This window comes from Lottia gigantea (genome assembly GCF_000327385.1).
Source record: "Lottia gigantea unplaced genomic scaffold LOTGIsca_25, whole genome shotgun sequence".
In the NCBI taxonomy this organism is placed as follows: Eukaryota; Metazoa; Mollusca; class Gastropoda; family Lottiidae; genus Lottia; species Lottia gigantea.
This window is the reverse complement of record NW_008708752.1, coordinates 2,060,496-2,132,584: the sequence shown is the minus strand read 5'-3', so window position 1 is coordinate 2,132,584 and position 72,089 is coordinate 2,060,496. Positions and strand designations below refer to the sequence as shown.

Here is a 72,089-nt window from a genome sequence, read left to right as displayed (position 1 = left end):
TACAACCTGGTTATAAGATATATTATCTGAAAAAGTTTAGAAAGTTAGTTTGAGACAATGGTATCTCAGACAAGCACATGTACTTTCAAAAGCTACAAAGTAAGCCTGAAAGACAAACTCAAAGCATTTCCTAAGGGAATGCTGATGTAAAACAAAGCTCCCCACCCCATCCTCACTCACAATACCATCTACCAAGATTTCAGTCAGTCGGCATACATCCATCATGAAGTTGATCTGATATTTCACGCTATCTTTGGAATAATACGAATTGGTTATCATAAGCCTACCTATTTTGCACAACTGCTTTAATTTGGATGTATTCATGATAAAAGGACTAAATTTTGCAGCAAACATTTTATTTTTTATTTTTCTATTTCACTGAGTGGTTATTTCTATCTTTAAATTGGAGAGCACACGATAAGGGAAGCAACAGGTGTCTTTTTCTCGGACAACAAATACATTATTGTTTTAAGGATTATAGATTCTCGCTTTGTTGCGTAAAAAACAATATTATAGCCCTGTAAAGATTTCCACCTGCCGATGGATCTTGATCATGTACAGTCTGTAAAATGCGAGACCGGTTTGAAAAATACTATCCGTTTGGGCTTAAACCTCAATAACCCGGATAAGTGAGCTTTTAAGAATCTTTTTAATAGTGGTCTGATATTTAAAAATGCATTTTTTAAATTATAGTTGCCTCCCATCTTCCAGAAATATTGGCGATGCAATCGATCAAGGAGACAGGGTATGGTGTAAGTCCATTTTAGGAGAATAACATTTAGTTATAATTTTGTCGAAAGTAGTGTGATTATTTGCACCCATAGCTTTATTTTTTAAAATCTTTCGGCTCATTGGTTATGATCATAGCACCTGCAAAAGAACAAGATTGGACTTCTACATCGGTTTATTCATTTTTCATCCATTGAAAACAAGCTTAAAGGGAATTTAGTACACTTCAAAGTCATAGAAGATTTTCTATCGAACTTCATAAACATTGAATACACTGCTTTATATACTAATGACAATTTCAGGTTTTTAGATTTTTGCTCGTTGATACATTATTTGCACTCTTAGACAATGATATGAATAAGATAAAATGCTTACCATATAAGGCATCACACGTAAAAGAAATATGAATTTATGTTATTCAAAAAATGCTAATGATATCAACTAAGGCGATGACGTAATAATGCTGCCATAAATTTTGATTAAGTCAAGTCTCAAGTGGAGAAGGAGACAATGTGGGAAATTAACGACATATTTGTCGCGGGAACCTCCTCATTTCAAGAGTTCTGGTGTCACAGAGTCTGGGTTACCTGCCCTTTGATTACTTGCCAATAAAGATCTATAAGAAAATGGTTGATTTTAGGTGTCGACACGAGGGTTATATATATTAATCTTGCCGATAAATTTATAACGGTGTGGACCAAATTAAAGTGTTTATCTCATTTCATTTTTTTGTCAATTTCTATGACAACCAACAAACACCTGGACCTAGAATATAGATTGTTATCATGGATCCATTGATCGATTGGCTCCGATCTAATTAAAATTAGATTAGAATTTTGTTCTTTTTTTTTCTGATATTTTCGTCTTCATCGTAATCTGGCAAGTTTTCTGCTTTTTTTATAACCAAACAAAGCGTGGTATGGCCCGTTTCTTGATAACAATGTTGCGAATGCCGATAAGGTTGTTATGCCATATTATTTTATTTTGAGTTTCGCTATTCCACAAATCGTCATTGTTTTTTGACCTGTTTGTAAAATCAAATAGCCGCCACCGGATTATTCATAATTCTACCAACATCATAAAGATAATATTAGGCCACTTGAAAGCTCTCCAGTTTTGAAGTTGGGTTTAGTGTAATCACTCTCACTAATGTAAGGCTGTTTCACAAGTTTTGTTAGAAGTGGTAGATAAGGCAAATCATAAAGAAGCTCGTTAATTGACTCTGTCTCGTCTGTGACGCTAACAAAATAATCATAACCAAATCAATCATATTGGTCCCTTTGAATTGGTCAAATTTTCTTCATGTCATAATGAAAACCCTATACATGCCTTGGGTGTGAGCGTATAACTACTGTACTATATACGTAAGCGGAGGAGTCAATTTGTTTTATCTTCACAATAGTCAAGATATTACGAACTTTATTTTATACCTTAACTACAATAGGTACTATTCTTACAAAAGTTTGTAAATGCAGTAATTTAATTGGATTGTATGCTTGTATACAGTCAACCAGAGCCCTCGACAGAAAGTTTCTTAAAAACAACCATTACAGTCTTTCTGTCGAGGGCTCTGTTTGGCTGTGTACCCTGCATCCAATCAAATCGCCGAATTCCGTACAAGAGCAGTGGGTATTGTATTCAAGGTTAAAAACTAAGTTACAGTTGTGAATAAATTCTTTTAATAGGAGAGTAGAGTAGGATTGGGATATCCTTGCCTGAAACAAATTCTTTTGTCAAGGGATGCCGGAAACAGTGTTTTACCATTCGATGGCATTTGTGCACATGCCATCACAATTTTAACAAATTAAACAGAAACTGACTTTTTTATTCTTAGGTTAGGAAATCCGATTACCATTTAAAGTGCAAAAAATACACGAAAAGCTGAATATTTATGACCGTATTGGCGACACCTTTACGCTCATTTTTTGTCACCTTACAATATTAAAGTCTTTTTGGCCAAATTTATGAGCAGTGTATATTTTTTATCCAACTGATGAATAGATTTGACACCTTTTTAATCCCTTCCGCTACATTAAAATGATCTTTTTCGCTCTTTACGATTGTTTACGTTGATGGTTGTCACATGTCGATCTTTTCCACCTTATATAGCCTTTTTGTACTGTAATACCCCAGTTGGATTGAAATCTGGCTTGGGGTTTACCTACAAATCAAGCTTAGCAAACTAAATCATCTTCGCCTTATTTTTAAGGAAACCCGTTTTTTATGAGTATATTTAACTGTAGACGAACCGGTCGTTGGTATTTTCATTAAGAAGTGATACAGATAGTTGTATTGAAAGTAAGCTGGTAATGCAAATATTTATTCGTTACACCAATCGTTATGTAAGAGTAAGTGGTATACTTACAATCAGTATCCTTTTCACTATACCTTTCAACACGCCTCAACCTATTACGTTACCTAGCCTACCATGTTTTACTGTAGGCAAATGTATATATTATTACCGAGCAAAGCCATTTGCTTCATTCATTGATACAGCATAGGTGAAACTGTAAAACTGTCTATCAGTATAGGGAATCCCTCTCGTGGAAAAATGTCTTTTTTTTTATTTCTACCCATTTTAGTAATTTTTTTGACCACCCCTCTCCATCCGGGCACCGAAAGCAATTTCCCACATTGCACATTGCATGAGGTTGGGCGTTTTATTAACCAAATCAGGAGCAGGAAAGAAAGGATGTATGACCTCACTAAAAATTAAAACCATGTCATGGAAAAAAATACGGTTTCATATCATTTTGACAAATACAAATCCGACAATAAAAGCCATGGCGGTTTCTTCTGAACAAATCCTGTGCCAGGATTTTAGCTAGACGTCGTCAAGAGGTGGGACCTGATGTCTGAACCCCCTACTGTTATTTACTGATGATATCTTGTGTTAGAAATCTTTCTGATATAAACTGATCAGAGTGATAAAGCATGCTAAGAGTTAATGTGGTGGGTTAGTTCAAGTAGATTTATTTATATTATCGATGGGAAAGTGTTGGAATAATTTTTTTGTCATCTTCGGGTACCAGAAATATGCTAGAGTTGTGTTCTATAATCATTAGTGCCCGTAGTTACAGGAGGTGGCATCCGAAAAAAATGATTTGCCCCCTAAACATTCTGTCAACCGACCAATTCCATTACTACAACTAAACACCATACACCATTACTTCTCTGGATAAATTACTTGCTTCTCGGAACAATCAAATCTGGCTATACGGGACTGAGAACAACGGACGCCGAACAGAAAATCGGAATTGCACATAATATGGAAGTTTTAAGTGTTGTCCATACATACACGAGTTCACAAGTTATCCTCTGAACTCTTTAATTTCGTATTTATGCCGTTTTCATTTGCTCAATTCAGAGCAGAACGTAAACTCCATGTCATTACTTTTTCGAAAATCAATGTCGAATTAAGCCTTAAAGCCGAATAATTAATTACCTAATCGTAATCTGTACGTAAATGTTTAACGAAGATGACTCATTATACAGGTATCACATACTGCCTTAAGTATTATCATGACAGGCAATCTGCATGTGACACTAAACGTGGTTTTCCTCTTTTTAAAATGTGCGAGATGGCAACTACCTACTCTACCTTGTCACTCGTATGCAAACATTAACCCTCGCCAACTCGCCCTTAAGGTGTCCGATTTCGGTTTACCGAGCTGTTATTGTGCCTCGTGGCGACTTGAGACATTGATTTTTCATTAATAATATTCCAGGTTGTCAATTTCTGTGACGGATTGATCGTTATCATCTCTATATCTAACTTTCATCGTCCGCCATATTGTCGCGGCCATGTTTACCGAGAATTCACGAGGCGTAATATGATCACATTAAAACAGGTGCCCTGTCACTGGTTTATTTGCCAACTAATTAATTATCAGGAAATATTTGAGGCAAGACAAAGGTGAACAGGAAATAGTTGATTTGTTGCGTTGAATAAATCTTTTAATACCATAAAAGGCTTTGAAAACGTTAAAAGAGTTTACCTACTGATTCTCCGTGATTCAAATATAACCATAATGCAAAATTTTGAAATTGTTTTCAAAATTTAAGAAAAGACGCAATGAATATAAAATAATCGAAACAATGAAAGAATATACCTAGCTATACTCAAATCACATCAAATCAGCTTCAAGATAACTGAAAGCCAAAATGAAATTCAATCGGAATCCAAAATAGTAGATAAGTAGGCTACACTTTCGGACTATATTGTACACAATATCTCAAAGCATAATTCCTAAACATTTTTTACTGCTCATATACCAATGGATACCACCGAGTTTCAATGCAGCTCAAATTGCATTATTCCTTCGAAAATAAATCAAACTAGGAATTTCTTTCCTATTTCTATAGATGATTTTTCTACATAATATCTCAGTGTCCCAAGAAAAGACGACTCGTCTTTTTAACTTTCAAACGCGGATAATTCTGGACATGCATGGATTTCAAGGCTCAAATTTCAACGGTGAGCTGTGAACACTATTACTGATTAGTAAAACAAAACTCTTCCTTTAATTGGTACAATGCTCAAAGCAGCTTTGATACAGTATGTATACCCCTAGATGTGTGAAACAGCACAAGCAATATAATAAGGCCCAGATAGATCCCACAGTTTGTATGATGGACAAGGTGTTGTATAGAGTAAACAATAGATATAGTGTTATTAATAAAGGTGTCAGAGAATGATGTATATTATTGTATTTATGACATTATATTATGTTGTTTTCACCTCTAATCATCCGCCTGTAGGTTGTCTGGGATCAATACGCGTGTTTGCTTTGTTCTAGAATAATTTCTAATACCTTTGCGAAGCATCACCTGTCGCTTTCTTGTTCTAGTTACAGACCTACTGGTTTTGATCATCTTCATAATGTCAAACTATTAAGTCTTATACTTTGACTGTAATAGCCATCTTTCTTGTGTCTTGAGTTTGTAAACGTAGCAAGCGAATACAGTATTCCCCCATGTGTACAATCCATTCATTTCGGTGCATTCAGTGAAACTAGAAAAGTAGCTATTGCAGTCAAGGTTAAAGACAAAGTTTTGTTGGGCTAGTTAGAAGACAAATCTGACCCTACCCTGTTCCTCACAGTAAGGGAATTGCTTCAGATCAATACCTGGTCATGTCGTGATGGACTCAATAATGGTTTAGTTTTGTACAGATACCAATAGTAACCAAAATTGGCTTCTCTCAAGATAAAAACACAAGTAAAACTTGATCGAAATAAACTCCCATGTCTGGCCCAAAAAGTCAGAAACTAGGTTCGATGTAGGTGCTATGGTTAGAAGTGATATCTTTGAATTTCTTTGATATTGTTTGTGGTGTGTGGTTTAGTTGATCAGAGTTGACCAGCTTTAAAGATGATAGAATTATAAGAATGACCTACATCAAGACGTTTCATCGTCTAAAATCTTTGGTTATTAAAAAGCTATGAGATTCTATTTGTGCGAAATCAAATGATGCAGATAGGCAGGGCCAACATAGAAAATTTTTGACAGACTGGACAAGCTAATTATCTCTAGACCTTTTGAAAACGAGGATGATGATACTATACAGGCACTATTTTCACACTGAGTGCCGTTTTCAAATTTTCAGGAATTGAAAAGAGGGACTCAGTTCAAATCCAAATAAAATACTCTTCCTCGCCACTAAGAAGTTTATAATATCATAGCATATTGTGGTTAGAATCATGTATAAATCACAGTTACACCTGTTTGTATGCTAACATGTGGTGGTTAAGAAGTACATTGTCCATAATGTCCACTCATATTGACCATCATATATCAATATTTCCTACTTCTCACTTGTTATACGACCACTACTCAGTTCATACACCACAATATAAATATCAAGTTTTATTTGAGCTTCAAGTACTCTTACAGTTTTCATTGTCACGCTCGTCATGACAGTCGACAGATCGCCCTATCTTTCAAATCAGAGTCCGTTTGGCGTCTGGATATGTTTTCACTCCCATCTAATATAAGGCTTTCAAGACGTAACCCTAATCCAGCGAAACACTCGAGAATTCCATTTGCTAGAATCGCTTAAAGTGATTTGGAGTGGGCTAGAGTGAAAGATGTCACGCCCGACTCGACTCCTAATATTGACTTTCTGATGGATTCACTCGACTCTCAGGGAAAGTTTATATCGTTAAAGTATTTTATTGGCTTTTAAAACAAAGAGTGATTTTCAAACCGTGTGACAGATGGCACAGTACTACCAAGAATGATAATTTGAGGATAATCTTGTAGTTTTTAAGACTGCTTACTAATTTGAAGATTTGTCATGCTACTTGCAGTTCAAAATAAGAAATTTACCTACTTCACGTTCAGACTTCTGGGATATTTCATTATATTGCCAGTCCATTTTTAGCTATGTTCTTTTGAAGCAAAATTTTGTCAAATGGTAGATGCCTTGCCTGCGTAGGCAAACATATATCTGAATTTTCTTTTTTTTTTGTAACAACTTAATTTTTTTTTAATTTGATTTTAAGCATTTTCTTTACAGCAGTGCTGTTAATTTTAAAGTTGGTTGCCCATAATTAACGTTTTCTCAATCTACGTCCGTCATTAGTGCACATAATCAAAACTAAAACCTAACACCATAGTACCTGTACCTCAGCATGTTTTTGGTATATCCGAAACAACCACTTATTCCAATTTCGCTTAGAAATTGAGCCCCCTACCCCCCAACTCATATCGTCAACGAGGAGTTTATCCTCCAATACACATACGACAGCTGCTAAATTAACTCTCCAAATATAAGCCATATTTATTTTCCTCTTTGGTTATTTGGTCGTAAAATATGACTATTGTTATAACATATTGGCCCGATCTTTTACGTCGCCATTTTATAGCTAAATAATGACTGTACAAGTATCCCAACTTGTTAAAATCCTCGCCAACCCGGCTAGTTCTAGTCGCTCATAAATTCGTTGGGTTTTTCTCAGATCAAAAGCAAGTGTGGATTTTTATGGCAACCACAGCAAGATAAAGTATAGTCTCTGTATAACAGAATATAATTGACTCTTCTTCTTCACTGTTTCTTATTAAATGGATATAGTCGTCTAAATATTTTGGTAATATTGAGCTTAAAGTGTCACAATTCCCGATCTCTATCACTGATAGGAAGGAGATGTGACGTCCATTAGACCACAATTGAATACCAAACCGGTGGAATTGACGAGTATAACTGTCTGGACCATTCAGATATTGCCAGCATTATAAAAGCACTTTTGACCATTTTACTCCGTTTTACTACCATTCGACTACGATATCACCAAGAATTACCATGATCACAACGAGTTTGAATGAAAAAGACCGAGAAACTCATGCCAATTCATCCATGCAGAACCGAGTTTAACCACCATATCATTCGACTCGACCAGATCTTACGAAGTCTCTACTACCAAATCGACAGCACAGAATCATACAATTCAACCAGTCCAATTACTGACTACTACGACTACCTAATTTGTGATACCGCACCTGCTGGAAGCAAACGTTGACCTGTCATCTACAAACCAATCAACCTTTGTAAGACATCCATTACTATTGGTAATGTCTTTTACGCACAATATTTTACTTCCGGTTGTGCGGTTGGTCGATTTGTGATTTTATAAGAACCCTTATTCATGAGCGCCAAATTAAGATTTGTTGTTCCAGACTATCTATATTGGTGGTCTTCTAAAATAGTTTGTATACAAATTACCTAGCCTTATTAAATTGGAAAATTGTTTCTATTCATAATTTTATATAACTTTGTCACCTCTGTTTTGATATTGGGTATAATACAAAGGGGCTCAGGTAGAAAATTTCGACAGTTTTTTATTACCTTCTGGTTTAGTATAGATAGTATAACAATTTTTGGAAGTGATATAGGTTTGACTTCTTCCAATTGTAATGGTCAGTGAAAATGATGACTTTTTTACATTTCTAACCAGGATTTCGCAGGTTTAAAACAAAATATTTTATTTGGTTAGGTGCAAACAACTGAAATGAAGAATAAATCCATTGACCAATAATATATTGATTTTCATCAATATTGATCTTTACATTAATGTCAAAAATGACCTTCATTTTTATTTTTCGTTAATTTCCTAAAACACAGTCCGATTTTCATTTTTTCAAAATATACCAAGTAGTTCGGTTCATACTACCATTTGAAAGAAACATGCGATACGAAATGGCACAAATCACTTCATATAAAAATGAACATTAGAATTTTGCTCTGCTCTCGGAACAAGCCTGAAATTAGATTCAGTGAAAAAACTCCTATCAATATTAGGCATTGAAAATGATATTAATAATCCCATTCGTCCATTCATTTTCTCGAAACCTCCCATTGCACGGATGCCTAAAGAACAATAGAATGATATCAGGTAAAAATAATTACCCGTAATTGAAAGAAAAAAAGATGAAAGAGCAGCAAAGGTGGACGGAAAGACAGAACTAATGACTTGGTAGAAATGGCGTTAAATTGAAACAGAGCAGCGTGAAATGTATCAAATTAGCTTCAAACTACAGGGGAGATTTCTCTCTTTTCAAATATACAAAGAAACCAATGGAATTTTCTGTCACATTTGATCAGTAAGAAGCCAGGTAACCTACAGAGATGGTATTTTCTGATGGAGAAACCTATTTTCAATTTTAATGAATGACCAATCTTATTCTTTTAATGCCATGTAGATGATGGAGTTTCACAGCACCTAATTGGGCGAATTGAGACGACAGAGGTTGTCAAAGCAGTGGAAGTGATTCAAATGTTACTTGGTCCGCTCTCGATTTCAAACTGTTGGGTAACTTCGCCGTTGCCTACAAGAAAAAAGAAATAATAACTATGGTTCAAGGGGATCGTTTCTACCAGTTGATCCGTGGTAAATCCATTGACAGATCTCAAGTCCACTGGAATATGAATCACTAAATTACACACACCGACCAAGATAAGAAGCCAAGAAAACCATTTTTTCCACTAAGGTAAGACGTCATGTAATGATTCCAACGCTCTAACTGACTGTTCTACAAGCCTCTCCCTGTTGAAAATATAGACGAATTATCATAGCAACTCAAGAATTTGCTACACTGGACAATTTTGTCACCAGCTTGACACATCATGTCACACTGAATATTAAACACAGGTTCTCATACGAAAATTGATAATTGCTCAAACAACGGACATTCTTGCCTATGTTTATCAATGTTAAGTTCTCACATATTCCAAGTGGACATAAGGTGACCAATATGGCGGTATATTAGCCATAGTCAACTTCCTAAAGCCGTTAAATATATTTTCAATAGCATACATTTTGTTGACTTTAACACTGACCGTTCCAATATCAATAAGAGTTCGGGTTAATATTGCTAGATAGAATGTCCAGTGGTCAATATGAGGTGTCACTATTCATACTATAAGCGCTAATATTAAACACCGCAAATACTTTCATAATGTCCACTTTCTTATCGATTGTATGATGGTCAATGTTATAATGGTCATCTGTTATCAAACTTGTAGTTTATGGGGTTATTGTTGATCTTCTCTGACCGATGTGAGGTGGGAAAGGAGTAATTGCATCGAAATAGGAGATAAAATACTAAACACTATGGAAGGTTTTTTATTTAATATTCTCTATTGCTATATTTTAATTCTTAATTCTAAATTCTTATCTTACGACAACTGACAATGCATGGTTTGTAGACTGCAACGGAGATTAAATATTAAAACAGTATGGAAGGCGAAGTGGCTTTTTATCCAATGTTCTTCATTGATATTTTTTAATTCATAATTCTAAATTCTTATCTTCAAAATATCCTAGAATGGGTGGATGAGGGTGGGTGGGTGGGTGTTAGGGAGGGATGCATGGGTGCGGGTAGTTTTCGGGCAACTGACAAACTTTGGACATATGCGGAAGTGCAAGAGCGCATGTCTGGTACATGGAGGGTCTGACGATGTGTCCCTCTAGAAAGTGTCTGAAAAAATAAATTGATTGGTCCGTTCTGACACACATCTGGGTCAACAAATATAAAAAAAAACATATTTTGAAAGATCTCAGAAATTAAGTGGGGGTACATTTAGGGTTACATAAAACGCCCCCCCCCCCCCCCCCCCCTGCCACTGGTCAAAATTTATGTTGAATATAATTCTTTTAACGAATAAAGCTACAGATCATAAAATCTGTTGGTAAAGTATAAGTAGTTAATGAGCGGTTTACAATGTTTACTGTTAGAAGTAGCCTTTCAGTTGCCGAGTGGTATTCACATTTTGTATACATGTACCTAATATTCTCAAAAGAATCCACTCAAATACAAATATTATGACTTCCCGTCGTTTTCATTATCTTAGAGCATGTTCTTATTACAATTTACACTTTCATTAAGATCATAGACATACCATGGTTACCACAAAATGTCGAACTGTCGCCTTCTCTATTAAATTAGCAGTCTGGCCAATACGTTTGGTGAATGTTCAGACCTTTACGCTCGAGTATCGGCGCCTGTCTTTATCCCGGCTTCCCATTTACTTTTAAGTTCGTCATTCAACGTGGCGAGTTTATTAATTACCGCTAGGTTTTCAATGTCTTTTGACACTAAAATTTAAAGGCCCTTGTACACTTCATGCTTAAACCGAATCAATCGAAAAATTTGCTTCATGAAAAAGAAAAAAATGAAAATTGTAAAGAAGTTTTAGGAACTTTGTATGTGTATCGAGGCCATTAAGGGCGTTTTTTGCATCAATCCAATTTTTTATCAGGTGTATGAGTTTGTTGTAAGTATAGAAATCCGTAACAGTATATAAGACTCACTTTTGCATACGTTGTTAAAAGACAAAGCTGCCTTTGTGATAGCACCATCATGAAACGCTAAGTCCGGTGGCATTGCAACACCCACATACATCTGAATATTGGAATAGTGCAAATTGATGATATCGGTGTCTCCGGTACACATAAAAAATCAGACAACCTCTGAACAATAATTGTTTTAAACCTGCACACATAGAAACCAACTAACTTACTGTTTCAATGAACCTCTATCAACGACGCTGTATTGAGCATAATTCACCTAAAAAACTCTTCCACTGAATTTAAAGTTAGCTTTGAATTAACTTCGTAGCTATGAACCTTTAGTCTAATACTATATAGTACTCCTTTTCATAATCCAGACATACACGCGAGTCAATGTGGTTGAAACTTTAAAAGCAATTTACAATTCCACTTATCATTTTTGTAATAAGAGAGAGTGAACTAGGTTTAATGTCTTGCTCTTCACACACCATCGTTGTTAAGGAAAATGTTGGTAATGTATTTTGTAAAGGTTTATGAAAGGTATGTGTTATGGAATGCCCAATCAGCCTAATCTAATAATTTCAGTCATAAATCTATTCATGAGTGTGGCCAAAATTGTTTCTCTTAGAATCGTGTTATAGGAAATGGTTCACTATTTTCAGGGATCAATCAAAACAGGAATATTGTTCAGCTAAACTATTCAGTAATAAAATTCACGGCCTTCCGTCATAAGTTTAGCCATGTGTATACTCGATTTGTTTTAAAGGCCCCTATTGGATAATCAAAAATTATCCGAAAACCATATTAAACAGAACAGGTGTGCCATTTTGGGGGTTGATTTCAGCCTTGAATATATGTAAATAGTCTTAGTACTATAAATCAAACACAAATAATTCTGGACACATGTGGATTTGAAGGTTCAAATTCCGACGATGAGCTGTGAACAATCAACCTTCGAAAATGGTAAAACGTGGCCTTTAAGAAAGTTTTTGTTGGATGCTAATTTTTTAGATAATTTTAACATGAAAATATTCATTATAGCTCTGTAATATGGTGTTAAATTCATCAAAATCAAGGGAAATAACTCTTTATTTGTTTATACCAATTCAGAGAAATTATTATAAAAATGAGCATTGAAGGTCTTAAACCCTTACTGAACAAATCATTTGATTACTGTGTACAAAGTAACCCACAGAATATAAACGAGACAAAATACCTTTAGTTGAAACCTGTTTAGACTACGGAAATCCCATATACGCCCCCACAAAAAACACAAAGTGAAACGTTACACTCTGCCTACACATACATTAAATACGTCAAATTAGTTAAAGAGCTTAGTCACTGTTTTGACGTAAATCATAATTTGTTGCCACCTTTGCATTTACCCCTGCTTAGTTATCTGAATAGGCTACCTGAGAGTCCATGTTATATAAATATGACACGAGTCGTCAACCTACTCAAAGACCTGATAACTACTGGTGATAAAGACTGACATATGAAAAACATCTTTAAAAATTATGACAGGGACGATGAAGTCAAAATTCTTCCAATGAAAGAGAACGACAATTAACTATAAGTAGACGCCATTGTTGCGCCATTTTGAAAAAGCGTCATATATTCATAACTGACGTCAATATAGTGCAAAGTTTTTGTTTCGTTTCGTTTTGTGCTGGTGTCACCAAACGTAATTATGTACTTGTACGCAGCATTCATTTTCGTCTGTTTTTTATGAACCGTTGAATTGTTACTAAGATAACTACATCGTACCAAATAGCACCCCCATTTAGCTAACACTTAATAATGAAAAAAAAAATGACCTCTTTTGTGAGTCGTCAACCACAAGCAAAACAAAGTTTGACGGCCAACAAACACAAAAAGCAAGAAGTCAAATTTATGTTAAATAAAAAGAAACGACACGATCTTGTCAAGTATTTACGAGCCCTGCTGGTGGAGTGTTTGATAAGTGCCCCTGATTCATACCACTCTCGCTAGGGGGCGTCGACAGTCATAGAATAGAAATGCCACTATGCTTGTGAAGACATGCTGTTGTGTTGTGGTTATTCAATGAGCACCGAGCGGGACGTCGACTCTCAATAAAGTTATTAACTCCTCAACCAGACAGTAACTCACTTTTTTCAAGGAATAGTTGACTGAATGTTATCTCCGCCCAACCGTTTTATAAATAAACGACATAACAAGACTCCTCGAATGGAAGAGCACGAAACCGTGACCAAGTTAATCGTCAAGTGCTCCTCCATCAGATGTTGCTAATTTTCATCTTTTATTCGTCAGATAACATCTTTTTCTTCTTGTGAATAGCTTCATTTATCAGTCTTTGTGACAATATTATCGATTCAAATTGAAACTTTCTACTTTTTTTCTCATAGACAGTTTCCTTTTCTTTCTTACATCAGAAGTTTGAAAACAGAAATATGTCTCTTTTTATCACGAGTAAGCAATGATTACATTTGGAAAGGGTGGGAGGATTTTACGTCAAACTAATAGAACCAAGAAAAATAGTAATGTAAAGAACGAATCATATACTATTGCAAGAATGAAACTTATACGTCAAATTGACGATATAAACTCTCCGAAAGGGAGTCGCATAGTTATATCAGGACACTAGTAGGGGTGAAAGTTATAGCTTTCTCGAGGCACACTTTATACTATTTAGTTCATTTTGACGTATGCGAATGTATGTGGTGATAAGACAAACCTATTTCCTAGCATGTCTCAATATGTAAGGAGTACTAAAACGAGCAATAAAGATGTCTCTTGAGTTATGTAAAGTTTATTTATTAGGTCTCGACGGCATATTTAACCCTTTGAACTATATATTGATATAGATTATTGTATAATTTACTGGTAAACCTTAATTTGCCCATAGTGTAAACAGTCTAGAGACGTGGGGATTTTAATATACTATACCCTTTTATCTTGTGTTAAGTGCAAGGATCAGTTGTTATTCCTTTTTTTACTATTACCTTTACAGGTTGTAAATGGAATGCGTACACCAAGGGGCTACATATGAACCAATGGAAGAGAGTTGACCAAAGTGCTCAAGGATTTGGAGTTTGCTGAAATCATACACCATCAAAATGCAGGATGTGGTACAGGTAGATGTAATATACGAAACTACGTATGGTTCTTATATGATAAATTTCCGAAAGAACCATACGTATTGTTTCTTATGGCAGATGGAAGTCACACAAAATATTGAATACTCAAAACTTAAATAAATACTTTATCAGTCAATGAACGTGGTCAACAAGTGTCTATATTCATCAATTGGACATACTAGGTGCCATGACTAAGGAATAAATTCTCTAAGGCTTCTACGCATGTTTCAAAATAACTTAGTTTAATGAACAATTCCTTAGTTTTATGTTAATAGGGGGATTCTGTTGTATAGTTATGACACCAGGGGGGTCCACTGATGAACAAACACTCATTTTTGCCAAGTTGATAAGTTAAATTTGTTTGGTCATTTTAAGAGGCAGTGTACCTTTAACACTGTGAAAGATCGACCACCAAAGATGTAAAGAAACTTTTCAATTACAATTCGGAATCACCTTGTAATGACACTTCTATTAAAATGGCTTAAGAATGTGGTACCATTCAATATGTGTTATATAAAGTGACTTGTGGTAGCTTTGGGAGGGTTGGAAGACCGTGTAATCCCTCATTACGTCCCCTTTCATCCATTATAACACGAAGTAATTGAGGAACTGTCGCTAGTGTTTACGCTAAGCCACTAATTTGTGAGCAAATATGTTCTCTTTATAACCAAATCAGTATTACAAAACCCTTGGGAATGAGTGTTCTTGTGTATCACATCAAATTAGTAAGCTAGGTTTCATAACAAATATTTGCTCATTTAAGCAGCATTAATCCATTTCGACACAGATCTCGTGAAATCTATCTTATCTCGCGAGATTTCTCTTTATCTCGTCCGCCATTATTTAATGAAGAATCAAAACCTTTGACACTGTAATTAAGATTTGAAATTAAGTTTTAATCACGTAAATATATTTTCAACCTGTTGGCTATTTATACACAAAGCTGTCTGAGTTTTAAGTGTGGTACAGAGTACAGATCTCGATGTGACTATTAACTATACAGACCAAAAATGCATTAGGTCTGGAGATGCTATTAAGAAGGAAGAGTAGCTCATCCGGGGAATATTCCTTCACTAACACGAGTGGGATATCGATACGTTTAGGGCCTGCGGCCAGACATAAAATCTCACTTTTTAGTAGAGTTGCTCCGATCCATTTTATGGGATCTATACAAAGCTCATTGTATCACGAATACGGGTTTTGACGGAATGGGTGTGGTTTAGACACGGTGTACATGCTGAACCATTGATGATATCAAAGCGTTGTTGGATATACTACATATTGACCTAATCGGAGTTGCTCCGATTGCTAGTTTCTATAGACTTTTCCCTTCTTCAGCATTTCATCCCAATAAAACGTTTTTGAATTGGTAAGACTTAACGGAGCAAAATCCCCATGTAGACCTAACATGAATGAATATATTTGACCAACCAACATCCCTGTATCCTCGAAAACACAGACGAATTCTTTAAAAAAACAAATATTTATAATGTTGTACACATCTATTGATGACATAATTCAGAATGAAAAAAACAAAGTAACAATTACATACATTATAAATAGATATATTTCAACTATAACGTTACAACTATATGGATTTTCAAAGGAATGTTTCAATTTTCAAACGGAAATTTAAGTGCCTTTGAAACGGTAAATATAAGATCTTAAATATACTCCCATGGGAACTAAAAATGTTGGACATATAAAGGCGTAAGTTTTACGAACAAATTCTAATTGATTATCTCATGCTGACGACAGTGACGACACGTGTTTCGGATACACAATCCTCGTTAGGACATCTTTTTGGAAATGGGTGAGTTTTGTTAGAACTTGTAGTAAGACATTTTCCAAGTCATGTGCATTTGTAACATTTTGATAATATTTTAGTTATCTCTCCTAAATGTCCGATAGATTTGCAATAATGTTCTTTCCTATTTCCAGGTCTGTAAATGCAAAACCGGATTTTACAACTGTAAACATAACAACACAACACATATAAATAAATAGTAACAATATTCTGATGTTCATAGTAAATCTTAAACATTTACACTAACAATTTTTAATGTAGGCTGGAAATCATAAATAAAACCACTAAAACTGTAATGTTTGCATGTTATCTTATCTTCCATTATTTCATGTTCTCTGAAATTATTTGCAAACATTTTAATTAATGTTCATAATAACAATAAGAAATTTCATGTTTCTGATATAATCATATTGATAATATTTCTTATGTTCACTGAAAATTGTTATTCATTTTGATAGTTAATATTATTAATGTTCATAGGAGAATGTTTTGATAACACTAACAAATTTTAATATTTGCCGGAAATCAGAAATTATGTTGCTTATAACGTTTAATGTTCGCTGAAAAATGTGATAAAACAACACTAATGTTTTCAAAGATTGGTAGACTGTAGAGCAATATCGGTGACATTTTAAAATGTTCGAGTTGAAAATCCGAAGCCATTAAAATTTGGTATTCTTATGTTCATTGGAAAGTCTTTGACCAGAAGTAACATGTATTTAAATGCTGGATGAACACGAGAAAACTATAATTTATACATGAATTTCAATTCTCTCTTGGGAATATTAAGTTACAACTCTATAAACTTAGAAATGTTCAGTTAATATAAATTATGAGAAAATTCAAATTTTCAATTAGTGGAGCACCATTTAAGCATTCTAGTGCTTTCTGAACACTAAGATCTCATTTTTCACGCTTGAATTACAGGAAACTATAATATTGTATTAAGCCATAAGCTCTTAGCTGAAATATCGATAGACACAAAAATTTTAACTGGAATAATTCATATATATTGAATACGAAAAACAAACAGGTTTGACACAATAAAAACTGCATTTTGAAAAGTCTTTGAAATGAATTGTTTACTAATTCACAGGGTTCGATTTTGTGTAATATCTTAACAAGTGTCCACTATACTGCGAAAAGATATTCTGAAGTCTGCTTGATGCCTCTGATATTGAACCTTGGTCCGATGAAACTCAATATAAGTTTACATCACTCAAAGTGTTCACTTTATCTATTCTATTCAACATCTAAATGAATTCTATCACAGTAATTAGGAATTCTCTTTCGATAAATATGAACTAAAATATACACATCATTTGTCATGGATTTTCAAATTCTATTGCAGTAGTTAATGTTCCATAGCGATTTGTCCTTGGGACTAAAGCATTTGAACCACCCACACTTGCAATGTCGATAAACAAGTTATTGCCATTGGAAAAAGTGGTCCTAGATGTTGATCCAACAAACTACTTATCCGGACTATAGCAGCGATTACTGTCGTGTATTGGCGGTTTTCTATCCAAACCATTTAACATTCTTTCAATACTCCTAATATCAGTTCCATGGTTAGGGGTGCTTGGAGACTGCTGGTGGGCAGGTAATGGACTCTTTCGAGGAGAAGATGGTATGTGTGTGCTACTTACAGGAGAAGACAACAGCGGACCACCCCTTGGTGATTCACCTAGACCATAATGTCCACCAGGTATTGACACCGGGCTGCTATTAGTAACCATTGTAGTTTTTGTCAAAGGGACTGTGTACGGACTGAACCTTGGAGCAGATCGAGGTGAGAACATGGGACCTAAGGGATGTGAGCTAGTTATATGAGACATTGACAGCTGCGACGTTAATCCTTGATAAGACTGATTCATCAGATGTGAGTTAGATAAGAGACTATGAGATCCTAACATCGGCCCAGAATTGCTGGAATGCAGATGAGTCGGAGGTAGGTGTGGCAATTCAGGCGGTGATCCTGGTAAAAGTGGAACTGTGAGGTGTCCGTGTGGATAAGAGGAACTATTGAGCAGAGCTGAATTCAGAGGAAATGGTAAACCTCCAGAAGAGTTTGGAAATACAGATCCTGCGCAGAGATACGGAAACATGGGATGACTCACAGAAGGTTGCATTACAGTTACATTGGGAGGACTAGTGTCCTTCCCTAGCAAACGTTCGTGATCTTTTAGGTCTCTGTATTTCAGAAAGTGACGCTCTCTTTCAGATCGGTGGTAAGTTCCGGGGGAATAATCAAGCTTTTCTCGACGCGTAGGCGGAGGTTCGTTATCACTATGCGAATCATTATCGTATCTTTCAAAACTGTCTTTTGTGTCTGTTCGCTCACTTTTATGAAGAGTTTGATTTTCTTCTGACTGACTATGTTCCGTATCGTTGTCCAGAGAGTGGGATCTAGGAGATAACTCGGATGCTCGAGAGTCGTCAAGGGATCTACTGTTGGGATATTGGTCTTCAAAGGAATCTTCCCCCTTATCCGCAATGTGTTGTTTTTCAAAAGGGGATTCCGAGAGTCTTGGGGGTTGATAAACACCCTGTTCTTGTAGATAAGACTTTTCATCACCGACGTCGATTTCTATAAAGATCAAATAAGTAATGGTTAGCTCATGAAATTCGATAAATTAGGGTTCATTTTGAAGATACATGCTTTAAACGTGCATTTCCCTTACTAAACTCATTTCAAACGTACCAATACCCGACACGTCCGAGAAGGCACCGACATTTCAAAAACATAGCGCAAACAATTCTATTTGGACTTACCTGGTGGTGTAGGAGTAGAATGACGTATGGGTGTCGGTTTCTCATCCGATTCAACAACACAAATATCCAGATTTTCTTGATCTTCGTCGTCACTTCCGGCTGATTCTTCATGTTTGGTCTCCGTGGATGTAAACGTGGAGGAATGGTCACTGAGAAGTCGTCTTAAATTATAAAGAAAACATGGGAATTTAGATCACCCTAAAAAAAGGGGGGGGGGAGGGTAGTATTATTTTCATAGATTTTAAACTTGCTGTTCATGGTATGGTAGGAGACAGGAGACAACTATAAGCCCCTTTGCCCGAGCGAATTTGGCAAGACAATGTTAATTCGAAAGAAAACCGATAGAAAAATATCCCTTGTGCTTTTACCAAGGCACCACACATAGATAGTTCAAAAGTCGCAACTAAATGAAGTGGTGTTTTGCTTTTCTGCTTCATTTTATGCAGTGCCATGAAGCGTGTAATAAGAAATAAATCGCAAGGGCATTAGTAATCTTTTGAATGCTTATTGTCGAGGGATTTTTATTGCAGTGTCCATAGGTTCATTTGCCATCCGAAGAAATCAAGAACAGTATTTAGCTAGATTTACTACTCAGGAATAAGTTGATGCCATGATTATTGACCGCTAAATGGAAATTACAGTTATCAGTTTAGTGTAACCAAATAACCGTTGAACTTGGACAATCTCGCTAATAGTGCCGAATTTCACCAATTACTCGCTATTCGTTATAACAGAGTTACTGGTCATAAATTGATATTGGGGTTAATGCAATCAGCCGCCATTTTGAATGGAGAATTTGGCGCCAATCATAGAATACTTGGTGCGAGCTTTGTCTAACTTCCGATTCCAATATGTTCCAAATGAACCGTCCAATTAACGTAATTGTTTTACAGATTTCCAGATCGTTTTACGCCTAAATTTGATTGGATGATGAAATTGTCGTCTGTTAGTTAACGTCTCACGTTACCGACCCCACAAACCGAGGTAATTCATTAGCTTCGCTTATTATGTACTCTTCCGCCACAAGTCACGAAAGGCCGCGGATTTCAATAGATCTCATTTGGCTAACAAAAGAGTTCGCGTATAACCGGTACTTCAGAAGATAATGTTAGTTAAATTGCTTATGGAAGAAGTAAGCATTCGTCAGGAAATAAGGCTAAGAGAACTTCTGCCTGCAAATTTAGCTTACTTGTCTTTTTATTAACTCCAAGAATCGACAAGTCGGTCCATTTGACTCAACCACGATCTTAACAATAGTGAATTTGATTGAAGTGTTTCCTTTGGCTAAATTAGCGTGAATTCAGGAGTAAATGTTTTAATTTGATGATCGCCTATCGAGTCAAAGCAGAGAGATTTCAGACCACAACTGCCAATCATAACAGGCAAAACCAGACGATGTAAAGAGGGAAAACATTTCAATGACCTTTTCGATGCTTTATTTGTCAAAAAAGAAAATTTTTGAAGAGGCAAAACACTGTTTTACCAATTGGTTTCCTTTATGAACACTTAACTGGAAATTGTTTACGAAAAAGCAGCGTAATTTAATGGCACTTGATCTGCTCTATTGAAAGGCACAGACAGTGGTTGGGGATGTTTTCGAATGTAATAATGGTAATGAGTCTAAAGAATTACCTTGCCAAAAATAAGATGGGATAAGAATTAGAATAAGGTTCGAGGACAGGACATTCAGAACTGGAAGGACAAAACAGAAGGAGACATGATGGGATAGAAGGGATTGGAAGGATAGAACGGGACAGAGGTGTAACGGGACGGGATGTACTGCTGAAAATAACAATAAAATACCTACTTCTTTTCTCTCTTGCCACCACCCGTGTCCCTAAAACCTTTAGCAAATGGATTATGGTTGATCTTCAACTGTGTTATCTGCAAAAAATCAAAGTTAAAGTTAAGAAAAGACAGGGATTGAAATACTACATTCCTTTTTGAACCTCATTGGGCTTATAGACGCGTAACGTCGTGTTATATCACCTACTATTTTACGATTATCAACTGTTGAGAAGTCTTTAAGGTATCAGCTTGTAGCACACGGGTCCTTGGATAATTGGTTTTTTCTGAAAGCACTCGAAATGTAACACAAATGATTTTGACATCAAATTGCATTCTTATACGATACTTGCAAACAGTTCTGACCGAAACTGTAATTTTAAGCATAATTTCCTGTGTTGAGATTCAATTTGTTAGTGAAATTATAGGCATGGTGGTTTTCGACGATAAAAACTGAACTATATGCCTATTATTCTCATATATGTTTCTACAATATAATGTGGGCGTATCAAAACAAAAGCCCCCTATTAAATCTAAGTGTTTCTAAGCAAATAATTGCAAAATCAGCAAATAATACTAAAACACCTAGATGTGACGAGAAATGTCACAAGGATAGTTCAAGTGCTCAAATCGGAAACACTATGGCGTTGAATGGCAATGTTATTAAAGTTGAAATAACTTGAAAAAGCGTGATGTGTGACGAACATGCACATTGCTTGTTCTTGTAAAAGTGAATGACCAACTTAACGTTTCAATATTACTTATATGTTTAGATATTTTCTTTCGATGTATTAAACGAAACAAAATGGAATTCAACGCTCGATACGTTAGATAACGCCAAAAAAAATATTGTCTATACAATTATAATAATAGCCTACCCTTTTTCAATTTCCAAACTCAACGAAAAAACCTTTCCATGATCGCTTCTTAATAATGTAAAGATATTGCGAATTGCATCCAATACCTTGACTGCAATAGCCACCTTTTCTTGTTGACAGCAGTATGTTATTGCAGCAAGATAGACTAAACAATTTGGTTGCGCATGTTATCGGGGGCTGCATTTTGCTGTATTCCCCAGCGTACAATCAAATCAAATCGCTGCATTTACTTCTGTTATACAAGAAAGATTGAGGTTGCACTCAAGGTATTGGACGCAGTTCGTAATGGCTTGAAGACCATTGATGGTTTTCACTTCATACAACCCAATCATGATAAAAGGAACGCAGTAATAACATGGATATAATGACCAGTGTGTTTATGGAATATGTCTTCTTACCTTTTCATTCTGGTAGGCCGTCACGGCGATAAATTCCATCTCTTTAAATACATAAGTTCTAAAAGCACTATAGGGGAGTTTCAAGATGTCGTTTGCCCTCACTAGGTGAAAACGTGGCTGATATTTATGCATCGAGTTTAATATTGTCTGAAATGAAAAGGAAACATTAATAACACCCAGTATAAAGCCACACTGGTAATGATCAAACGGACAAAGTGGTCCACTACATGTTACAGACTAAGACAACTTTAAGATGAGAATCTTACTCAAAATTCTCCCTTCTCTAGCATTTGTATGACCAATTATATTGATGAACTGAAATTGAAATCGTTTAATTCCATCAATGACAATTTAAACAGTGCTAAAAGCTTGATAAACCAGTCAACGACAATTTGAACTGTGCTCAAAACTTGATGAACTAGTCTTCGACAATATCGATTTCGCTTTAAGCTTGATGAACTAGTCAACGACAGCGTGAACGTGCTAAAAGCTTGATGAACTAGTTAACGACAATGTGAACTTCGCTATAAGCTTGATGAACTAGTTTACGATAACGACAACTTCGCTTTAAGCTTGATGAACTAGTTTACGACAACGACAACTTCGCTTTAAACTTTATGAACTAGTCAAAGACAGCGTGAATTGCACTTTATACCCAATGAACAAGCTAACGACAATGTGAACTGTAATAAATATACAATCTTATTCCATCTACAGCAAATTGAACTGCACTTAAAGTCAAACAATCTGATCGAAGAGTGGGAAAATCAACACCAATTAATTTTAGATGACAGTATCGGAAGATTGTATGCGTGGTTAGACTAGCCTATTGTGTTAGAAATTAACCTTAATTTAGCCTTTCTCTGGGTTTAATTAACTTTCTATATGAACAAGTTCATTATCTTGTAATTAAGAGACCATATACATATCGATATTAAAGTGATATTGCCGTCTAATCGTCTTCCGATTCGCTTTGCTACCTTGAGCTCAAATTCGACTGTTTTATTTCTTTATATCTTAAAATTTTTGTAGAACCTCAGTTATATAGTAAATGTCTAAAGAAATTTGTATAACTTTAAGTAATCGATATAAAATTATGTTCCCGTCTTGTGAGCTTGGCCAGTGCTTCTACAGAAGAGTATCCTCTATAACTTTCTATGTAATGCCCACGTCCAAAAAGTGAATCATTTTTCCAACTAATCTGCACTGAAATTATATGCTAAACTATTGGTACGATCTACTTGACTTCTACTTTAAAGGAAGCAGTCATTACCATTCATGATATTCAAAGAAACTGGATAAAGGAGTCTATCAATGTCTACGAGTGCTATTAAAGTATTCAGTCGAATTTAATGTGTAGCAGTCCGATGATATTCAAGATAAGACAAATGATAAAAGTCTGTCAAATTGTAATAACCAAATACGATACTGACGACTTTATCGCTGTATTATCGCATTTTATCGTTAAATTCACGTCTTTTCTCGTCAGAACGTCACTAAAGAGGCGGAAAAATGGCGGCCATGGAGCGAGGAAATCTGTCTAGCTATCACTTGCCTTTCCGCTTCTTTAAATCCAACTTCATATTTCTTTTGACAAGAGATTATTAATCATAAAACACGAAAATGGCTTTTAGCTTCCACATGGCATCAAAGTTCCATTATAATAGACGGTATTAACCTTTCATATCTGACGAACATCGACAGTAATCATCTAGATGGCGTTACGAATTCTTCACGTGCTTATCTGACACTGAAACAACTCAATCCGGGTCTGATTTGTCTATGAATAAATGTTTTTCAAATGAGATTTAGCCAATAGTATTTTCAGTGGTAGAACTTGAATAATTCCTTTTTGTTGCTGCATTGTAAAAATGTTCCAGACTCTTTGATGGCATAAAGTAACTGGTTATTTATTATACCAACTGATTGGGGCTAAATACCAATAACATTTTTCAGTATAAAAATTAAGTATCGGGTCCTTCTACAATAAATGAAAAATGTACTGTCGTCGCTTCTACATTTTTAACCATTGGCTGTGATTCGGCATTGGGCGTAGGTTGTACTTCAGAAAATTTATATTAGGCTATATCAACTAATAAAGCAATCTTTATCTAAAAACAAAACGTTCGGCTATACTTCGACAATCTGCCCCTTGACTTTAAACAAACCTTCATATAAATGCAGAAGAATAATAAGACAATTACCCTACGTTCAGCAAGTAATTACTTCAAACCACCAATGGAGCCACAAATCTTGGGATTTTTTCTTTCCCTGTGTTTAACTATACGTTTACATTGCTCCTCAAATATTGAAGGTTAATTAATAGTTTGGGTGCGATTATTTGACCGTAATCGACGCCTGACATGTTAATTCGTTTCATTTGTTTTGTCGATTGTAATCTTTAATAATCCCGACAGGCGTCGTACAGAGTTTCGCACTAAAGGTGAGGTCGGTTGAAAAAGATACGAAACGAATACTTCTGAAATACGAACTTTAATTTGTGAATATGTACAAATACACGGAGTTTACCAATTAAAAAGTTTTCTGTGAATTTATATATTTTACATGAATAACATATTATGTACGCTTTCTTTAAAAACTGCAACCAATGCTGCCGACGTGCGTTTTGGATACAAAATCCTTTTCTGGACATGTAGTTTTTGACATAGAGCTTATGGTGTACTCACTGATTGTGTGCAGCAACTCAACAATATTCTTCAAAATGCAGACTATCAAAAATAGATTTTCACCATTTATTCCTTCAAAATCGATAACATGATCATTGCGATTTTATTCGATTGAGTATGGCCCCCTTTATATTGTCTATATTGTAAGAAACAAAATCTCATTAAACAAAAATCTTACCAAAAGTTATTTTTATTACTGTGACTTAGGTGCGGAATTTCATTCATATTTTTCCAAAAGTTCTCACGCATGTCAAAATGTGCCAAATTTAAACATGTACAAAGAGAAACGGATATTTCTAGTAATGCAACACTTCATATCAAATATGAATTTCCGTCTTATGTACTTAAATACGATAGACTCTTGGCGACGATTTTGTCGGCACTAATTCGGATAGGATCAGTTCTCGCCGCCATTCCACTGTTATCTCAATTTCTCGTGGCACGCGACGAGACTTGCAGTACTCGTGGAAAGGTTGAATGAATAACCTCGGTTATCCAGTAACGATATTTGAAGTTTATCGTGTAGGTTATCAAGTTTTTTTTCATGTTCCACTGACATAATCTGCTCGTAAAAAATAAGATTCAATTATCGTTATGCAATTTGACAATTAGTCTGAAATATGAGGACGAGTTGCATTACAGTCGGTAAGACCGTTAGAATATTGACGTCATAATATAACAAATGGCGACAATAGGTTACAATCTCGGAAGGCGTGAGAAAGTTTGGTGATCTTGAATAAACCATCCTTCCTCATTATTCCAGTCGACCGAGCTGTAAATGGACACTAATATATCCTGAAGAGATCAATGCAAGCCGAGCAGTGGCGTTTTTAGGAAACATTAGTTGAGGAGGAAGAGCAGGGGCAACAAAATTTTCCAAGGGGGCCACAGGCTATGCTTTCCCATGTAAATTGATACAAAGTTTGAAAGTGGGGGGCCAGCCTCTTTTCTGGGCCTCTCCATTGAAACGCCACTGTAGCCGATGACCAACGAGTGGGCAAGATTCTCTACTTGTTATCCTTGTGGCTTCTAACTAGAGGTATGAGACAAGGTAGATATCTTTGACGGCTACTGTTCAGTTTGTCTGTTAACGTTATTAATCCTTTTAAACACATGAATATGTAGGTGCATGTCTATCATCACTAATGGATAACGAACTTTGCTGTTACGTGATGAATTAGACCGTCATATGATTACTAAACCCATTAAAAGCCTATTAAGCAGAAAACCAAATGTAATTTAGCTATGAATCGAATAAACAAACATGTATGCTGAGCAAAGAAATGTCACATTTTTAATACAGTTGAGGGGTGAATGGGTTCCTGACATTAAAAGGGTCAACTTAGGTCGCGGTATCGACTGACACTTATTCACACCCAATTCTAAAGAATTTAAGAAGGAAAGGCGCAAAGAAACAAGCAAAATGTGTTATATTCAAATAGATGAACACAAATGATTGCGAAATATACCCCATGTAAACACATTACTGAAAATGTGCACTTGAGAAAATAATACACAATCGAAAGTCCTCTTTTTATAAATAATAAAATTGAGTTTCTAAATTCTCAGTATTATCCAGAATGTCAAATGCCACATCTAGAACTTTGTATCTTTGGTGGAATAGGTTCAAGAGGGGGTGGGTTCCTCTGTGGAAGAGATTCGTGGGAGTGTTTTGTATAAAGAATTTAGTGTGAATGGCTTCTGTATAAGAAGAGGTTCGTGTGAATGTCCTTTCAATAAAAATAGGTTGGTGTGAGTGTCTTCTTCAGAACCCGTTCTGGGGTGTTTTCTGTGGAAGAGGTTCATGGGGGTGTGTTCTTCTGAAGCGGTTCCTTGGTGTCTTTTTGTGGAAGAGGTTCGTGTATATGTCTTCTTCTGAAGAGGTTCAGTGGGTGTATTCTGTAGAATAGGTTCGAGTGAGTGTCTTCAAATTCATAAGAAGCGGTTCGTCTTCTGTAGAATCGGTTCGTGTGGTGTCTTCTATGGAAGAGGTTCGTGGGGTGTCTTTCTGTGGAAGATGTGGGACGGGCTCTTATTCTGAATATCCTTTAAATTAAGGCCTACGTCACTAGATGTAAGCCATTATCTATGAAAACCCTTGTATATTTACAGCATACGAAAATAGATCTTATACCCAATTTACCAAAACTGGGTAACGTAAGATTCAAATGAGTGGGAAGTGATATATCTATTTAACTTCATCTCAATTGCTGACTAGCTTACATTTCATTGTTGTCAGTTTTAATAGATTAATATCGTCATTTCCGGTGAGATATATTTTTTCAGAATCTTGTTTTGTAAATGTAAAAGATCGATAAACTATTTGTAAGAAACCCATCATCAGGCCATTGTCTCGTTAGCGAAAGGTAAACTTTCTCACGCTGTTTTACAAAAAATCTACATTGTGCTTCTCTTGCTTCAAATGTTGAGTCATCATACTTCTTAAATGAAACAGACACATCAATTGGCGGCTGCAAAGGAAAGGGTGTTCAGTGGCGACACCCGTGGGGGTACATGGGGACATTTGCCTTCCTAGAAAATGGTTTGTACCCCGAATTGAACCCCCACTTCACTTCTTACAAATTATAAGTAATAATAAATTATAATTTTGTATAAGATAAAATATATTCTTCAGGAGGCACCATAAATTATATTTTTCTACATTTTTCTTGGTGAAGAGCCCTCTCAGACACTTAATTGGGGGCTTGTGCCAATGGCGGTTTCACAGAGCTGCACATTTTGAATTTCAAACTTGACAGTTATACAGTTGCACCCAAATCCAAAGGTCAACAGCCGCCACTTCTTCTAGCTTTTCAATCGCCGATTTAGTTGGTTTGTAACACTTGCTCAGGACATTTAACGATTTCACTTGTCAGAATTAGAACCAAATACACTTGACAATTCCAAATAACAAAAACACACAAAAGTGGAGAAAATGGAAAAACTGAAAGCACGAATTCGCAAACCTTATGTGAGAACTTTAACACGTTATATCCGCGCTGTTTTTCATTGTCACCGACAAACAAAAGATGAAACAAGAATTCAAATCACCAGATTGTTTTTCGACCTCAGACTCAAACTTTAAGCGAAATGAAACAAATAAGACACATATTTTTTCGTCCAAAAAATGAAATTTTCCCAACATTTTGGCTTGAATCGTTGGCGCCAGTCTATATTTTCTTACCACCGTTAAAATTTGTACATAATTGCGCATGTCTGAAATAATACGGCAACCGTAATGAAGTCGATTTTTGGCAACGATTCAAAATGGCGGTCTGAAATATCAAACAATGTTTTTGGTTCTCTTGGTGTTTGTTTAGTCCCAATAGATATTGATTGTTAAATAGTGACAAATTTCTCAGTCAATTTAGAGTGTGGACGATGGATCGCAATAGTCCTGAAAAACAGGAATTGTCCTATACTACACACTAAATTAACCGTATACCAAAAAACTAAACTAAATAGGCTGTAATTAGTGTCTTTAGTGATGCTTAAGCTTGGTTCCAATAACTGCCTTACTTAAAAGAACATATACGCAGCTATTATCATTGGAAACAATACCATGTAATCATCTTGTTGAAGGCAAAAATATGATAGTATCACCAACGGCGATTCCGCAGACGCTTCTATGGAAAGGGACAGGATGCATTGGAGTCAGCAGACAGTCGATTGTGTGCTCATTGAAGAAAAAATACTAAAAATCAACTTACGAAATGATAACTTACAAAACCATGTTTATCAGAAATATTGTTTGTAAGCTTGAGTTTATGGAACGAGACAATTTTCTGCATCCATTGTTCCCCTGTACTTGGTGAATCTGGATGGATATACATTCTCTTGGGCATTTCCGGATCCGCTTTTCCAGCAACCATCCATTTACTATTGTGAAATTTATAACGACAATCATCAACGGCTACGATATCCATGAGTAGAATATATTTAGCTTTCTTATCCAATCCTGAGACCTTCACTTTAAAAGGTGGAAACATTCGTCTGAAAATAGAAAGAAACTTCCATTAAGCATCATAGAATCAAACGGACAACTAGCCCACGATAGCTACATTTGAGAATGAAAAAAACCGGCATATTCTTAATGGAAATAACCATAGCATAGACGATAGCATTTCTTATATGAATTTTCCTCTCAAGGGGAAATAACTGGTAGAATATTCTAAAGTATATGTTGGTCAAATTTCTTAGCCATAAAATTTAAAGAGAATGTACTAGGGACACTGATAGCAATCATTTGCGCGATTCAAATTTTCTGTCAGGATGTCTGTGGTTCCTGTAATTCTTCTAAAAGTGAGTTTTGTATAACGTCACTGCTGTATATAGATTTGGATAATATTGGTACATTTTGCGATAGGAACGGGATAAAAAGCTTAGTTTTAGGAATTTCCAGAACGATAGACATCTGATTGAAAATTGGAATAATGCAGATCGATGACATCAGTATCCGATACCCATTAAAAGTTTAGAATATCTCTTTACAGTCCCTTTTTATTACTATATATCCATTGCAGCTTTGTTGCTGGCATATCCACATAGGTAAGCTAAAAGAAGTGCCGATTTACTTGTGGGAAGTAAGGAACACGTGAATAATGATCGTCCCAAACAAACACAATATATCAAAGTTCTCACAAAAGATATCTTATTTTTCTTGAAATATCTGTAAAAGGAAAAATTTCTTGGAGACATAGAGTTGAGAAATGATGTTTACCTACAGGTATTGGCTCAAGTTTTTAGGTCTCAGTTCATAGCGAATTGCGAATTCTCTCCTTAATGTTGACCAAGTCGCGACCGAGGTGTCGCCGATCAGTTTAAATTGGCTTTCAAAGAAAACTGTTATATGAATTAACAATCGACGGATTTGTCAACTGAGTTTTAGCACTTTGCGTGACATTCCTTACAGGTTTATAGTTGTCTTAAGGCAGAACTGTCTGCAATCATACGAGTTAAAATTGTTCATGAAGTCAACCAACCCTTACCCAATGTGTACAAGGCACTGTGAAACTCAATCTGAATAAGTTTTGCTTTTTTACACCATAATTGTTAAAAATATTCAGTTAGTTTTAATCATGTATTCTTTGATTTTAAGCACTCAATTTCGGCCCCTGTAATACACTATGCAGTGTGTAATGGCATACATTTAGCAGATCAGTTGGCTCTTTTTCGATTATCCGAATTGGTGTAGACTTGCCAATGCCATACGACGTGATATCATATATTCTGTTGAACGAGAATGTTTTGTTATATTATTATTTTAAAGATCTTTTTAAAGTGTTCCAGACCAAAAACAGTGGTTACAGTAGGCTAATGGTCATGAACGGCAATAACGAAATTGTCCGAATTTTAATAGAAGGGTGTAAAAAGTTTGATCAAATCGAACTATTTAAGTTTGTCTCGGAATTTTGTCTGGGGTAGCCATAAAACAACGGTTTGATACATAACAAGGGAGTAGAGTGATGTTTCTATTAAAATAATATGTGTGGGGAATATTATGTTAATGTGTTTTCTATTATGGGTAGGTAAGTGAATCTGCTATTACAGTGACATTGATTGCAGAAACCTTCCTGGTTTTGAACTGGATTGTTTCGTTCATGCATTTTGACCATGGCAGTAAAAACTTATTTCAAAAAGAGCAGAATAGGAAATCTGCCTCAATTATTTATAGGACCGGAAAATATATTTTTCACTTAGGACAACCTGGAAATTTAATTTAGTGGCTTCTAAAGTAAGAAGGTTGGGGGATGCGGGGTGCTAACTGGTGTCATCTGAAACGGTACGCCAGGTTTTGATGTCTTGTAGACCTGCAAGTATTTTACTAGGAATATCAGTATTGGATCGCATTTAAAATTCGTATGTAATGTAATGCTATGAAATTTCATATTTTTTCTGTGTTTGATATTTTAACAACAATAACAATATTCTTTCAATGATGTTTGCATTGGATGACGGTAAGATCACTAGTCGTAATAGTCACAACCTTGGTCGTCTAAGGATAAAACAGTGAATATATTAATAGTAAATAGTCATAAATGTTACGTTTGTTGTGATTTGGTCCCTCGAGGCTTATATATACTCACTTAAACATAATGAAAGTATGCACCAAGAACAATGCAATGATCTGTAAACAACTTTGAACATAATGAAAAAGACTTTTGGCTTTATTTCACAATGTTGTCGTGTTATGAATAATAAAAAACGTAAGAAAAGTAATTGATGGTGCAATTGTTTTAAAGTTACTCCGTAACTATCAGAAGCTTATCTTTGTCGACGTTTCTTTACATAAATACTTAAAAAAAAACTTGCAGGTTTATGATTTCCGTATACCAATTCGTTCCATGTGACTTGGCGAAGCTTATCTTTCGATCTTTCCGTCTCAAATATGGTGACATCAATCAGGGTTTGTGTGCAGGCCAATTAATTATTTAATGAACTTGGCTGTCAGGAATTTCGTTTCGTTTTTTATGCTTATATATTGACTTACATGAATTGTGTTTTTTAGTAAACCAGTCATGCATAAGGTAATAAATATGACCCAAATTTCGTCAATATGTCTCATTTCATTAGGTCTGATATAGATATACCATAAATATAAATTGAATACCAATGAAATCAATAACGTTACTCGTAAATGAGAAATTAACGTGTCTGAAGTTTAGAAATTGATATGAAATAAAAGAAATGGGTTTGACTATTAACCGAAATGAAGCCAATGAAACAATCGATTGCTTCAGATACCTGTATTCTATTAATACGGTTATTTTTATGAAAATTATTATTTTCAAATCACATTTCTGGAGAAGAGAAAGCTCATACATTATTTCAGAGGAAATCTTATGACTGAAATCTAACAATGTCAGATTTAAAAAAAATTAAATATTCTTGACAAATATGGTCATTATGTTATTGACTCAATCATCCGGACGGATTTAAAAAAAAAGTAAAGAGTATTTTGATTGCCTAATCTTGGTTATTACATAATATTGACCTATTCTGTTGTAAATGTAATGAAAATAATTATTTAAAATAACCTCCCTTGATTTATATATATTTATTTCAGTAGGGACGCAGGCTGAAATAGTTCAGTTGTCTGAGATCGCACAGCGTGAATATCTGAGTAACAACATGTTTCAGGTTCTGTTTTAATATTTCTATATTGCTCTTCAATTGATGTATTGAGCATTATTTATTAAACAGTGGGAATTTTTTGTAATTATGTATAACTCCTTACTATTAGTAGAGCACTGTTTTAAAATATTTTTTTTACAATAATACAAAAGTGTATTTCAGTTATCATCATTATCATTAATATTATCATCATTATCATCATAACTGTTGTCGTTATCATTATCATCATTTCATAACTATTGTCGTTATTATCATCACCATTTCATAACTATTGTCGTTATTATCATCACCATTTCATAACTATTGTCGTTATTATCATCACCATTTCATAACTATTGTCGTTATTATCATCACCATTTCATAACTATTGTCGTTATTATCATCACCATTTCATAACTATTGTCGTTATTATCATCACCATTTCATAACTATTGTCGTTATTATCATCACCATTTCATAACTATTGTCGTTATTATCATCACCATTTCATAACTATTGTCGTTATTATCATCACCATTTCATAACTATTGTCGTTATTATCATCACCATTTCATAACTATTGTCGTTATCATTATCACCATTTTATAACTATTGTCGTTATTATCATCACCATTTCATAACTATTGTCGTAATCATCATCACCATTTCATAACTATTGTCGTTATCATTATCATTTAACTACAAAACGACATTGTACTTATAGATTAATAAGTACTCATTTTCGAAATAGGGTTATTTTTATTCATCCGATTAATCGGTGAAATTACAATAAAATTGCACTAGATTCCCATCTCATTCTAACACAAGATTTTCCGCTAATATCCAATCTTCTGCGTTTATGGTTCCGCTGCAACATTTCTCTAATTGTCGAACAATTTTAGTTACATTTCAATACAAATATAATAGATAAGATCTTTCAGAAAGCAAATGAAAAGAATTTTTTTAAACAAGTTGAAATTATTCAAGTCAATATTATAAATAATGGAGAGATAATTAGGCCTAGAACGTTTAACAAAAAGGTAGGAAATGAAAGACAAAGATAATGAGACAAGAATCAATGGCTTTCATCTCCTTCGCCACACTATACTCGCTACATATCGAACATTTACTCGTTACATTTCAATGATCAAACTTGGCAATCTTTTAAAAAATACACTAATGAAGTTTTAATTTGCCATTAGTTTTTAAAGGACGATATACCAGAAAATTCAATAAAAAAAAAAAAAATCACAAATACAACATGAAACATAATTCGTTGATATCAACGAGTTAAAATTTTGAAAACAGTTTAAGTGCGGATATCTTATACAGTTATGGTGGCAATAAAAAGTTTTGATCGACTTATTTGACGAAAATATGTTTGGGTCATTTGCAAACAGTTCTACTATCAATTGAAATATTGAAGTTAAAACAATTTAGGAAATTTATAGTAAAATAGAAAAATTTCAATAAAAAAAAAAACAATTATCATTTATTAATTTATTTATCATTTTTATCATATTTATTTATTCATTTGTTTATTTATTTATCATTTATTTATCACTTTTTTCATAATAAATAATTTATTTATCATTTTTATCATATTTATTTATTCATTTATTCATTTACTTATCATTTTATCATTTTTATCTATTTATTTATTTATTTATTTATTTATTTATTTATTTATTATATTTTCTTTATTTATTTATATTTTAACTTCACTATATTAAACAAACATTCACAAAATGTTATAAATATGCATGACATTTAAAAACTAAAAATATGCAGATACATCACAGATGTATAAATTTAACATTGATTTTTTTACATGTCAAAATGGCATTAAAACCGAGTTCAACAGAGTTAATAATAAATATTTAAACTTGACACAATTGAGGTTAGTATATTCATTTTTTAAGAAATATGCATAATGATTATTCATGAATTATAACTGTCAACAAAATTAGGAAATAGCTATTCAGATAGTTGGTTATTAATAAATCTATTTAAAGTAACACAGTATTATTTATCTTTAGTATAAGTACAAATGATTTCGTTTCAAATTGTCAAAGGGAGACATATGTACACTGACGGCTCAGTACAAATATTAGAATAATCGGCTTCCGAGACGAAATGTTATTTGAAATAAATTGAATGGCTTTATTAGGATAATAATCATCTCATATTTGTCGTTCCCGCCTTCATGTTTCTTTGAACTGTAGCAGACGACAATACTAATAACTGTTCAAAAATCAATAGTTGTAGCTTGTTAATGAACTTAAAACCGCTTTAACAGCAGACGTAACGGCGGCCATTTTGAACACTGATAGAAATGCACTTATCAATTGTAATTATATAGTTTTTTTTATTGGAAATTGAGAATAATTAAAAGTCAGAAAAAATAACCCCGATTTTAATTCAAATATGACATTTCTATGTACCAGTTTCATAAATTGTGGAAAGTGGCTTATAAGAGGTCCTCAGACTAATTATAAAATTTCGAAGTCTTAAATTTCAGAAAAATTGTTTTAATAACGAAATGATTGAATACTATTGGAAACCCTAAGGTTATATCTAGGTGTACAAATTATACGATGAATTTCTTTCATGAAAAAGGGACTGAGAAACCATTAGTTATTCTTTGGAATCCGCAAATGATGTTATGAAGTCAAGTTCGATGTAGCAGACCGAATTTGGTATATCAAATACAAAAATAGACTTGTTCCATATCTTTGAAATTCATAGTAGTGAAAAAGGTATATTACAATACAGATGTTGTATAGGTTTAAACGGAAAAGCAAATGACAAAAATCATTAAGTTAAATACAAAATGAATAAAATTGAGGAACATCGACAAATGTAATCTGTCAGTTTTTGGACAAAATCTACAAAATGCTACCTGTCAAAAACCATCCTTAAAAGGACAAATCCACGGGACAGAACACCTATGTATCTCTCAAAATTTGCAATTAAAAAATTCAGTAAACGCTTAAAATATAAGGAAATGACTTAAAAATGTAATATTAACAGACCTGTTTGTTTTTAGCCCAGACAATAATAAGGAGTATGACACAGTTAGCTTAATGATATACAGGAAGTTTTTGACTGATATTATATATTACCTATTGTCTCTGTTTATTACTTATATTTTTAAAAACCGATTAGTTTTCATAATCATACATTTATATTTCTTTATTTATTGTTAGTATGATACAGGTCGGAAGGTCTGACATGGAAAAAGTTTCTCATTGTTCAGTTAAGACAATTAACCAAATATATTCTTGTCTGACTAAATTTCCATATTGCACACTGTCGTGATACTAACATATCAATTCTAATTTTGACATGTCATTGGGATATAAATTTTTCAGATTTCGGATTTCGTTTTGCGAAACGTATATTTCAGTTTTCTTTTTTTTTTTTCAATCCCAAGAAGGTGAATAATACGATTTTTATTTCCTGCTGTGTTGAAATCATGACAAAAGGGAAACGACTTTATGATGCAGGTTGATAAGCTATTTAAATGCTCTAGCTTGAAAATATAATCCTGCATGATCAAATTGTTAAATCATTCTTGATTTTTTTCTAAATAGAGGGAGAAATCGTTGTTTTATCAACTATAAACTATGCTTGTACGATTCGGTGTAACGTAATGTTGCGGTCAAATGAGTTATTTTTCTGTATAATAATAATTATTATTAAAGCGATTTGTGTAGAAACAGGGGATTTGTAATGGATAATGCTATTCACTAATAACATTTCATTTGATAATATTGCTTATGATAATTCATTAGATAATTCTTATTAAGTATGATAATGTTCATTTAAAACTTTACTAAGGATAATTCATTTGATAAGTTTTCTTATGGTTATTCATTTGAAATTTACTTATTATTCTTTTTACATTTACTGATGATAATTTATATGATAATGTTACTGATACTAATTCATTTAGTAAGCTTGCTAATGATAATTCATTTGATATTTACTTAGTAATCCTTTCTAAATTTACTAATCATAATGTAAATGATAATGTTACTAATAATAATTCATTTAATAATAATACTATTATTAGTATCGTTGTAATGTTTGTGTTGGTGTTTATCACATATAATATATGACCTGCGTGATTGAAAGTCAAACGGTAAACAGTATCATAATATTGTGACCCTTGTTTACTAACTTGCCTCTCTGACACATGAACTCTCTCCTATAAGATATATGCTTTACATGACAGTATACTTGTACATATTTTTGCCACCAAATTAATTTTGATATATGGAGTACAATATAGATATTTTGAAAATAATGATATGCATAGATAGTAACATAGCTCAGATCACAATATTACTCAATAAAGCTCAAGTTTATTCTTGCCAGTAAACCTCTCTAAAATATGTTTGTTTTGCAGAACTTAGTAACAAAGGATATATGTATGCGAACTATCTTCAAACATGGCCCAATGATATATTTGCGTCCAGTTAGTAACTCACCTACTATTTGAGAAAAGAATAATAAAAATTTTAAAAGTTGGTCATAATTTGCTATATTTGGCAATTGTTTTCATCTCTTTTCTATGAACTAACATTTCAGAAATGACTAGCAAATTTGTTAGCTTCGCAATGTCTTGGATTAAAAAAGCGCTCTAAAGGTGGAATAATCAAATAAAAATGACCCTTTTGTTCTAAGATATCGATGCTTTGTCCAAATGATAATTCATCGTTTACAAGTTAGGACAGTCATAGGACCGCCAATAACTCATGAATATATTCTTGAAAATGAAACCCATTGCTAAGTGTTTCGAATCCTTTCTCAATGTTAATTCACCGCTAATAAGTTCTTACTAATATCGGATAGCTTCAGGTTATGACGTAATCACCTTATCTCGAGATGTAATTAAAAGTTAATAAATTATTGATATCAATTTATCTAATGGTTTTTATACAGAATAGATTCAGTCCTAGATAATGTAATGTACAGTAGATATGCCAAAGCCCCAGGTAATTGTCTCGACACAATGGTAATGCTTTTCGTAATACATAATTCGTGTAATGCTTAGAACGCTTTTTCTTATTCGGAGGGGCTGACTTTAGAAAAGCCTCCAGTCGTTTGAACGGGACAACCGAGACACCGTGTGCTACATGCTGTGCACGTTCAAGATCCCTCGGCATTAGGCAATGGAGAAAGAGAAGCCTATAGCCCTCGTCCTGGAAAAATTACTGATGATATGATGAAATTAGATAGTACTGATAAGAAACTCAAAACTTAATAAATATTACTTATAATAAATTACTCAGTGCTCAATAAACACTACTGATGATAAGTTACTCATTACTCAAAAAACATTACTGATGATAAATCTCAATAGGCTACTCAAGAGATATTATTAATAATGAGTTACTCTATATCCAATGCGTATTATTTGCAAAAAGTTACTCAATATTCAAAAAGCATTACGGATAATAAATTACTCAATATCCATTAGACATTACTGATGATAAGTGTTACTCCATACTCAATAGATAGTACTGGTAGATTACTCAGTACTTAAAAAATGTTACTGATGATAATTTACTCAATAATCAGAACACATTACTGGTGACAAGTTACTCATAACTAAATAGATGGTACTGGTAAGTTACTTAATACTTAATAAATGTTACTGATGATAACTTGCTCAATATTCAGAACACATTACTTATAATAAGTCACTCAATACTCGACATATATTACTGATGATAACTCAGTATTCTACAAACTTTTACTGATAAGTCACTCCATAAACTTTACTTATGATAAGTGATTCAATGAACATTACCGATGATAAGTTATTCCATGAACATTACTGAATATTAGTTACTCCATAAACATTACTGAATATTAGTTACTCCATAAACATTACTGAATATTAGTTACTCCATAAACTTTACTTATGATAAGTGATTCAATGAACATTACCGATGATAAGTTATTCCATAAACATTACTGAATATTAGTTACTCCATAAACATTACTGATGATAAGGTACTCAGTATTCATTAAACATTGCCGATGATAAGTTACTCAAAAAACCATTACTGATGATAAGTTACTCAAAAAACCATTACTGATGATAAGTTACTCAAAAACCATTACTGATGATAAGTTACTCAAAAAGCATTACTGATAATAAGTGATTCAATACTCGATAATATTGCTGATGATGCAAAATTGCTGAAATTTTCTACCAAGGGCTATACTTATATATTCCATATAGAAATAAAACACTTTTATTGCTTTGGAAACGAATCTGTCAAAGCTTGTCTCATTTAAATATGCATTAAGCCGAAACAATGGATCTTTATGCTTGACACAAAATGAATGGAAAATATAATTAAACTTTAAAAAATAAAGTATATAAATATTACCATTAATGCAACAGAAATGGTAATTGACTTTTGCAATGTTTGACAGTAATTGTCGGGATTTTAACACTTCAGTTCACCACCATTTACTATTGATAAGGAAAGAAAGAAAAAGCGTTTTACACTGCAATCGCTAAAAGTCAAGCCAGTTTAGTGAATTGATTACTTAAAAGTTACTCAAGATTTTTGTTTAGGATAGAAAAAGTAGGAGTATATAAAAGTGGGACTACTTCAGTCAATGACTCTCGAGTCATTTTCCATTGTTTAAAAATTTTCAGCACCAATTTTTGAAATAGTTATAAAAAATGGTTACGTACAGATATAGATTCGTAATGTTCGTTAAATAAACTCATCTGAATAGGTTGCTAAGGAACGCAAACATTATTTACATATGACGTCACATTAATCAATTCAGATTCACACAAAATGTGCGATTTTTTGTGTTTGGGCTAAGAAAAAGATATAAAAAGTTGAGAAATGTCTTTTGTTCTGGAAAACAACAACTGTTATTTTCCCAAAGAATATATATTGAACACGTACCAAAATTTACACAAATATCGTCGATTTCTTGCATATTTTTCGAATTTAAACGAAATAATCCATTTTGTTGATCAATGTTACTTTTTTATTGTGTAAAGTTCACCTTATCAATTGTCGAAGAGCCAATTTTCCGAAACGTTCAAGGGACAGGTTCGTCAACCGTTTGACCAATCGCAACTTAGTGTCAGAAACGGATTTGTTTTAGCTTAGCTAATCAATAATCGTGTGCACAACTCACCATCGAAATTTCACCATTCAAATCCATGTGTGTCCAGAATTATCCGCGTTTAAAAGTTAAAAAGACGACTCGTCAATTCTTGGAACTCGTATAGAGAGAAGACATACATAGAAAAAGAAAGTGAAATTTCTAGTATGAGATATATTTGAAGGCATTATGCGATCTTCGTTCAGTTCTAGTACTTCTGAAGACAATTTACATCTTTTCAAAATCCAGATAAAACACGGTAAATGACGAATCATGGCGTTTAAAAGTATTTCTAAAATGTTGGCGATTATTTCAGAGGCATAGTCTATGGATTCGGGGTTCGTACGGTTGATCGTGGGTATACTAAACACTTATGTTATCATTACATAATCATTACATTTATCAATTAAAATACTATTGTTTTGTGTGCATTTTCAAGGAACTTGTTTTCTTGAAATTTTTTGACTAGCTATACATAAAGTATAAAGGAAAAGTTTCATTTCACATAAAGAAAAATTCTTTTGGTGTCTTTTAAATGTTTGTCCCACTTGCAACATTAAATTTTTACTGTTATCAAAGTCAGAAAAACAGAGAAAAGAAAAAGCAAAAAGTACTTAGTAATTATAAAACTTCAGCATTATAGGAAAGATGAATAATTGAAATCTACCTTTCAACTAACTAGAATGCCTGTAAGAAAGCCTGAGAACATGTCTTTTGTCTTGTGACAGAATCATATCATCCTTCACAGTCCCTTGTGACATTTCTATGTTATTTACCCGCTAATAGTATCTATATTTCATAGGATAAGCTTCACTTGAGAAGGTTTTCAGAACAAAGTGGAGTAACTTTTTAAAAACTGTTTCAATTTTTAATTACTTGCAATTTGTACTTGGTGTTGTCTTGAAAACGTGTCTGAGGTACCAAGGTACATATACCGGAGCATAAGAAGTGGTATGGGGTTCATCTCTGAAGATCCGAAATATTCGACAGCACTATCAGGAATGAGAAAATATGCAATGTGAGAAACTTATGCAAAAAAGGCAGTTATGAAGTTTATATGTAGGAGCTTTTTGGAACATCAGCAGTAAATAACTTAAAGAAATTGAATTCAGTATAATTCTGAAACATCAGTAAAAGGGGATACAGAAATAGAAGTTAGGGTCCGTCTGGAACATCAGGCATCATAACCTATTATACGAGATCCTTATGCAACATCAACAGTAAAGACGAAACGGAATTTGATATGTGGTTGATATTATGCAGGATGAGGAACTTAATGTAAGTGATCTTTTGAGAACATCATGGTATCTGGAAAAAAGCTACTTGGTATTCGTAGAAGAAGAAGAAAATGTATGCGAGATTCTTATAGGACAGAACAAGCGATGAGGATCTCATTGTATGATTTAATTTTAGAAAACAAAACAAAAAGATACATGGTAGTTTTACTCGATGGACAAAAAGATTTATGAAAATATAGACAATATTGATGTTACTGCTGACGATAATGCTGACGATAATGCTGATGCTACAACTGTTTCGATGCAACTGATGGTACTGATGGGTGATCTCATGGAATGAAATACACCTTAACGTTTAACTTTCTTTTCCAAATAGCAGTATCAAAGACGGACATCAGTGCCATACCGTGCGAGGTGCAATAGCCATCTCTTTTAGATTACCTAGCTGTATTCTTCCAGTACACAACCTGGAGCTCCTTGGATCTCAGTCTATAACCCAATCTTGAGATGATCAAACAAATATTCATATTCACTGAAAAAGCAACACCTAAAAATATTTACATATCCAAAATATTTTGATTAATCTGCTATAGGTCTATTCGGGTCAGAAATAGGTCACGGTCTCTTGATCGTTGTATGTATGTAATAAAAAGTAAGTTTTGTTGGCTTTGTGGTATTTACATCAAAAGGATACATAGTAATTTTCACATAGTTTGAGGATTTATAAACTGTCAGTGTCTGTGTCATTAGATACCAATTTAGTCTTTTATCAGTCAAAACCTGCACAGAGAAGTTTGGTCAAACCATTAACTAGGGCAGATGCACAAAACTATTAGGAAAATACGTGAAAATATTACTGACAAAATTCGTGAAAATAAAATTGTTGGCCTACATAAGAAAGAAGACCCCAAGATAATAAAGGGATTTCTAAATTATTTATGTGAATCGAGGACACTGATAGTATCAATTTGCATTATTCCATTTTTCAGTCAGATATCTGTGGTTCCTGAAATTCCATAAAAAATTAAGTGTTTGATGAAGTCCATAATCGCTAAATATGGTTTATCACATAAGGCTTTTCGCGATTTGTGACGTCATCAAGCACTTAGTTTTAGAGGTATTGCAGGTCTGATGCTACCAGTGTCCATGATACCCATACAAATTCTAGAAAACTTCTTTACAATCCCTTTTATGAATTGTAAGAAGGGTTCCAAATTGAATAGGTAGGTCAAACTACATACGTTTAATATGTTGTTGTATACCCCCTGTTTTCAACCTGGGGTGTTTTCATCCCCTGATAGGACTAGGGTGTCAGGGGTGTGGCCAACTAGTGTAGGAGAAGAATTTGTTTTGAATTGAGAGAGAACCTTTTAGGGGGTGTGAAAGGTCCAGTTGATTGATCCAGGGGTGTAAAGGTTGGAACCACTGTTGTATACCATTGCATCTGCAACATTCTATTCTCAGTGTGCAATTGGGAAAAACTTTTTTAGTGTCGAGGGATCCAGACACCCCATTTTTTGTACTTCCGTCAACCATCACTGACAGGGGAAACCTAACTGATAATATTTCTCGATCTAAGCCAAAGACCAAAGAGAAAATCCACAAATATAACAGTCAGTCTATATTGGTTTGAAAGATGACACATTTTATTTTTGTTTTCACAATTCATATACTAAAAAAAGGTGTTTGAAAATAGGAAAGGTGCTTTACATTAGCTACTTTACGTGACAAACTTTCTAAAATTATGACAGGCCAGATTATCTTGTCTAAGTAAATGTTACAAATATGCATAAATATTTTACATATTGTAATATAGGTCGACAGTTGGCGCGGTATACTTTTCCTTATGTTGTTGTTGTCATAAACACAAAGAAAGAAACAACCATATTTCACAAAGGTAAAAGCTTCTGTACGATACTGTCTACCAGCTGGTCCTTGGCCAAAACCCTTTACATTCTAGCATTCTACACCGAGTCGACTGGAATCAGAAGAATCTTATTGAAGTTTTACGGGCGACTGAGGCTAGAACCACGGACATTTGACATAATCAACACTCTCTTAGACTGTGATACTTTTCAACAAAAGGCAAAAAATGTTAAGTGCAAAATAGCGACTCTTCCAAACTCTCTGCATAGCTGATACAGAAATTAGGTTTTACAATCTCAAGATCTGAGCATTCTGAAATCACTATGTCAAGTTATGAGAGCTCTGAAATCATTATTGCAAATTCTGAGAATTCTGAAAGCATTATGTAAAATTCTGAAAATTCTGAAATCATTATGTCAAGTTCTGAGAGCTCTGAAATCATTATGGCAAATTCAGAGAACTTTGAAATCAAATCGGAGATTTCTGAAACCATTATGTGAAGTTCTGAAAGCTTGAAATCATTATTATAAATTCTGAGACTTCTGAAATCATTATTTAAAATTCTGAGAATTCTGAAATCATTATGTCAAATACTGGTAACTCAGAAACCATTATGTCAAATTTTGATTACTCAGAAATCATTATGTCAAGTTCTGAGAGTTTGAAATCATTATTGCAAATTCTGAGAATTCTGAAAGCATTATGGCAAATTCTGAGAATTATGAAATTATTGTGTCAAATTCTGAGAATTATGAAATCATTGTGTCAAATTCTGAGAATTATGAAATCATTATGACAAGTTATGAGAGCTCTGAAATCATTATTGTAAATTCTGAGAATTCTGAAATCATTATGGCAAATTTTGATAACACTAGAATCATTATATCAAATACTGAAAATTCTGGAATCATTATGTCAAGTTCTGAGAATTCTGAAATCATTTAGTCAATTTTTTAGAATTCTGAAATCATTATGTCAATAACTGGTAACCCAGAAACCATTATGTCAAATTCTGATTACTCAGAAATCATTATGTCAAATTCTGAGATATTCTGAAATCATTATATCCAATTCTGATAACTCAGAAATCATTATATCCAATTCTGATAACTCAGAAACCATTGTGTCAAATTCTGATAACTCAGAATCTCCAAATTCCAAAAACTGAACCATGTAGGCTACATCATAAATTGATTTAAAATGATGAACACAGAACTACCTGTTTGAAAAGTTTTCATGATGAACAAAGAATTTCTTTTATGAAAAAGTGGAGATATTTGAAAAAATAATAGTTACCATTAGCCACCTGTTTGGCCTAAAATTATCTTGACACAATAACATATGTATTTTAAAATACGAAAATGAATTAGAAAAGAATAACGCCAACCTTATTTCATTGCTGTTTTCTCATTGTAAGCATTGTCATTGTCCTTTCTTTTTGTTATCTTGACTATTTTTTCATCAAACCACTAAAAAAGGTATAGGCATATATGACCGTCAACCAGATGAGTTACAGCAAAGTAGAATGGAAAACTCTTCTTCGTGGGGGACCAGGGGTTGTGAAAAGAACAAATCGAAGTAACAATTTCATCATTCAAAAAAAAAAATGTCGGCAAAATGAAAATTAAAATTTCGGAAGTATTATATAACTTGGAACATTTAAGATATCGTCGGGATGCTGATTTTTGTTAGATTTACTTTAAGCAGGATAGATGCCAAATGAAACTAAAGAGTGAAATAAAGAATGTGCAAAGCCCTGACAGAGGATAATTGAATGAGAAAGGTTGAAAACCATGTATTAGATGAACCAAATATATATCATTTGCTGCGTGGATTCTCCGAAAGGGATGTAAAGTTGATTCGTTATACTATACAAATCATTTTTGTGATTCTTGGACATTACTAAACGATTACCAAATTATCAAATATCAAATCGCAAAAATTTCAAATACAAATTGAGCAAAAGCCTATGACTTTACACCAATCTTTATTTTGCTGATTAATCTATGTTTTGCATGTTGGCAACAAGGAATCTGAATATCCTCAATTATCCAAAGATCACCAATTATCAAACGAGATCACCAATTATCAAAATAGGCCACCGATTATCAAATGATAATTGCATTTTGATCAAACATACTCAACGATATGGACGTTTTATATACCCATATTTTGAACGTTGACATATTTTTTGACAAATGAGATTTTAATTGAGTTCTCCAATCCACTCCAAATCCAACTAATTATGTTAATTAGGTTTTAAATATGATAGAAATATCATAATTCGACAATGCTCAAGTAAATTATCCACAAACTTTCACCATTGAACACCTGTCTTCAGAACATGTAGGATCTCCAGAAATTTTCAAATTTTCCCCCTGGACTGAATGTTAGACAGGACCATGTCACCTTGGTGTATTGGACCTAATTCTGGCCCATATAAAATAGAGAGTTTATTTATATAAAGCAATACATGAAATGACACTCGCACCAAGTACAAAAGGACGAATCACCGTTGTAAACTAAAAAAGAGGGAGATGATTCTTAAATTTGAGGAACCATTTGTAGAGAAAGATATTACTAACTGTTCAGAGTGATAAAACTAAGAGGCTTCCTTCTGGTATTTTGGGTAATCAGGTCGACAATCATGCCCTATATCATACCATACTAGAGTCCTAAAATAGTAAACATTGTAGCCTTCCCACTGCAATTAAAATCCAAAATCATTCATTATCAAAATCATGTCATTTATAGACAAGCCAGTAAAGTGAAATCTGAATTTTTTGTGTTGTGTTGCTATGAAAACCAGGATGACGTTATTCAGGTGGCAAACAAGTGTCCAACTTGTACCAGAACTATTGATGTCGTTCTAATGTGTGCATTTTTCTCGCTGTTTGCCATTCCTGTGCAACTATGATTTTTGATTAATGAAGACGACTCATTTATTGTTTTAATTACTACTTATACAGCCAGAGGATTGATTCGAATGAAATAAAGTCGAAACTTAAAGCAAATAGTTGTCTAGGTTATGCATATAGACAACGACAATTGATTATTGCATATTTTCAAAAAGGTTTCACGGTCATAATTGAGTATTTTAGTTGAATAGAAAATCAAAGAATCGTCCATCCAGTATGCAGTACATGTGAAACGCATGCATAAGTTTTATTTTGCAAGTTATGTATCAGAAATACCTAATTATTCATTACAACACATCATTGATAATAATCAATACAACAAAGTCTAAACTAAATATTTAATTTTTTGTAAAGCCAAATATAAGATCTAAATATTCAAAATTTGGTATATGCATTATAAGCAATTGAAAATATCATTGTTTAAAAATGTACAGAGCGGTATTGAAAGAGGTTTTCTATTCTTTTTATGTATATCGTGGACAATGATATCATCAATTTGCCCCATTTCCATATTCAAACAGACTGTGGTTCCTACAATTTCACTAAACCAAGCGTTTGATGACGTCACTAGTGCAAAATCTGCTTATATTATATAAGGCCTTTGTAATAGTGACGTCTTCAAACGCTTAGTTTTAGTGGAATAGCAGGAACCACAGACGTCTGATGGTGCATATCGACGCTAACTATGTCTAAGATAACCATAAAAAATTTGAAAAACCTTTTTACAAGCCCTTGAAAAACCACTCTTAACCAATAATGATTAATTTAGCAAACTTAGCGTTGGTGACGAGAATAGTTGCTGAATACACTCTGAATGAGACACTCGGCTGACGGCAGCCAGGACATCATGACATGATCTCCTGGCTTTTTCAACTGGGTGTCTCTGTCAGAGAGTCAACATATGTTTTAATACACATTTATTTGAACGATAAAATTTAAAGAAAGAGAACCATTTCAAAACTTATTATTAATTTAGTCGAGATATTCAAAACGAAAACATAGCCTAAGCCACTAACTAACAGCGTCGTAAGAAAGCTTTTAAGTCATTTTGTACGTCATTTGTTAAAGTTTTTCAAAATTTACGTCATAAAACTCTTTCGAACACCAATTTCAACGGACCAATAGTTACGCCAGCGAAGATAACGTTGCTCCAAGTGGTTAAATATGACAGATTAATTTCATAAGGTCTAACGATCCATGATCCTACATGGCATCACAATTGTTTCAGATATACTCATTACGTCACTATGAAACCTGTGCTTACAGAACACTATTTAACAATCATAAATTCTTATGATTCTTATGAATCTAATCAATAAGTAGAACTGTTTGCAATCATTTGGCCGAAATATTATGTTCGTTGCGTGGCCAAACCTATACCAGAGAACAGCTTGAACAAGTTTGGCCTGATTGCCACCGTAATTAAAGTATATTGAACTAGAAATAGCTATCCATAAGCGAGTATGTTTATCAACTTGATCATGATAAAGCATCTTTTCAAATTTCAGTTTTCAGAACATTGACCAATGCAGTAATCAGATGACATTGTGCTGGTTTACAAGTGTCTTTGTCAGAAAAAAGAGAAGAATAAAATACAATACAATTAAGACGTATTTATATTGAATTCTGGACCGAGAAGATGAGGTGTTTTATCGAACGACGAACTCTAAAATGCTATATTCTAATTATGTCACCTCAAATTGATAAAACCCCTTAACCGTTTGGATATTATGGAACGAAAAAATGTATGTGATAAGTCAGAAAGAGAAGATCCATAAAACTAAAATGCCTTAACCAAATCAAGATGAAAATCGTTTTTCTGAACCATTTACTACCTATCTATAAACTTGCATTAAAGTTTTCCTTTATAAATATTTCAAATTAATTCATAAATAACATAATATGTACATCAAATCATACATTTTTGCTTTTAGAAAAATGGAAAAGTTGAAAAACAATGTAAAAAACGTTAAAAATGCGATAAAAATGAACGTTATGTAATAAAATGTGTATATCTATTTTAGTTTTTGAAACATCTCACTTGGTGCTGCATAAGGAAAAGCAAACAGCTTGTATTTTGGAATAGAAATGACACTATTTGGTAGAAACCTTATGAATTAATTATATACGATTTTAAGCTGGAGTTTTTAATTTGTACTACTGTCAATAGACAATGAACTAAGTTAAATGTCATATCTACTGTTCTTAAAAAAATCTAAGACATATAAAATGACAAGAAAGTAAAATTAAGCGATGTAAATTGTAGTTTTTGGTAAATATTAGAAATCCCTTATCATATTGCAATATATTTCAATATTTTGACTGTTAATCTTGAATTTTGATTCCTTCCAGAATGCAAAAAATACGCTTCTTTGATGATAGTACTGTACAATTCTTTAAATGTGAAAAAAAAGTTTGGTTATAAGAAGAAAACCACAGATTATGGCTGTTAAATTTGCATTACGAGCCCATTTTGAATGGAATAACTGCTTTAAATTCTCTGAATTATGAAAATGCACTTTGGTGATAAAAATATTAGAAGCCCCAACCATAATATTTCAAATTTTGACACTTAAAATTGGTTTCCTTGTGTCAATCTACCATTACATTAATATACAAAGAAATTTCATCAATTGGGTCACATCAAAGTTGAATATTAATAAACATGAAAATTAACAGAAAATAAATGATTAAGTTTAAACTTACCGTCCAGATTTTGTGATGACCATTTCTGTACCAAACTTGTGAAACTGCTCCCATAAATCCTTCTCTTCAAGGTCGACTTTAGGGTCATCTTGAACGTCATTATCCGGAGGCTCTAGCCCTCTCATTGTCCGAAAGTGATCAGGGTGTGGAAAGAGTTCACCTGGTAATAATGGGTTCCTGCCCATGGAATGAAGCTTTGGCAGCAAAGAGGCTGCAAGTCCTGGATGTTGTAGCTGCATATTTGGTAAAAATGGTGACTGTCCTAACAGCGACCCCATACTGTAGTCCGTAGCTCTGTGTAATAAAAATGGATGAAACGCCATGTTAGATGCACGGCTAGTCTCCGGTAACAATATCATCAGATTTAATAATAAAAAATTATTTACAAAAATAAATTAATCAACGAATAAATAAATATTATTTTTCTTCAAGAAATTCGAGAAAACATCGTTCTGCACATTGAATTGTTTTCACTATAGTCTCTCCCCGCCATACTGTCGCTAAATTCAACATAGATAGTTCACAAGTCGTCGAGACTTCAATGGATCGATTTCATTGGTTAGTTTGCGAGAAAGCGACCAATAGAATTATAGAAGGGTGTGTCTTATTGATTTTACGTTGACAGGACAATATAAACAATTTTACATGCCCCGCCCACATTTTTTAGAAAGTGTATCGAATTTATATTTAAAAATACAAGGATATTTAACTTTATTCAACAAATTTGGTTTGAGATACTCAATTGAAATAATAACCATTGTACTAAGGGATAATGTTTACTAGTGACCCCTTTTTTAAAAATATATCATCGAAATAATATGAATTTTGCTAGAAAATGACAAAATTTATTTTTAGAATTTTGATAGTAATACTTTTAAGCTATCATTTACCAAACTCCGCCCACTGTCAAATGAGTGACAGCAACAATATTTCAAAAAAACTGAAAGGAGTCGACAACTGAATGTCTTGTTGAACAACATAACAGAGACTTTCGGCGCCGGCTGTTAGTTCAAACATTTTAGGTCTGAAGTGGACGAGGTTATTTTTGTAGTTGATAGTCCATACCCTGGTATATCATCGTCCTACGTTAGAAAAATGTTATCTTACTTGTAAGGTTATCGCTATGATAATTTTAGAAAATGAAATTTAGTCATCCAATTTCAACAAAAGGCCCATCAGATGACTTTTTGATACTCTCGAGTTATCATCTAAATGTTATCCATTGAATAATTTGTCAATGTTGGTGGCCTTTAAAAAGGGTTTCAAGCAGGCACAGTTTCATTTTTTATTTGTCATATAAATGTTTCATTATAATTTCGAAACAATTTTTGGGCCATGAACTCTTTTAAAAGCATGCATTTTACTGTGAATAATTTTATACCAAAATACAAGACTAATAATAATAATAAAACATCAAAAATATATGTTTTAACTGAAACATAGCTATCCGTATTACTTTTATATATGATGAAAATTTGACGTTCGTCTGCAATTATTATCAATGATGATACAGATGATATGAAGTCATAGGGGAGAGTAAATACTGTTTTTGAAATTTTGACTATCGTCCGCTAGGTGAGTAGCTATTCTTTGGTTGTAGACGAACAGGGTGTTTGTTTTTTATTCTTTAAAGCCAATAGCTAAGGCCTCATCTTCGATAAATCTGATGTCGACAAGAAACTTTTAAAAACTTTGAAGGGGCATTATATACGTTAGTGATTTCCATTTACACTAGCACCTCTTGGATATCACCTTTAAGTTACAAATTGTGAAAGTGATAAATGACCATTCATAAGGTCAAGCTCGACTAAGAAGGAATAATTCGACCACGTAAGCATTTTTATAAAAAAGGTCAATTTATTCATATCTGACCATCAGGGTCACTTGTTACCAACCAGCGATTTTTAAGATGAAGATTATATGATTGTCCCAACCATACCATACCATATATTATTATAAGCAAAAATACTTTCGTGTGATAAGCATTTACTATGGCGCCTCTATTTCTCGCTATGTCTTTACTAATACACGTCATATTTCTCGCCAAAAGATCACTTATGGCACATCTTAGGGTCAATAATATAAATACACGGCGTATACTTCAGTGATCTATTACGTCATCATATATCAGGACGTAAGAATGGACATTTTGTTTTTGATTCTGATTATGATTTTCTATATAATAATGATAGTCAAGTGCCTTGTGTTATAGATGGCGAAATCAACATCAGCTGTTATGACCCTTGAGTGGCTCTACAATATGTCTGTGTTGTCAGATATTATGTGATCAGAGATGTTTAATCTCCTAACGTAAGAAGAGCAAGGATAATCACGACTAGACCTGCTTATGTCCTACTGTTCTTCACTAAATAGTCAAGAACTTATGCCTTATTTCATACTGCCAATATATGTTTCGGATACAAATCTTCACTAGGACAGCTAGATTAGAAAATGGGGTTAATTTTTCAAAATAAGGTCAAAGTAAACAAACTTGTTGTTTAGAGAGTAGTCAACAACAAGAATATTCTACATTAAGCTGGCTCACTACTATCCAGTGATTATGCTCTCAAGTGCATTGGATCTGCGTTAACAGTACTTGGTAGTATAAACTGGTGATCCTTACCAATAATCGCTTACAAGTAAAATTCATCAAGAATCATTTACATAAAAACTTTATAGACTATCATTTACATGTAAACTTGTAAAATTTATTAATAATCATTTACATGCAAATTTATCAGAATAACTTAATTAAAAACTTCATCGAGAATCAATTATGTAAACTACAAAAATTATCAAGACTTATTTACATGAATGATTTTTAAAAGAATCATTTACATATAAACTGGTAAAATTTATCACTTATCATTTACATGAAAACCATAAAAATTTACCAGAATCATTTACAGGAATTTTATTTAAGAGAATTATTTAAATAGTTAAATCGTTTACCTGTAAACTAGTAAAAGTCATCAAAGGTAATTACATGACAGCTTGTAAAATTCATAAAGAATAATTTACATGTAAACTTTAATAAGTATATCTATGTAAACTCTATCCTCTACCCGAAAATATTTACATCCAGCAAGTAAATTCATCAATAATCATTTACATGGATACTAGTAAAATGTATCAATAATCATTTACATAAATACTAGTAAAATATATAAATAATCATTTACATGGAAACTAGTAAAATTTACAAGAATCATTTACATAAAAACCGTTAAAATTTACAAGAATCATTTACATGAAAACCGTTAAAATTTACAAGAATCATTTACATGAAAACGTTATAGAGAATCATTTACATGTTACCTTGTAATAATTATTTACAATTCAACTACTGACAACAAATTAAGCAAGATACATGATGTACAAAAATTATTTAAGTCTGTACATTTCAAATTAAAGAAAAATTAATCCGGGAAGATTCTAACTTGTCACACCAATTATCAATCTCATTAAACAATATATATACAAAGATCACAGACTAAACAAAATATTCCATAATTCAAAAAACAATTTGCATACACAAATTTTTTATCAACGTATAGTTCTAGATAAATGAAAAATATAGTGTCATAAACACACAGAATTAAATGAAACAAAATCAATCATTTTTTTAATCGACTTAATGAAAATGACAATATAACAATCTGTATTTTTGATAATTTTCATTGAAAATATTGAGCGAATTAAAGTGTCTCGCCTATCTTGTCTAGTGTCTTATATATTAAAACAAATTAATCTTAATCATAATCTTAAAATAAATACCATTTTCTCTTTATTGTATATTCCCCTTTGCTATTCATAATATAAATAATTGAAACGCGAGTGGGTGAAAGTAGAGTTTTTGTTTATTTAGTCGAGCTATCATAATGAGCTGATTTTCTATTCATTTACGGGGTTTAGTTCATAACTTAAGTCTGGAGCCTAGACCGCGGTCAGATGGCGCCAGTAGAGCTTTAAGCGGTGGCTACTCTATTCAAAACGCCTCTAAACCAAATACCCCTCGCACCTTTGGCGTTTGGCCTTTCGATTAGTAATGACAATGGGTGTAAGAGCGAGTTATCGTAGAATTCTCTATCAAAGTTTTTTGCCTACGCTGTGAGTATTATAACTGATACGTCGTGTGACGGTGTAAGTAAGAAGATCCTAAAAGCCTTTTCTGAATTGTCAACAAAGCTATCGTGAAATCTTGTCTTCGCACACGGGCGATAACTGTTCGAGAACAAAAACGGTGACGACACATTTTTGTGACTAGGTGTTTATTACTCCTACCTAACCCAGACCATTGGGGACTGAAATAGTGGGCCTCACAGATCGGTGTTACGTCGCCGACACCCCCAAGTGAAAACCTCCTTTATGATTTCACCTAACACTTGAGAAAATGAAGAGATCCATTTCAAATTAGACATTAATGGCGGTTCACAGTGTCTACACTGGTTGTCATTTTCAAGTTCAACAAATGGTCAAATATGAGGTCGATTACGACAGTTATCTACAATATCTGACAAGCAAAGGGGCGCATGGCGACGAAATATCCTCGAGATCCTTTTTTGTGGACTAAGCTATTAGTATTGTGAGTTCTTGTCCGGGACGCTCCGACAAAAGTCTGGGGGGCTGATATGTAAAAAGTGTCCAGTCATGTAGGGAATTCGTATTTTCAGTCCGTTTTTAAAAGTTTGTTTCAACGGACTCAAAAATTCAATATATATTTCGTTTTAACATGCAGTATAACATCATTATATCTTAAAATGAAAACGATCCGCAAGGAACTATTCCGCTGGATATTCATTCTAAACTCATGATATTGGTAACCGAGGTGACATTTTTCATACGAGAGATTCCTTGTAATAAGGCTTTAACATTAAATCGGAATTCCAAGCAGCAGCGACAAACAAAGCAGTTTCAGACTTTCAGAAGAAATCATTTAATATCGTTTTAAAATCAATGGTAATAGACAAATAACAATACAGGCTTTAAACAATTATACTAATTTCTGCCAATGTATTTACCAACTTTTACGTCATGCTTCAAATGGAGCCATAATGAAAATTTACACTCATTTCATCCAAAACGGTGTTTACTTCCATAATGTTTTTTCATTGTTTGTTTGTGTATTAATTCGGAAGGAATTTGTTTTGACGGGGAATTTTTATCATGCAATTAGAACTCACATTTTAATTAGTTTTCTAATTAGGCCACGTAGCTACGAAGTTCAAAATGATTGAGATACTTTTTGCTCCTTGAAGTGGGTGTGTTGGAAAGCCCTGTAAGCTCACGAAAGCAGTGTGTATTTCCTTCGACGACCAAATAGGTGTTCGGAAAGCGTGGTTACTTATCTCTAAGTAGGCCATATCATGTCCACTAATGACGTTTACCGCGTCTACCGAGCAGACGTTATCAACAATATTACATTAAATAACCCCCACTTCACTTTGTTGATGTTTATAATATATATACATATTAAACGTGTATGTAACATAATTCGTGATCCAAAAATGCTTTTAAAGACCAGACTCGAGGTAAACACAATTAAACAAATTACTAAAGCGTTATATATAAACAAATACCACCTTGATAGATGGTTGATATTGGGTTCAAAGAGTTGGTTACATACTTCCGTGTTGGGGGCTCAACTGGGCTGCAGATCAAAATGATGCTGTTTAAAAATCTAAAGTTAGCTACAGTCTGTGTTAATTAATAAACTTCCTGATAAAGCTCAAAGCTTTGGTTTAGTGCTTGCATGATATATCGGTGATTCGTTACATTGCGAAACGACATTCCACGATATCGTTTCGAGTGGTCGTTTATTTCCTTTCAGACGTCTGCGGTTCCAGCAAATTCACAGAAAACAAGTGTTTGATGGCGTCACTAATATGCTTTATCACTGCAATTCCACTAAAACTAAGAATTTGATGACATCACTACCACAAAGACCTTATATTATTATATACATGTAAGTAGATTTTGCGCTAGTGACGTCACTTAGTTTTAGTGGAATTGCAGGTACCACAAACGTATCTCCGATACACATGAAAAATTTAGATAAACCTCTTTACTGTACAAAGGGACAAGTCTTTAGAAAACTCATAGGTTTGCGTACGACATATTCACTTAAGTTCATGATAGCTTTACAAATGGGCCAGGTCATCAAGCAAAGTAAGTTAGGCGTCATTGCCACATAAATGTTCAAGAAAAATTAGCAGAAAAAGTCCTCAATATGCTGGCAATTTACCGATTTTTCAAACTCTAAAGTTCTAGCTTATCATCCTTTAACTCTAAAGAATGTTAACAATTGTAATGCACTGCATAACTAGATCAATCAACAAATTACACTGTGCTGTGATTCTCAATCGTCATAATGGAAATCGATAAGAAATGTGTATTACATCTGCGGTGATTGACAGGTATAGTCTCAGAGCTTTGATGAACTCATCAGATTCTATTGTTTGTAAATATAATCACTGTTCAGAGCATCCCATGGTGATAGCTGCATCTTCGTTAACCAAAGGGAAGAATCGATATCAGCTTCTCACTCGGGTTCAGGTGTTACTGCTATTGCTGACAGTGACCATGTCGCTCACTAACATTCCCCTATGAGGCGAACATAGTATTCGTTTGGATTTTGCCATTCCCTCTCGCTCTGCTCTTATGCAATGATACAATTAGGGTAGTTGCCACGAAAAAGGCGCATTATTATCCTGATAGGACGAAATATCTTAAAGATCTCGTAAAGGATAGAATCAAATATGACTTCCACACCAAAAAAGTGTCCAATACATCCATGGTTAAGTGTCATGTTACTAGCGGATCGTGAAATTTCAACTGTTTGAACCCAGTTTTAGTATCCTTTAGTATCCTTTTGGTACTCTAAAACTCTAAGGCAACTGAAATTGTTTTATTTGATAATTCCTTCTCTATTAAATATTGGCAGACGTCATTTATCATCCAATCAAATTCAACAATACAAACCTGATTAACTAATCAATGACTGTATTACATCCTTAGTTCTAATTACAGTTAACAATAATGGCGGTTTATTTCTCAGAAGACCTGTTTAAATTGTTATCAAACCTATTCTTGTGGAACTAATCACAGACTCATCTGCATGCTCGAAGAATTGGTCGATAAAGTTCACTGATTTCAAAGGACGACAACCCAGAAATTTCAATAAAAAAACATTTTGAAATTACATGGTTTTCTTAAAAACTTAGGGCACACTAGTTAATGCAATAATTTTGGAATTTTTTTAAAGTCATGCTTCGCCATTTTCAGAGGTTGAATTGGGTCTTATATATGTAAATAGTCGCCAGCAGTTGTAGAAATGCACGAAATCCTCATAATCCCTTAAAAAACATCAGAAATTTCAATTTTTATTTCTACGTATTTTCTATATGAGAGAGTCTCAAGAAAAGACGAGTGTTTATTTTCACTATCAAACGCGGAAAATTCTGGACACACATAGATTTGAGGGTCGTTTTTATTTCATTCAATCGGATGCGGAATTTACTTCAGAACATGAGTATGAAGTAACATTTTCACAGTTTTTATAAAACCTTAGGAGTGTTATTAGCGAATAGAGACTAGGCTTACTGAGGCGTCGAAAAGTCAACCCAGCAGTTTGGTGTAAAATACTCATTTAGTCACTAAGCAAATACAAATCAAAGGGAAATTTAGGAAGAATGTGGTTTTGTATGTATAACACAGTATGACTAAAATGACTTAGGTCGTTAACAGTTTACTTGCAAAAACAATCTGTTAAAATCAGCTTGTCAAGTCGTAAATGTTAGGTTCACGTTTTGTTAAAGGGTGTTGCTACAGAAATTATACAATTTATGTTGAAGCACCTAGACGCGTTAAAAACGAATCCCCCATTTCTCAATCGTTGAATCAATTTTTGAAATTCCCATTGTCCTAAAATGAACATCCTTGAAACTCATTTCTCGTCGCTTTTTTCGAAAGAAAACAATTAAAAAGCTCTGCAGTTTAATCAACAGTTTGATATATACATGTTGCAAAAAAATAAGCATTATCAACTACCCACAAAACTAAACACTTTTTGTCTTCACAACCCAAAATATTGTAGAAGCTGCACCCATTCATTTAATTTCAAAAGATGACTGCGAACTAGATATCATCAGAGTAATGATTGTGGGCTAACTTTCCATCAAATGTAGACTTGGTAGTAACATTTTCGCATCGGTGTGAGACAAGGATACCACATTTATACTTTCTTTTTCAATACACTTGTACGAAAACTTGATAATTTCTGTAACAAGTACAACCATTTCGCTCTTTGTACCTTTAAAATTATCAAGGAGGACACATTTTGCTGTTCAAGTCTCGCCAATTTGTCGCCCACAGTCCGAGATATGTGTTTACGCGGGAGAAAGGTGACTCGACAAAGCTAATATACGTTCTCGCACCTTGTTTAATTTCGATACTTTCTACTCGCCACAATTCTTTCAGCTAGATCCTAGAACAATTACATTTATTAATTACATGACGCCACTTAAAAATGTTCTTGTGTATTTTGGAAGGTAAAAAAAGTCTACTTGGGTGCAATTTTCGTCAAATTTGGAGCCTCAATGTTTGAAGATTAACACGAAAAGGGTGAAACCGAAACAGTTCCACATTGAAACGTTTTGTCTTAAAACAGCTATTCTTGTCATATTTGACAAGATTTTTTGACCAGACTGTTTTCTGAGTATGGATTTTTTGAAAAATTTCACAAATGCTGGATTAAAATTGCGAGAAAACAAGTGTGTGCCAAAATGATTTGATTTATAAAAACGAATATGAGTTGTTAAAACACAGAATATATTTGGTTAGGACATTTTTGTATTTCCCTTTTCATTTCATTGCAATTTTGTTTTCGGAAAAAGCGTTGCACCATAAGCAACATGGATATCTTAATTATATTTTCTGATTGTTAATCCCTAAATATATGAATTTCACTTATATACGAATTGCCCCTTTTCTAAGGAATCCCTAAATTTAAAAAAAGTAGAAATGGGTTTTAACCCTTCTGATAACAATATCTGGGATTTTTTTTAATCAAAAAGGGAAAAAAATAAATTTGTAAAGCCATGACACGATTTGCTAGTTAAATTTAACACACATTGGTAAGTATTTTGAAAAAAAAAATCGCATGGTGATAGGCGGTTTTCGGAAAGGCTGGTACGTGACTATAATTTAGCATGAGGAAACTTCAGAAGTTCCAGTCACTGCGTCCTTGTGAGAAAGATGAAATTTGGTGAAGAAAAATCGATTGCTGTCTACCAGCCTTCCGTATATCCTGAAGATTTTTCCCAAGTTTTATAATGAGTTAATTGATAATTAGATCTATATCTCACGGAAATTGTCTTCTTATTGTTTCTTCTTTCAAACATTTTTCATGTGTTTAACCTTTCTAGAACTTCAAAACAAACACAGAAACATGTAAAAAATTGAGACTTTTTTCTTCTCCCAAGCTTGGTGAACGGCCATCTTTAATTGCACAAGATCAACAAGTAAACGGTTTGTATACACATGCCAGCTTACTTAAAAGTACGTGGATTTTTTTGAGGTTTTCTTTTTGTTTTTTGGACATGGGTCAATAATAAAATAGATTAGTAAGATAGTTATTTAGTTACAAAATGAAATGGATTTTTACATCCTTACTTTTAACTGTAGACGGACATTTCTTAAAGAGTGAAATAGATGTTGAGGTAGTTCTCAAGCTTCAAAATGAAATGGCGTGTTACATCCTTTTTTTCTGCCTGAGATTGGCCAATGATAACAGTCATTTCTTGCAGTGGGCAATGAAATTTTGTCATAGCAGTGGAATAGATCTATATGATACACTATCAAATTCCAAATTGTCGAAGGTTCATGGAGCGGCTGTTGATGCTTGACTTCATTTCATGATTGACAAAATATTTCAAATCGCGGCTTTGGAAATAATGTTGGCTAAAAATCACCCATGTCTATGAAGTCATGCTACTAGTCACAACAGCTTTTATTTAATTGTAGACATTTGATTTTAATTCCACAAGTGCTATTTAAAGCTTCAGCAGAAAATTCAACGGTGGTATTCCTTCCAACAAACCCCACGCCCCACATGCTTTTGCAACCATGTTGGACACAGGGCAAAAGAGATATTTATGATTATCTATTTTCTTATTATTACCTAAGACACTATCGCATTCAACGTTGCTCGAAGCAATACTTCACTAAGGCTAATTGCTCTATTAAACTTACGAGTAGATCTTTTATCGATAACGACAATCTCAAGATTGTTTCAAATTGAACAAGAAAAGACGAAAGAACAAAAGTTAAAATACGACACGGCAAGTTTAATAACAGAGGCGTTCCGAGGAGAAGGCCGGAGTAAATGTAACACAGTCTGTTTTTAATAAGATCTCTAATCACGCGTGACATTACGAGACTTGTTCTCGATAGCTCAAGCATACTAAAATGGCTGCCTAGGGGCACGTCTTACTTTAATCGCGTTTTCTCGGTGATTCAACGAGAAGTTTCGATAACAAAGACCAAAAGCGTGGTAGCACACAGTTACGGAGCTGCTGATAAACGCTTCAATAGAAAATTTTCGATTTAAAATCATTAAAGCAGAAAGAACGCGTGGATTAGATCTTGACATCAGTCGATTCATATCGCACCATTACCTGATAAAATTATTACTTATTTCTACCTCATCATTTCCTTTTGATACACATCTGATCGTCTCTTAGGTTTAAACGTACCAGGTTTTCCTCTTTAAAGGTGGTAGTTACGCATTATTATGTTTAAAAACAAAAACAACAACTTTTGACGACGCTATTGGGTAACAATTTCACAGAACACAATTTAACGAAAAAATCACACCAGATCGTAGATGGCAAGTGCAGTAACCTGCAGATAAACATGAAACGAAGCATCCCGATCTGGAATTCTGTCAGATTGAAGATTTTGTTAGAGCCTTGGAATTCCCCCATTTGCTTGGTTTTGTTTGCTTATTACAGTTTGATTAAGCATGGTGGTATGGAATAGAATTTAGACACAAAGAGGATTTTTTCAGTATGAAGATTCATTTTCCATAATATAACTTATTAAATTGGTTAATTTTTTAATTTGTTATTTGTTTGGGATGCATGAAGTAATTTCAAACCACTGAGGATCGACGGCGACGTTCAGTCTTCGCCTACCAAACGCAATAAACATCTTTTTGCATTACGTACATTAATCCATTTTACTATTACATGTATTTAAAAAGATTATCGTCCCTTTTACCGTGTTGAAAACAATATCGATTTTTTGACAGACGACATAGTTTCTTTTGTTGTCAACACATTACGACAGTCGGTCAACTTATCGACAAATTGTAGAGTAACGCCCCTTTGCTACGATACTTCAATATTGCCATGTGTACCTGGCGTAATGATATGGAATGATGTTAACGTCTTTCACTTCTGCATACGATTTGACACCATGCAGTGCGCTGTGAGGGAAATCCTACTAAGACAATTTTCGAGCGATCGTTAGCGTTTATTCTCCTTTACCCGTCTGTATTAACTGTCGGTTGGAAACTGGGATAGAATATCCGAGTCATCTTGTCTATGCAAGGTTTTTGTCTTTGATTTTACGTCAAGTCATCTGGTGATCTTCTTATAAGAGAGTCCGAGTCAGTTAAAACTATATCTAACCTTTGATACGACAGGCCCCGTATGTTTCTGTTATTAAGAGCTAATACAAATCGCTACTACATACGTCATTATTCAATTGAACCAATGCAGGGGCTTGTTACAACAACAATATAAGATAGCTGGTATAGGATTACTCCATATTGTGAACTATCGAATCGAATTGGCAGCATCTGCATTCTCAGCATTGAATCGAATCGAATCTGAATTCTCAGCCAATTTACTATGACTGGAATACGAGCTTGTTGCATCAAGGTCTGGATACTAAATTCAGATGTGCCCTATTAAGATTAATCTACAGATCCTTCCTTTTCCTAGGCTGTTAAGAGTAAGTGGGTCAGTGTACATGTCATACAATATGATCTTAAGGCTAATAACAACTTCAAAGGAATATTATGGTCAAAAACACACATAAAGTGATAATGTAAATACATAAAAACGTTCAAAATGTCGGATTTTCCTTGTAAGCTTATTGTTTATGGCTCTTTCTACAGACACCAAGTCGAGTCAGTTTGTCTCCAACCATTAAGACGGTTATGCGAATAAGGAAAGTTGGTGAATTACCTGCCCAAAAATAGAGTCCTGACTTGAGCCGTTTTCCAGACTTGCTGAGGCATTTGGGCAATTTGCTTGTTAAAATACAGATTGATCAGCAGTATTATCAATACTATAGCGAATTGATGCGCCTCTTTTGTGATAAATTAGTGCACCAAGAACTCACGTTTTTGAAAAACGACGACGTCGTTATATGCATATTCTGACCACTAGTTCCCGTTTTTTTACTTAACTCTTGAATACCCCTAGTGTGTGTTTTAGTTTTTTTTTATATTTTGCATCGAATCGGCTCATTCGCAATCAACTTGTTAATGATGTTGAGATATACCTCGTGTTCATTTGAGCTATTGTGTTTGATTTTGATCAATTCGACACATGTAAGGTTAAACACTCAGTAAGCACTTACTAATGTTGAAACCAAATTCACAAATTATTCTACCAATAAGCCACAAAATAACCGCAATAATATACTGGTCAATTCAGTGACCCCAGCCAATCCGTGTCCCGACAGTTGACCGTAACACCTCCGACCACTCTTTGTGGTAATATAACTTGGATTAACGAATCATTCACCGATTACCCACACGAAATGTGACTAAAATGTTACCTTGATTAAGCCAACTTCTTACTTATTAACTCGCAAGTTTATGGATCAAAGATTTCTCACTGGATCAAAGATTTCTCACTTAATAGTTTAGTATTGCGTTGGTCTTTTTCTTGAATTTGAAAATAACCATCATAAGCATATAAAATGGCACAATTTAGTCTTGCAAAAACCGTGTTTTCCCTTCCGCTCCTCTGTCCAGCATTTCTGTCAGGGGAATAATTGTGTTGAGATATCCAAAATTATTTCTTTGCAGTTACGTTCACATGGCTCATCTCGATATATTGCGCCGTGACTATTCAAAGAACATTGGATTGGTCACGCTGGTACTGTATTACACAATATCTGATATCCTTTAATTACTTTACGATACTGGCGTAATGTACTGCAGGGTCCTCAAAATATTTGTCGAAAAAGTATTGGTGTAAACATGCGTCTAAGAGACAGTCGGTATGTTCACATTTAAACTTATATTTATGTGATATTTGTTTTGTATTAAGATGAATCAATGTGTAGTTCAGTCAGTCGGAAGATATACATGTAGATTAGAACTACTTGATTAGCTGTAACAAAGCCCTTTTACAGACCCTATTGTTAAACCTTGACTTCGATTCAACTTGTTTTTATGTGTGGTAGACATATTGGCGCGGCAATAGTCAGCGATCAAAGTCTAAAATATTTCAAAATTCCATTTAAATTAAAGAAACTGTTGAATCTTTTAATTCGACCCCTAACCCTACCCTCGAGTAACAAAATTTCGTCTTTGGTTCATTATTTCATTTCTATCTTACACATAAAATAAAAAACAAATTTCCTTCTACGCTTAAGATTTTCTTCATTTTTTAATAAATCGTTGCAGTGGCAGAAAATTCACTCTCATTTCCCAACGGAAATTATAGATTTCTTTAAAATTAAGTTTCTAGTTTCTGTCAAAAAATTTCCAGTGGCCTGATGCAGGGCGATCCCTTAAATTCGATGACGTTCAGATCCCGTCGCTATTATTGGAAAAATATATATATAGCGTTCCACATGTCCAAACATATCAGTTTGTAGCATGCAGTTATCATTTAACAATTTACTGAAGGGGTACGCCAAGGTTCGCCATTTAGTCCTAATGTTTTCTCGATAACCGATAACGATATAGAGCTTTAATGGCGACAATATTTAATTCACCATTCACCTTAATTGTTATTTATTGACTATTAGTTACTCTTCACAATCTTTATTAAAATATCTTTAACAAATTTATGGTGTTTTAATAATTACTGTCTCGAGAAAGTTTAAAATTGTCAATTAATACACATAGGGTGACTGGTTTTAACTCCAATTAATTTTTAGGCTGAAATTATTAATATTTTCATAGTTTCTTAAATATTTGAATTGATCGCTTTTTTTTTCTCACGAAAAAACATTTTTTGACAATTATTGTCATGACTATTGAATATTAACAAAGCAATATTTTGTTCCTAAAACCCCTCGCACTCACAGAAGAAAAACATTCTTTTGGTAATAGTTTTTTTTAAACTTTTTTGTATTATATTTGAGTCTTTCTGATTTTTTTTTATATCTATTACAGAAATAGTTATCAACAATGGATGGACGAACGTGCCGAGTACCACATTCACTGACTCCTGTTAACCTCGAGCTTCAAAAGAACAAGCGATAACCCCTAGAACTAACGGTTCTAGTTGACAACCTCCGAGACGGTCTTCGAAAAATTATACGCCATTGTTCTTATAAACTTGCCAAGAATAATGAAAGAGGGCAACCGTTATCTTTTTGAAGACTGAATAAATTAGTCGTTAAAGAGCAAATGTTATCGTACAGAAGAAAGAAAGTGGCAAAAACAGTTGAAAGGAAAGGCCTAAGAGATTTTACAGAACCACTGCCTTATCTTTATGAGGTCCAATACAATTGTCCTGGATAATTGTTCGGTATTAAAGTTGAAATCCCCCACTTCTTTTTAGTAATAAAACATGTATACTCAACTACCTTATAATGAGCATAAGCTAGTATTGGTGCTTAAAAATTTTCCCTTTGCAGTTCTTCAACGTTATTGAGTGAAGCCAATCAGGAACAAGTAGATTGGTAATTAAAAATTTGTCAACAAAAATGATTATTTCGATTGAAACGTAAAGTTCACAATTCCCTTAACCCAATTAAATTTGTAAAGAAAACCCTGACCCCTGAGGAAACTAGATATTTGATAGATTTTTATTTATGATATTCAACAATATCAAAATGATAATAATATGTTTGATGAGATTAAAGCGTACTCAAATGCCAAGTAATGTCTGGGGTTCCAGAAGAGGTATGAGCAACATAAGAGCCAGTGTTGTGTACCAGATTCGTACAATATCACGATTTGAAGAAAAATGGATTCTAGTGGTATCCAACTTTAATAGTTTTCGAGTATACAAACAATTGTTAAATAATGTGTCACTTAATCAGTTCTTTTTGAAATTTTACACTAAAATTAAAGAGGGGAAGAAATATGTAGCTAATTATAACTTCTAGGTGGAGGTAGTCACATATTGGATTCCACTGATAAAAAAAGTTGAATAGTAAATGAAATTTTCAATTTGTGAGTCCACAAAAAGGGACAATCAGGATTTCTGCATGTGGTTCGGCTATTAGCGATGTGCAGTGTGCAATGTGTGCCTACTTATTTTTTTGATTTTGTAATTGTTGAGAGGTGTTTAACGTGAGCAGTCGTGTAGCACAAGAGGCCTCGGTACAAAAGTTGTTAAAAGTGCTCAAGATATTTTACATGTACGTCACACATCGACTTTGCAATGAAAATGATTAAAAAAATTGTGTCAATAACTCAAATCAAATTATCAGATTAACACATGGTTCAGCATAGCACATTAATAATCTGAAAATATTTGAGTCCATATAAGATATTAATCCATTACACCACATATTTTGACGTGACATTGATGAATCAAACTTTCGTTTATTCTCGTCATCACGAGACTATCTATGCGCCATTGTGATAAATTGGGAATTGATCTTTAGAGCAGTTTAAAGTGATAGTTTTAGCTAGTTTGACAATAAAAATCATGCAGAAATTATGTTAATAATCATAATTTTAACCCCTCTCGAATAAATTTGACATGTATGATGGATGTGAGGATTAGAATGGCTGACAAAAAAAAATAAAAAGAATTTTCCACTAATAAAACATGACAATTTCAAGAATTTTCGTATTGATAATCAGTTTTCAGGACGACAGTCCATAAATTTCAATAAATGAAATATTTTGCACTCGGTCAAAACAAATCAAATAAAAATGTTAATGAAAAAAGCTGTGTACTTCACCAAAATTGCATTCTATTTAATCTGATCAACATGTTTTGTGTTATTGCTGCATTTGATAATGCTCCCTAATCTTAGCAATTACCTAATTTATGATCAATACCTACCCTTTTTTGAATTAAGTTACCTATCCGTGCGAAGAAATAACTATTTTTGTTCATATTTAAATTTGAGTGAGTTTTTTGATGCACTTTTTTGATCGAGTAACTTTTGATCATATAATGGACTTTGGACTTTTGTCTTTCAGCAAAGTAATTAGGTAAGTGATTCCTGTGCATCGAATCGTTTTCAAACTATCATTTTCAGATAATCTGGATGAATCCTGAAGAGGATATCATTACTTTATAACTGTCATCACGAGGTGTTTCTGCTCATCGTATTAATGATTTTAAAATCATTTAATTGTAGGTCAAGGCGCTTTAATACTCACCTCAACATTGATGCAGTGAGCTTTAATGCGACTGAATTGACCAACTAATTCGTATTCGTGTGACAGGTAGTAGTTTAAAAAAGGTGTCTTGATATGAACTTTCTATCAATTTATAAGACTCTTAGGATACTATTTCAACTAAAACCAATAATTATCCACCGAAATAAACAAAATAATGGACACCGTTTTCATTCAAACTATGAACAGTAGCGGTGCAAGCCTCCCAGTTACACATAGGGAGCAGACTTATTTGAGGAACGACTGTCGGGGTTGAGATCCAAACGCGGCAGCAGCATAGCCACAAATTGCAAATATAGGGACTGAGGAGGTTATCCCACCAGAAATATTAAAAAAAATTGTGTTGACAGATATTTCGGTGCAAATGTCACAAAAATGCACAGCTAGAGGCCCTCCATCAAGTAGAGTTGACATTCACATCTCTTGCATTTGTAAACATGCATTAACATGTATAAAAGTTTGAAAATTCTCAGAAATGAAGTTGGGTGCGGGTACAAACCTATTTTCTGAGAGTGCAGGTACTCCAACTTGTGCCGCCATTGACTGTACTATCAATGTATTTTGTTACACAGTAATATCAATATTTACTCATTATTGATATTATACTGCACACTTCAATGACAGAGGGATATCAACTATGAAAAAATCATTCAGGCCAAATAGTAGGCTGTTTATAGCGATAATGATTTCTAATTAAAGCTATAGTTTAGTTGCCTTCAAAAACTCTAGAAAAACCATTTTTAATTGAAAGCAGCCAATATGTAGATCTCAATTCTAAATTCATGTTATGCCACTTAATTTATTAGTGTCAATTGATATCTCTATGGCTATAGATTTGATATCAGTAGCGTTTAAAATGCCACCTATAGCTTAATTAAATAATTCAGTCTTAATTAAAACTCATTACATATCGCATAGATATCATGTCAATCTTAATGAACGTTTATCAAAAATTTCCATGAAATTATAGCAAAACGGTCTGCCATCATACGACCTAAAATTTTCATCAAGTTAGTAGGTAAAACAAAGGCACCAATAAACTCGTACACAGAGCATGATTGACTTTATTTTCACTAAAAGTTATCTTTCTTTTCGCACGCATAGTTAACGTTAAATAACAAAAAAAAAGAATAATATTAAGTAAATTGCTATATATAATGAAAATTATTTGCATCCGTCTTGCACTAACGATGTAACAGTTTTTTTTTTTTTGAATTTTCTAAGAAATCGCAGGAAAATATTTCAGATCAGAGAAAATCAAAATTTGTAACATATTTTTCGCTCTTGGTATTTGTTAGAAAAAAAACCTTTGTATATTCATTGTATATTCCACATTGTATAATTGATGGAAATCATGAATTTTCTAATTTGGTAGTATTTTTGAAACTTCTGGACTACGAATATATTTTATGATAGCGCAAAATTCAAAATTATTTCCGGCATACACAATTTAATTTTTTTAAAAAAAAGAATCAAATACAACATTACTTCAAATAAATACTTCGATTAAATGGAAATTGATTTTACAAAATGCTTAATATATCTAAAAACAATTGTAACAAAATAGTATGTTACAGAACATAAAAACCAAAATATTCAAAAAAATGGAAGTCAAGACAAATTTATGTACCTTAAAAGTCGCTTCTATCAATGAGCTCTTCCGATATGGTGAACATAAACACACATTGCAACTATAGTGCGAAATATCTAACCCCCTTACAAGACAATTCTTCTCAGTGAAAATATATATTAATAAATAAATAAATCATATAAACGAATGAAATCCATCAACAATGTGAAATTTCTGTCAACCAAACACATTTTTATCTTTTTTTCGTCGCCTTTTAGGCGTGGAAAGGTGAAAATAGGTCAACAATAAACTAAAATTCACAATGAGGAAATAAGATTATTCTCTAGATATATTTATATATTTATCTATTTATTTTGCAAATATCAGACATTGAAATATATAAATTACCAAGCAAAATTAGAATATGAACCCAAGAAACAAAAAAAAACAAGATGTTTTCTAAATTTCTGTGTGAGCCGCGGTGGCTCAGTGAGTTAGACGCTTGGTCACTAATCTGAGGGTTCGGGGTTTAATGCCGTATAGGTCGAGATAAAACCTTCGGACTGTTCAACCCAGGTTCCCCTTGTCAGTGATGGAGACATGGTGAAAGCTTCTAGTTGTTCCTATGGGACAATAAACCGAGGCCCAGTGTGCTTCAGCCAATGCACGTTAAAGATCCCTCGACAGTTGGAAATCGAAAAAAAAGCATGCTAATGCCACTGTCCTGGCAAAATTTCCTCCAATGCATCCTGAATGGCGTTGCCCGTCTTCATTAGTGGAGAAAAGTAGGACGTAAAACTCCATTTATTGCATTTTTTTCTAAATTTCTGAAAATAAGATACTACATATAGATTTTTCTATATAATGGTTTGATATTATCTTTACAAAAATTCTATATGTATACATTTATATGAACAGTAGTTCAAAGAAAAAAAGAAACGATTTAAGTTTATAAAATTATATTAAGTTAAAATGCCAGTTATGTTGTGACAGACAAATTGCCACAATTGCAAAAATGAAAACATTCGAAAATATTAGACATAACAGGCAAGGCACATCGGGATAAAGCAACTTCCAGAATCATGTCCTAATGCAGTAGAATAATTAATGGAATCTATCCACATATTCATGGTACACATATTTTGGACTAGTTCGTAAATAATTAGGAGTATTCGCTTCAAGACCCATCAACTATTGTAATTAAACTCGTTAAATTAAACAACGACACGAAAATTAATATCTTAATCAAAATAGAATGTTTCAAAATCGATGCAAAATACATCAATTGTATCTTGTAATGTTTTTCTAGAATGAATTAACGGGCATATCAGACATTTCAGGAAAAATTGACTTTAATAATTATTCTAGCATAAGTGACTTTAATTCAAAGTTGAATCATATAATAGGCACATTTATCTTTGTGTTGTGAAGTTCACAGAGATAGAACGAACAATGGCGTCAAGACGGTCAACTGATAAGGCAATTCGGCGTCCAAAGGAACTAATTCGTCCTAATCAGAGGTCCGAATCGGCGACTTGTGTCCGGTAATTGGGTGTAACGATATTTCTATTATTACTCCAACTAAATGTCAACATCTCTCTTCTCACGCTCGATATTATTTATCCCTTCCATCTACATGTGTTAATAAAGAATAGCAAATAATATTTGAACGAGTAGTTCCCCCTGATTAAAATCTTGTATTTGGGAGGGTAAAAAATTCTTACTTTCTAGAGAATGGTCGGGCTTTGTGCTTGGAGAGATATCCAGATGTTGTTATATGCTTAACGTTTCTCATTCCAGGTCTCTGAAACACTTTAGGGTTTAAATCTGACGTCTCGACAGCCAAAAACGTAACAGCGGCAGTAACAGAACGCTATTAACATTCTCCCCCACACCAAAGCGATCTATATGGTTGCAGTCATAACGCTCGAACGCAACTCTCATCTGTTGTGGGTTGCGTTCGGAACTCATGACCTCTTTCATTATTCGCAACCATACGCAACTTTCTTATGGTATGAGGGCTCCTGTATTACCAATACCATGACGTCATTATGCATTAATTAATATAATAATTAGAAGATTGGCGAACTTAAATCCTACAAACAGAATAAATATTCTATTTGTTTGATTCAAAAGTCGCTCTTCAGAATGCTCTCACCATTCATTGATCGTATCAAAACTATTTCTTCAAATCTGATTGGCCAATATCCAGAAACTATATCAATCAACTTGAGCTCAAGGTGTTTTTTGTAACATTGTTCAACTCTGTGCATCTAGCAACAAACACTCCACATTAATAATAACTTTGGGTAACGACTTCTGGGAACTCGTTCATGAGATCTCTGTCTTATTGTCCTCATAAACTAAAGACCTTCGAGGCTTAGAACCCACAGTGTACTGAAGTATAATATTTACCATAAAAAAGCAACACCAGTTGATCGTTTATACAATTCTGAAACCTCAAAAGAAAGCAAACGGAGTTTGTTTTGGTTGTAGCAAAAAAGGTAATAAATACTTCAGGCTTCCGGTGCTTACATTGTCAAAGCTAGCTGAAGATTTTTCTACCTCCAACACTGAAGATTGTCGCTGAGACTGTAAACAAAACAGTCGCCAAGTGACTGGAGTGTTGCGTTTCTTCACAAAAGACAATTATTTTACGACATTCCACAAACAGGTCGTACCGTTCATTAACATTAGATTTCGCTTGCATTGGTTAAACATGTTGTAAACGTCTTTATGGTTTTAGCTGAAAATTCTAATTCAGAAAATAATCAATCCTGATCAGAAGGCTATGAATAATTCACCGTACCTGGTTCCATAAATGGATGAAAAAGAAAACATACATGAGAAAATAGTGTTTCCATCATTTACAACCCTACAGCAATCCTTTGCATAGGGTCTGGAACTTAAGGTAATTTAAATGGACGCTGGCTGTGAAATAATGGAAATGTAAGGAAAATGGCACATGCCTAATCTTGTTTTAATTTCGAGCTCCTATGAATTCTTTAGGAACACAGTTTTTTGGGTCTCATAGTTCATAGTGGTAAATCGACACGCTTCATTTTTTTGGAACTATACCGAAGTAGATATATCATTTTTCCCTGAAGTGATTAATCAAATATATCGCATTAAAAGAAATAGGTTTGCATGTAAATCCTTTCTTGATAATATAAGTTCACATTTCCATTTCTTGTTTGTAATGGGATACATTCACATCTTTGTGAATTTAAAAACTAAACAAAAAATCAAACCTACTAAAGCAATGGAAATAGACACTTAAATCAAATTAGCTAAAGAATGATAACAAATTTCTTACACTCTTGATGTCGACATGAGCTTTACAAACTAAATGCAAATTCGTGTTTGGCACGAAAGGTTATCAGGCTACGTTCCTAAGGGTGTGTTTAGTCAATCTGGTGTCATATGTAAGGTGTCAGGTGTTAATAAAGATACTGTTTTCCACTTTCATTTTCTATACCTCTAGGGAATTCCGAAGACCGAATGTGTCATTTTCTATATCGTTTTCAAGTGGTTTTCCTGACCTTCATATTAGAAAGTCGAGAAAGTCGGCGTTTCTGGTTTCAGGTCGAGGCTTATTGCTCTTCAGATTTGAAAGTCAAGAAAGGTCTAGGGGGAAATAACGCGGGAAAATCAATTAGCACTTGTTTGGTGCGAGGAATGAAGACGAACAACGAAATTGAAACATATGTCTATTGGAAATGGCGATTGGAACTCGGCATGCAAACTTCTCATCTGTTTTCGTGCAAGGAGAGTGTTATTAGCTGATCTCGGGATTCGTATCATCGTAGACATGATTAGTAAAAAACATGAAATGACGTAAACACTAATTGAAAGGTTCTCTGGACGCGCGCGAAAATTGGCACTAATAACACGTTTGATGTATTTCTTCATTTTATTTGACGTCTGGTACTGGATGCCATATTAGTATTCATGAGGTTTCGCGCGTTAAAACAAAGATTGAATTTTCTTGTTTATCGCCAACACATTAGCGCTTCAAGATGGCGGTAGGTTTTATCTTCAGTAGTAAATCAGATTCTTTTGTCACGATTTTTCCATTTCTGTTTCTGCTTAATGGCGCCAAATTATCTTAACATCGTTTGCCGGCTGCTTTAAGGTTTCTGGTCGACTCTTATTTCAAGTCAGTCATTACCTGATTATAGTTTACAAGTAGTTGTAATGTTATTCTAATCAGAATAATTATAATCTATCGCAGAGCTTGTTATTGAAACCAAATTACGCACAGGGCTTTCTCCAACAGTGTCGTATCTATTTGCATATTTCTGATATTGTCAAATTTTAATATTGAAATTTAGATATTTTGAAGCCAATTTCCAGAGTAGGGGCCCGAGCCCACTTCTGTCCACGGGACCCCACTCACCCAGTTGAGTCACTGCTTGTAGAAAATCTTACTTCAAGCCTGCTTCACTACCTGAAAGTTTCTTGTCGTGCCAATAACATATAGCTGTCAGCAACACAGCTCAATTAAATCCATTTACACCTTTTACGCTTCGATGTTTAAAATGTGTAAACATATATTGAAATTCGACACTTTGGAGCATGCTGAAATGAGACTGGACACGCCAAGAATAATGAGCTTCTGTGAAATCCGAATCTCCCACTGCTCTGCTTAAAATGATTATCACTTAGTGCATAGATTGGTTTTTCATGTAAACGATGCTAGATTTTGTTATCAATGTGCTTATCTTGGCAAGAATGTATCTATTTTCGGATCAGGGTGGTTTACGCTGAATTTTATTAATATTCTATGCAAAATGACTTAAAATTCTCTCTCTTCAGCATGTTGGAGCTGCTGAGATTATACTCAAAAATGTGCTTTACTACTAAAATTAAATATTTAAGGGTTTGGAGGGGGGGGGGGCATTACACATATTTCCTTTGCCATGATCATCTAGACGTCTTGTTCTGATCGACTCCAGGTATCGTCGTTATTCCAAAAATTAATGGAATTCGAATTAATGCACTAATTGTTAGATTACGAAGATAAATTTGCTATACGGGTAGGATTTCTAATTACTTTTTTTAATGAACGTTAGGCCAGAGAAGAAAGAAGTGCTCTTGTTGTAAAATAATGAAATTTCACACAGTTTTCGTCCTTGGAAGATCTTTTTATTTTAAATTCAACCCCTAAATTGAACCTGACTTGAAATCTTCAGCGACGATTTCTTCAATTATTTCCCATGTATTTGTCAATTGGGTAATAAAATTGAAACCCTGTGAAATATGTAATCAACAGCAAGCTGTCATTGTCAATTAAAGACCCTATTATACGATGACCGAACATATGGCCCTAAGGGGTCGTTTAGGTTTGTCAATTGAAGGGAATGAAAATGATCAGGTAATCTAAAGATATCTTAAAGTCAATTAGATATATCTTGGCAGTTTCTTATCCCTTGATGATCTGAACACGATTCGCCCTTTTACTTGAAATAACAATAGCCGCTACCGATATTGATAACGGTGTCTGAGTTTCACTCACATGGAGAAAACCGACTTGAATCCACAAAACTTGAAATCCATCTAAGATATAAGCTACTAAGCGACGAAACAAAAAAAACCAATGAAGTAGCCAAGAAAAGAGACCAATAACCATTCTGAATTATTTAATGTGCAAGACTGCATCCAACATTAAACAGTAAATTTTAAAATCAACTACTTTCAAATAAATGAAATGAAACTTGGTTCTTCGACTCACTGCACTTTGAGAAGATATTTCATGCTTATGCTTTCCAATTTGTGGTATTAATATCTCCGTGATCGTATCAACTCAGGAATATTTTCGAAAATTCGAAAGTTTGGTTCTTTTTCTTAGTAATTCAGTGATCGAGAAATGAGTAACCTTGAGTCCGACTTTTAATCCCACCCAAAGATTTTCAGGATGCTGTCACTGCCCTGACAGTG

The 72,089-nt window shown here is 33.8% G+C and overlaps 3 protein-coding genes across 3 annotated transcripts in view; all 3 read right to left on the bottom strand.

Moving 5' to 3' along the window:
* Nucleotides 1–385, bottom strand: part of LOTGIDRAFT_150117 (hypothetical protein) — a 1,699-nt gene extending 1,314 nt beyond the window's left edge. The window contains exons 1-2 of the mRNA XM_009055708.1: nt 288–385; nt 1–26 (exon numbers count right to left, since the gene is read on the bottom strand). The exon at nt 1–26 is cut by the window's left edge and continues 37 nt beyond it. Coding sequence (XP_009053956.1) covers nt 1–26; nt 288–354 — 93 coding nt within the window. The 5' untranslated portion in view covers nt 355–385. The remainder of the gene's footprint in view (nt 27–287) is intronic.
* Nucleotides 386–17,917: 17,532 nt separating this feature from the next.
* Nucleotides 17,918–21,002, bottom strand: LOTGIDRAFT_160597 (hypothetical protein; the record flags this gene model as incomplete). The annotated part of the gene is made up of 3 exons (XM_009055707.1): nt 17,918–19,035; nt 19,221–19,381; nt 20,853–21,002. Coding segments are annotated over 3 exons (1,429 nt in total), but the record flags the coding sequence as incomplete, so codon positions are not given.
* Nucleotides 21,003–21,023: 21 nt separating this feature from the next.
* On the bottom strand, nt 21,024–48,146 carry LOTGIDRAFT_116991 (hypothetical protein; the record flags this gene model as incomplete). Its single annotated transcript, XM_009055706.1, has 4 exons — nt 21,024–21,104; nt 22,282–22,428; nt 28,694–28,961; nt 47,962–48,146. The coding sequence occupies 4 exons, from the start codon at nt 48,144–48,146 to the stop codon at nt 21,024–21,026; spliced, it is 681 nt and encodes a 226-aa protein (XP_009053954.1).
* Between the last annotated feature and the right edge of the window lie 23,943 nt (nt 48,147–72,089).